This window comes from Colletotrichum gloeosporioides, assembly GCF_011800055.1.
Source record: "Colletotrichum gloeosporioides strain Lc1 chromosome Unknown consensus_53, whole genome shotgun sequence".
NCBI lineage: Eukaryota > Fungi > Ascomycota > Sordariomycetes > Glomerellales > Glomerellaceae > Colletotrichum > Colletotrichum gloeosporioides.
In genome coordinates, this window is record NW_025544698.1 from 361,904 (window position 1) to 432,211 (window position 70,308).

At 51.2% G+C, this 70,308-nt stretch overlaps 10 protein-coding genes and 1 pseudogene across 11 annotated transcripts; 4 read left to right on the plus strand and 7 right to left on the minus strand.

Annotated features, from left to right (window-relative positions):
- Positions 1-16,254: 16,254 nt before the first annotated feature.
- On the plus strand, positions 16,255-16,800 carry GCG54_00011659 (uncharacterized protein; the record flags this gene model as incomplete). Its single annotated transcript, XM_045411559.1, has 1 exon — positions 16,255-16,800. One exon carries the CDS (start codon positions 16,255-16,257, stop codon positions 16,798-16,800), a length of 546 nt encoding a protein of 181 aa, XP_045262980.1.
- A 208-nt stretch (positions 16,801-17,008) lies between these two features.
- Positions 17,009-18,841, plus strand: GCG54_00011660 (uncharacterized protein; the record flags this gene model as incomplete). Its single annotated transcript, XM_045411560.1, has 2 exons — positions 17,009-18,012; positions 18,077-18,841. The coding sequence occupies exons 1-2, from the start codon at positions 17,089-17,091 to the stop codon at positions 18,839-18,841; spliced, it is 1,689 nt and encodes a 562-aa protein (XP_045262981.1). The 5' UTR covers positions 17,009-17,088.
- A 1,282-nt stretch (positions 18,842-20,123) lies between these two features.
- Positions 20,124-20,598, minus strand: GCG54_00011661 (Protein arg-6; the record flags this gene model as incomplete). The annotated part of the gene is made up of 2 exons (XM_045411561.1): positions 20,124-20,309; positions 20,488-20,598. Coding segments are annotated over 2 exons (297 nt in total), but the record flags the coding sequence as incomplete, so codon positions are not given.
- Positions 20,599-21,139: 541 nt separating this feature from the next.
- GCG54_00011662 (Atrochrysone carboxylic acid synthase) lies at positions 21,140-22,078 on the minus strand (the record flags this gene model as incomplete). Its single annotated transcript, XM_045411562.1, is given in 6 exon segments — positions 21,140-21,292; positions 21,319-21,379; positions 21,415-21,615; positions 21,709-21,811; positions 21,849-21,892; positions 21,903-22,078. 6 exon segments carry the CDS (start codon positions 22,076-22,078, stop codon positions 21,140-21,142), a joined length of 738 nt encoding a protein of 245 aa, XP_045262983.1.
- A 327-nt stretch (positions 22,079-22,405) lies between these two features.
- Positions 22,406-23,276, minus strand: GCG54_00011663 (annotated as a pseudogene). Its single transcript has 3 exons — positions 23,116-23,276; positions 22,829-23,067; positions 22,406-22,739 (listed from the first exon to the last, which is right to left on the minus strand). Coding segments are annotated over exons 1-3 (734 nt in total).
- A 14-nt stretch (positions 23,277-23,290) lies between these two features.
- On the minus strand, positions 23,291-24,336 carry GCG54_00011664 (Atrochrysone carboxylic acid synthase; the record flags this gene model as incomplete). Its single annotated transcript, XM_045411563.1, has 2 exons — positions 23,291-23,513; positions 24,254-24,336. The coding sequence occupies 2 exons, from the start codon at positions 24,334-24,336 to the stop codon at positions 23,291-23,293; spliced, it is 306 nt and encodes a 101-aa protein (XP_045262984.1).
- A 196-nt stretch (positions 24,337-24,532) lies between these two features.
- Positions 24,533-25,007, minus strand: GCG54_00011665 (uncharacterized protein; the record flags this gene model as incomplete). Its single annotated transcript, XM_045411564.1, is given in 2 exon segments — positions 24,533-24,768; positions 24,788-25,007. 2 exon segments carry the CDS (start codon positions 25,005-25,007, stop codon positions 24,533-24,535), a joined length of 456 nt encoding a protein of 151 aa, XP_045262985.1.
- A 315-nt stretch (positions 25,008-25,322) lies between these two features.
- On the minus strand, positions 25,323-25,855 carry GCG54_00011666 (uncharacterized protein; the record flags this gene model as incomplete). Its single annotated transcript, XM_045411565.1, has 3 exons — positions 25,323-25,571; positions 25,630-25,731; positions 25,760-25,855. 3 exons carry the CDS (start codon positions 25,853-25,855, stop codon positions 25,323-25,325), a joined length of 447 nt encoding a protein of 148 aa, XP_045262986.1.
- Positions 25,856-26,564: 709 nt separating this feature from the next.
- On the plus strand, positions 26,565-26,888 carry GCG54_00011667 (uncharacterized protein; the record flags this gene model as incomplete). The annotated part of the gene is made up of 1 exon (XM_045411566.1): positions 26,565-26,888. One exon carries the CDS (start codon positions 26,565-26,567, stop codon positions 26,886-26,888), a length of 324 nt encoding a protein of 107 aa, XP_045262987.1.
- Positions 26,889-28,380: 1,492 nt separating this feature from the next.
- On the plus strand, positions 28,381-29,473 carry GCG54_00011668 (uncharacterized protein; the record flags this gene model as incomplete). Its single annotated transcript, XM_045411567.1, has 5 exons — positions 28,381-28,470; positions 28,572-28,879; positions 28,915-29,020; positions 29,058-29,255; positions 29,327-29,473. The coding sequence occupies 5 exons, from the start codon at positions 28,381-28,383 to the stop codon at positions 29,471-29,473; spliced, it is 849 nt and encodes a 282-aa protein (XP_045262988.1).
- Positions 29,474-30,324: 851 nt separating this feature from the next.
- On the minus strand, positions 30,325-31,473 carry GCG54_00011669 (uncharacterized protein; the record flags this gene model as incomplete). The annotated part of the gene is made up of 4 exons (XM_045411568.1): positions 30,325-30,777; positions 30,802-30,912; positions 31,173-31,353; positions 31,403-31,473. 4 exons carry the CDS (start codon positions 31,471-31,473, stop codon positions 30,325-30,327), a joined length of 816 nt encoding a protein of 271 aa, XP_045262989.1.
- Positions 31,474-70,308: the final 38,835 nt, after the last annotated feature.

Genomic DNA, 70,308 nt, shown 5'->3' on the forward strand with positions numbered 1-70,308 from the left:
AGGTGACGAACCATGATCCTCCTGAATGGCCTCGAACAGAAATTGCTGCTCTCCATGAAGCCGAGACTCGTAGGCGACTTACAGCGCCAGTGAATCCCTCACTCTGTACTCAGACGTGCTGTTGGTTTTATGTTAGCAAGCGAAGGTCTGCGTGGAGGCTCGCTTGGTCAACTTCAAACACGTTGTGCCTGGAGAAAGCGCAATCCAAACCAGCTATGGAGGGGTATATTTGGAATCGGCATAGAGTATGACGCAGCGTAGTTGCTGCACGCCTCGTCCCACCACTTGCTATTAAGTTGGCAAACAAGAAAAGGTTATTATGAATCGAGCAAGAATATCAACATTCCTTGCGCCAAATACCTTGCTTGTCCTTTGACGGCTTCTGAAAATGGCCATAGAGGTTTCTCTAGCCCAGGCCATCCTGGCCCTCGAATATTTCCCCGTGAGAGTCACACAGCAGTCAACAAGGTGCGCCTCTAGGCGGCAAACTGCGAAGAAGAAAAGTTAGAAGGGAAGAAAGATTGCCGAACAGCTTGTTGACAGCTTTGAATTCGAGACCTCTCATGGTTGCCATGACTTGCAAAATCGTCCTTTCAGTGCCTTCAGGGCCGTATTCTGGGCCTCCAAATAGTTGACTCACTTTTTTCCACAATACCGTACCGCTGACTTGGCCTTCGGGCTCGCCGTCAGATCAGTCCACTTCGACGGACGTCTTCTTTGTAGCCATGCAGTGTATCATGAGAGCGGATGACACTTCTGCTTCATTTTGTAATCCGTTGAGCGAGCGTCGTTCTGGCTGAGTTGGCTGGGCGCCTCCAAGCTTGGAACATGGATACGACTCATGTAATTCTGGCGGCTTGGTCGTCTTCGATGAGGTGGCTTCTGTGGATGGAGTGTTGCATGTGAGATACACGACTCCCGCTTGATAGGCATAGACGAGTGCCCGTCTGTGATTTGATGGCCTAGGCAGGAAACCATAATCAGTTTTTACGACGGTACTTGTCAGCCAGTTGCTTTGATAAGTATGCGTTGATGATGACAGGGCGAGCCAAACGAGGTGTTATTCGCGGAGCCTAGGTGTACTTTACGTGGCGAGAGACCTGACACGGGCGGAGGTGACTTCTGGAATCTTACCGGGTTTACTGGGGAGATAAGGTAGTTATCGGTGAATTTGTCTGCAAGGCGGTTTCCCCAAACAAGCATCATTAGTTTTTGGACTTAGAACCGGGTTGAGTAGCTCCAGGGGCTCATGACTTTCACTTGCAGTCGCTCGGCTAGCAACCAATGCTTGTTGACTATATGAGGAGGCAGTCTGATTATCAGACTTGATAGGAATGCTGAGGCAACAGTTTGCCTTCGCTGGCAATCATCCAATTCATTAAAAGCTTAAGAGAAATGAGAATCCAATTGATACATTTGCGGCGCATGGAGATCGCACGTAGATGCAGAAACGTTTTCCGGTATTTGGCCAGATACGAAAATCCAGGACGCGTAGCGGTTGTTATCTCTCGAAACAGTGCTGGGAATATGATATCTCTGTCTTCACCGCATTGTCTCTTTATCCACCTGAGCCGTTTTGGACATCAATGCAGGCACAAGATTGTGCAATTTCCATTACTGTGCCAAGGTGAGTGTGATGGGAGCCCTATTATCAGAGCTTGCCGACTCTTATTGGAAAATGGCGTCTATATTGAGCCCAACCTGTAATTTTCGTTGTCTTACCTCGTGGAGAAAAGGGCTTGGAACTCGGTATAGCTCTTCATTGTTGTCTCAATTGACCTTGACCACCCCCCCCTTTCTCGAGACGACCAGCCGCCGTCGGCGAAAAAAGGGGGCTTAGCAAGCTGACTCGTGTCGGACGGCGCAGGCATCGTCTTGCCATGAACTAATCAAATGGCGACTTGGATGATAAGCGTGATGGTGCGCAAAAGCATTTCGGGGATGGTGTAGAAGAGTATATGCTTGAGCGTGGACACCGGGACAGCTGGGGGCGCCAGGTCTTCTGTGTTGAGACTGGTACTAGGCTCAATTATGAACGTCGCGCTCGAGGTGATGATCAAGACTATTTTCCAAGAAGGGTGCGCGCCTGAGATGGGGCTTCCAACTTTGGTGGTGCTGACGGCGTGGTCTTTTGGGGGCTGTGAAAATGCGTTCAAGGGTTGCTATGGGTTTGACGTCTGCAACACAAACCGTATACACCTTCGTGTTAGCTCTGCGATGGTTGGGACTGCATGGGGTAATGTAGGAGATGACGCGTTACTTCATGTAGATTCACAAGCCTTCGGGTTGCCGATCACAGAGTCCCCGTGATCACGGAGCCGGCAGTACACATGCTGCGATTGACGAACGACAGCGTTGATCGTTGATAAATTTGAGGCCGTAGTTTACCCTGCCCTCTGAGCGTAAATCAGTCATTAGAATGGGATGTGAATGACATGAGAAGATTGATTTGGGGATGTGGAATGCCCTGGACGTGATGGAAGCAGATGACGGAGCCGTGGTGACGGCCGTGAGCAACCGTGAAGGCCGAATAAGCCACCTATGAGATCTAGCAACTGTTGATGGAGGGAAAGTCACAAGCCTCAAGTCTCGCGGATCTCCATACGTTAGCAGCCTGGAGATGTTGATGGAAGACTGATGCTGCGAGCTGTGGCTAACCCATTTCCCATGCAGCAGCTTGTTGGTGCCAGAGACCGTGACTGGAAAGAACCCCTCGCAGAAGAAAGGACTTGCCCCTCAAGGGCATACTACCCTTGCAGCCTCGATCCCGACCTCCGATGGACCCTGCATCTCTTCTTCCAATCCTGCTTCTCTCCGCCCTGTTGAAGTGGCCAGGCAGCAAAACATCCTACCCCTGTCAAGTCAGCGGTGACGACTACTCGACACCTTTCCGTTTCCCAGCTTGTGCATCACGAAGTCGCCATTGTCCAGTGTTCTGGTCCTCAACGTGACCAATGATGCAGCGGATTCATTGTCTGGCAAAAAAAGCCGTTTCCCCATCGACATGCAGCGGATTGCTGTTCCGACCGGCCTACTTGCCTACAAAACGTATAACCGAGATTCCGACGGTCCAGGCTGTCCAGTATTGTCAATTGCAGCCTCAACTAAGGCTACTAAGGCACGAAGCATTCATTCATGGATTGCACACCATGTCGACCAGTTTCAGAAACATTTTCGACGCCCATTGCATTCCCGACCGCTGATTGTCGTTTGACAAGGTACCAAGGTTTTCTTCAAATTTCCTGTCGATTGTTCGCTGACACTCTGCGCACGGCCTAGATTCCTCTGGAAATCGTCTTGCGTCTCGTCGGTGCATCTCAACGCATCACTCGGGACACCCCTGTCTCAGCGATTCCGAAGTCTCCACAATACACCTCCTCTGCAACTCCTCTAATAGAACCCCGTCAACGATAATTTTCACTGAGTTCTCGTCAGAAGCCGCACGAAAGACTGCAGGACGGCTGCAGCTCTCCAGATGGCTGCGTACCCCAGGCAAGCTGAGCAAGGAAACAAGAGGGCATGGACTACGGGACTGGGCTGGAGGCGAATGCAAGCTTAAAGGAAGTGCTCTTGACGTTCCATTGACAAGGTACTCTCGGAGTGAGGGACATTCCAGCACGGCACAGCAGGGCCCCGGGAAACTGCACATGTCACCCTCCCGAGGTGTCACATTCCCTTTGCCATTATTATTCAGAACCCGATTTGATTCAATGCGATAGCTCAGGAAGTAAATCTCAGACGCACCCGCATTTATGAACCTGATCAAGGGTTATATTGCTGCACCACGGAACTAAATGACTGGTGCCTGGACCTCATGGACTTTGATATAGAGAGAGAATTTTGTATCTTAGATATCCAGTAGAACACAATCATCTCTCCAAGCAAGTCCTCGCCTTCTCGAGCGACCCTAAAGACAAACCTCTGCACAACGTCTTTGCTGCCAGCAGCTTTGCGTCTCAGGCCTATCCGGGGCCATTTTTAAAATCAAGTCGCGACAGACATGAGCACCATGACCTGAGATATGGCTTCCAATCATATAATAATGATGCGTTATGATCATGATAATTGGACTTGCCAGTGACCCACGGCCGCAGGACCGTCAGGGAACTCTGTGGGAGCTTTGAGGTCAGCATCATGCTGTGAATGAAATCCTACGCAGTAGCCAGAGCTTGGTTTTGTTTCTTGAACTTTGAGCAAAGTAGGCCCATGCTCCTCTGCCAGTCTGATGAGATGTGGGACCCATCACCAGCAAGTGCCCCAGGATTTACTCTGATGGATCGCAAATAGGAATTCCGAAGTCTTGCAAGAGGCAACGAGAAACGCATGATGGAATAACGTCCCAAGACGCAAGAAGGGCGATGCGAGGCTAGCTCTTCATCCCTATCTTGAGTTGCTGACTGGTTGTTCCGACTTCTGGCTTGTCAAATTTCAGAATCATCAGACATGTTCCATCTCATAAGAGTCACCTATTCTTATAATGCGGGAAGATCAAGTGTCTTTAGAGTTTCGGAAAGACCGTTTTCTCTGGAATTGAAAAGTCAATTGTCTTGACCTTTGACCTGGATATTTCCCTTTATTCTGTTGTATTGGGAACCGCCGGGCGAAGAGTGCTCGTCAAGGAGTTTGGCATACTGGAAAGCATGCAGGTTGCCCTTGAAACCAATACTTTGGGTTGTGGAAGCACTCTGCCGGCTTCTTCTGACCACGGTATGATATACACACGCGGCGTCAGCAGTCAAGTGCTTTCTTTCCCAATAACGGTCTTCTGCCATTACCATGTCAAATGTTATATAAGCCCTGGGGCCTGCCACTACTGGATGCAGCATCGGGGCGGACAGAATTATGGCCAAAGAGCGGCCCTGCTGTAGCAGAATTCCCTGGCTCCAGACTACTTTAGGAGAGATGAACGCGAAACCTGACGAAGAGCTTGAGTATCGGAGGGGGAGGCCCGAGAGGACCCTTGGAGAGAGCAATATCCGAACAGGGGAGAGATCTGAAAAGGCAATTCAAATAGATGTGCCTAGGCCAACACTGTGGGCTTCTGGTGTGGTGGACGGTACCAGCCTTGGAATGAAGGTGAAATTACTCATACCATAGCCGCTCGGTCGGAACCTGTGCCCACCCAGTCCGGGACCGATGTAGGGTGTTGGCATTTTGGAACGCCGGAAGCTGATGGCGCGAGGGCCGAATGGACTCGGGTTCACGGACTGAGAAAATTTGCCATCAGGCAGAGAAGTACCATGAATGTGAAAAAAGGATCTTCGTTCCCGAGATATTTGCCACTGCAGAACACTAGAAGAAGAGTCTGAAACCTATATTTTAGGTAAACTTGCTAGCCTTCCAGTCTCCTGGTTACGATGGAATTCGTCCACGTCTTCGATGCCTGACTCTTAACCGACAGGTCTTTGGGGCCCTATTGTCAGTCGACGGGCAAGCCAATATTGCCAGACTTTGCTTTCCCTTGCTTCCAGGCGGCTGTCTTGTAATTCCGTGTTCAATGATGACCGGATGTTGAGGCTGTGCGAGGAGAACGAACCCCAGAGCCTGAGTGCAAACTCAGAGATTATAATTAAGTCTCTCTAGAAACAATTAAAGCGGTTAATACACTTAAACACGTGATCAACATGAGGGCCGCCGTTTCGCGAAAATGATGGCAGCTGTGCAGGGAGAATGAGGCTCTCACATCTCTCATAGACGTCTCATCCGTCTAGATCTAGGTGACTCAAAATGTCAGCCGCCAGATGGGGCATGTGGCTGACGAGTTTTCGGCGCTTTCGCAACAGAAATGATATGGTCAATCGCCTCTGCACTCCTAAATGTGATTGTGACATGACTCCCTCTGCGTAGCCTTCATATAATTCATGAAAGCCAAAGTTCTGATGACAACTGGGCCGTATTGTAGCCCATTGACAATCTCTCAACACATTGTCCACTGAAACAACGGGGACCTCTCTGGAACAGCCTCTAACAGGACGATCCCTACTGCGCAGTCTTGTAGCATCGACTGACCAATCGGTGCAAAAGTGTGTTGGTACTTGACTCGTCAGTGAACTGAGTAGCCGGAGCATTCAGTGACCGATAGTTTTCATTGTACCTCATCTTGGCCGTGTGTAAGCGCTATGAATTTATCCCGCAGGTATCAGACGTAAACGCGATGACGGAATCCAATCTCTTTGCCTAAACCAGTTCTACTCTGCTTGGATTTGACGGTTTGAGAACACCTTTTACGAGTCTACAGGGTGCTGGCGTATTGGATGAACGGAGAGACTCCGGCTGATGACGTCCGGCCGGACAAAGCTGTTTATACAGAGTCTTGAGCATCAGCCTTGAGAACCAACATGCGCGCCGTTGACTCCGACTGAGGAGGTGACTTCCTCAACCAATAGACTGAATGAATACCCTCAATCCAGGATCATAGCAAAAACATACACAACCGGGAAATTACCGGTCGTTACCGACCCGACTACTACTCCAGCACTCCATGGTGTCATTTGGATGGAGCAGAGGCGACCTTTTCCATGATAGCTTCACTAACCTGAAGTGGTGGGCACCTTTCTTTGAAAAAGACGGGATGGAATATGACATGAATGAATACTCGCCGTTTCAGAAAGGTCAAGTTGCAGGGCTGCTATTTCCGTCTGGCTTTCTTCATACTTTCGTAGACAAGTTACCGCTTGCGAGCACAAATTGTTGGCTGCGGTGCGACTCTGAAGGGGGCTTCTACGAGGGCCAGCATGGAATGGGAGAGAAAGCTCTATGGCTAAGCTATGGGATATGTGACCACGGCTTGACAGCGATCAACAGTCATCAGAACGCCGCCCATATCGTGCTATTTGTTTCCGCCATTTGCAATCAAGGTCGTAAGTGAAAATAAAAAGGAAAGACAACAGTCGACTGTCACAGGATGTTGGGAGGGAAGATAGGTTGAGCCGGTCTAGCCATACTTCACAAATACTGAAGCTTCATGCCCTCGTCGTTGCTGCAGCATGCTTGGCTCGGTACAATCATCACGTTTTGTTTCGTCCCGGACTACGATTGAGGTTTCCCCGCCGGGACGCTTCCTTGGTCTTTCCTAGCTACCTTAAGGAACAGATCACTGCTTGTATGAGTTTCTCGTGGGCCCGATGACTGGATGTGTGACAGTAGCATTGACGCACACCTTGTGACCTCTGGCCGTTGCATGATCCATGCAGGCAGTCGCTCAATCACTCGCTTAAAGCGCAAGTAGACAACATGGAGCTTGTAAAGGACAATTTTCGTGGACTTCGTACGAGACGCTAACCAGAGACGCAGTGGACCAACCTTCCACACCTTTCCGTTCCAGTCACCATGAATTCATGACCTAGGTTTGTTTGCCCCGGCTGTGCCCAATAAATACCATTGCGAATGGTGTCATTGGTGTTATGGTAGTGAGCTTATCTGAAAGCTATCGGTAATGAATGCGTTTACTGTCTCTCAGGGCCCAGCGCGCAGTCGTTGATATCAGAAGGTTCTGACCACAGGTAACACCGTTACGGAAACTATGCCACGAGACTGAGCAAAGACATCCAAACATTTTGAGATTACCGTCTCTTTGACACATAAGTCAGAAATCATCACACGTTCAATACTCGTCTCAGAGGCGCCCTGAAGTCCTGCCCGACAACTTTAGGCAGTAAGGCGGCTAGTCTCATCTCGTTGTTGTCTGCGTATCCTTTCGTAGTGAACGTTGCGAGCTCCGGATGCTTTTCCGAATCGTTGCGTGGAGGTCGAGATCCCTACTTTTCGGTAACATGCTAGCTTGGAGACCCTGAATTTATTCCTGTTCCGTGAAGTCCCCCAGAAACTCAATCACCTAATTCCCTTCCACGCCTAACTTTGAGGCCAGAAGATTTCCGACACATCGAGAATTCAATCGAACTGCTCCCTTTTCCTCCTCCAGATGGGTCAGTTCCTGTCCTTCTTGGAACGCGGTGTACTCCACAGTTGTTGCAACGGTGGTAGAGCTCTCAGCGCCATGTTTCTGTACAGACTCGGTTGTCTCTCACTCGTTCTTGTCAAAGTACGAGCCTGCGCTCGCGTCCAAAGAAATTGAGATCATGTTCAGGCAACCATCAGCAGAGAACTGTGAATCCGATGCCAAAATTACTCTGCTGTGCGACAAAAACCGACACTATTTGATAGGCATCTTCAGTTCCATATCCCGAAGTCTTGCAGCAAGCTTTTCGCACCAGGCAAGACCATAGTTCTGGTCCTGGTCGGTACTCCGAGAAACGCCACAAATCAGCTTGCATGAAATAACGCGGAGGGACCAGATATCGATAGCTGGCGTATCCGCTCCCCGACTGAAGCTGCGCCAGGAGTCAGGACGTGGAAAAGACCTCTGGCGCAAAACATATCCAAGTTCTACAAATAGTCATCACATAAGTGGTGTCATTTGATATGCCAAAACTCAGGTTATCGCAGGTGGCGCCAGGCTGTCAGTGTCGTACCAGAACATTCGCCGGTGTAACATCCGATGTGTAACGCGCTGTTCTCTCCAAGAAGATATGCTAAAGCTAGTGGATATGGACGAGTGATTGGCAAGGCTTCATCGCAGAATTTCCCCCAAGGTTATTCAACAAACTGAGGTGCACCTACTCAAAGTGTGGTTGTGGGTGTGGCGTGAATACGATTCCAGGGGTCTCACAATACGAACCTGCACAAGCTGTCAGAATAGAGGACGTGTAAGGAACGAAGGTACTGACATGTGAACACTGGCCCATGATACGAGCCTCCCGATGCCGGACCTTTCCATCATAATCGCAGTATTCAATGGCTTCAGCCGTAGGAGACTTCAAGACATGCTCGTCCTCAGAAGCCACACCCCGTAAATGAGCCACGGTACTTTAAATACCTTCGCTAAGCTTTTTCCTTCACAAGATCTCTCAAGTATGCGGCGTGTGGTTTCCTGTAATAAGTTGAGCTTCCGGGTAAATTATGCCGAGGTCGCTGAGAAGTCCCTTGGCCGTTACTGTGCCTTCTTTGAGCATCTCAACAGCATCGATGGAATCTGGACGCGCTATGTCGTGGAATGGGGTGGCGATCTGCAGAGACACGATGCCGGGTATTGTAACGATGATTCTTCTCATCCGCTGAGGAATTTGATGACCCGCAGTGGTCCGCTGAAAGTGCCTTTGCGCGCCCTCTCCGTCTCCATCGTAGGTGACCTCGGTTCCTACCAGAGATTTCAGGTCTTTCATGACGAGGCGGTAATCTTGGCCAAACGCGAGGCTGACGTGGTGAATCACAATTCTAGCTATTACTGAAGATAAGTCCTTTGTCCGTTTGTGGAATATCACCAAACGTGATTCATAGGTACGGCGTGTAGTCGAGGACTGAAGGCTGAGGCGCCTTGGTCATCTGGTGGCTTGGTCGTCTGCCGCTCGCCACGACCGTGTTTCAGTTCAAAGGCCTGGAGCCCCGGAGAGCGGTATTTCTTTCTTCTGCTCAAAGGCTCTTGTTGCGTTCCATCATTCGCCGTCGTACAGCAAGAAATGAGTAAATATATCCGTGTACTTTATGGCCAATGGATGCTAGACAGAAATCCCCCGGCTGCACTCCTAGAATACAACAGCAAAGAAAGGAGCGAAGCATATGAATGTTTGAATCAGTTCGAAGCCAGAGGTGGGATGGTTCGACAAGGGTCAAAATGATAACAGGGGCCGCGAGGACGAAGATGCCAGATTTTCAGCTTGCGTAGATAGAATGGCAAAAGGAAGTATTGCGACACGCTACTGGAAGTATGTCAAAAGCGAAGCTGCTGGCCGATATCGAGGATGGACCATGTCTTTTGAAGTTTGAATGGGACACGCAGTTAGCATTGCCTCAAAGTCAAAAACATATTTATGGGCGACAAATTGCCATGTCTGACACGAGATTGGCATCGGTGCCTTCACAGCGTCGTGGTCAGGTTTGTTGGATCGAAAGTTGAGGACCACCTTGGACAGTGGGCATTTGGGCAGTGGGCAGGAACCTGGGTCAGGGCAATGATGACTCAGCGGGCAACGGGCAACGGGCAACGGGCAACGGGCAACGGGCAACGGGCAACGGGAGATGGGCAACGGGCAGTCGTGGACGAAATCTTTTTTCCCCCCCTTTTTCCCTTTCGAGAAAAGAACTGGTGACTAAGTATCGCGCCCAAGGCCTGCTCAGTACTTCTTCCGCTGTGCCACCACAAAACGATAGTTATCCCCCAAGTTGTCTTCGACTGACGCTTCCACCTGAGCGCTTTGTTCTATCCCATCTTTCTCGTAACTGAACACGGTCGGTCCCAGGCCCATGTCGCTTTCTTTTAGGTGGCGCTCGGCTGCTGTGGGTTTCCTCGCGGTGTCTCTGTTCTTTCTTGAGCGCGGCCACAAGGTGATGTATTGTCGGAAAGGTGGGAGTGGGCAATGACGACGACCGACTCGGCGGCGTTGGCTACGGTCCGCAGCGTAACCCCGATCGCATTCTGGGGAAAGCGGTCGGTGGAGGGTCCAAGGAAGGCCATTGTCCGACAAAGCTGGAGCCAAATCTCGAGAATCGCATCATCGTTCGCGTTGGTAGCAGAATTGAGGAGGGCCTTCAGCTCGGGCAAAAGGCTGCGGATGTCGGTCACTGGGTCTGCCGGAAGCGCAGTAGGGAGCAAAGCCAGCGAGTTCGGCGCGGCTGGTCCTGGAGCTGGTACGAGAGGAGTACAGAAGGTCAGTGTCGCCTGCGTCTCGCTCAATTGTGGTGTTGGGGAGGGCTTGCCTACCTGAGTTCATCGTGCCGGCGTCCAGTCGATAAAGCTCCTTGGTTCGGTCTGGTGGTTGATTGTTGATGAGTTGCCACCGAACAGCGAATGAAGTCTCCAGAGGGTGCGTCCCAAGATCGCCGGTAGGTGTCGAGGTCAATTGCCCAGAGATGAGCGACGGCCGAAATTGTCGAGGTTGATGTGGGAGAAAGGTGTGTCCGCAGACGGCAAAATGTGAAAAAAAGGTTGGAAGGGAAGAAGGAAGAAAAGGGATGGAAGTGGGAAGGCGAGACAGATGTTAGAAGGTCCGCAGGGTGTGGTGACATGAGGGAAGCTACCTGCCTTGTGCAATTCAGGGAGTGTCATCGTGACAGGTGACATGGAGATGGAAGAAGTCTGTCCTGCCTCCTTGGGTGAAAGGAAGGTGTTGGTTGACGTACTTTAGTGGCCAGGGACAGAAACAGCAAGTGGGGACTGCGGACGTCCAATGGAAACACTGAACGGAACGAGACCGGAGCCACGACCGGATCAAGTGGGTCCTGGCCGGCGATGACCCCTCCCGTTCCGACTGCACCTTACTTCACCTTTCCTGAGGTACCTCAAGGCAGGTTCACGTCCTTTACTCCCCATTGCACCTTGCCTGACATCACTGCGGCACCGTCGCAATCATTCTGGCGCCTACTCTTGCGAGGTAAGCAAGGTAAGGTAGCTACTAACCAAGGGGTCTTAAACTCGTCCAGCACATGGCCCCAAGTAAAATCTACCCAGTAACTACCTGCCTACCACGCTTTATCGACTTCACTCACATCGTTTCCTTCTTCAATAATAGTGGAGGATCTCGAACCTGCACGCCCGAGCAACTGACATATTGATGCTGCGGCAATACTGCTCGGCACAGCAATAGCCATCCTACCTCAATTGATTGCAAATCACTGCGCCCGTTGCTGTGGTGCTATGTTTTGTTTTGCCTGATGCTCTGAACTGTGACTATCGTGACGCCGGACCCTGCCCTTGACATCGCCATCGCATTCGCTCTGCCGTCGCTCGTTTTGGCTTTTTGGCTTTTTTGGTTGTTTGACTACTCGACTTTCGTTTCTCGCATCCTCCAGACCCTCTCTAGCCATGGCTCTCACTACGCGACGCAAGATTGAGGCTAACGCCGATGTGTCCTACTATCTGACCCAGATTCGAATGGCCCATGATATCCACGCAGCGCAACAGATCGGACCGGATGGCATTCCCGGGCTATGGACGACGCTTCACAGGAACCACTATGCCCATGCCTGGCGGATACATGTCGCGCAGTCTCAGCAACCGGGATGGCTTCCCCCTACAGCGACTTCAACTGACGATCCTCGCGATTTCGTCGCATTCCTCCGAGCCCAGCTCCGACATGATGAGCTAGCCTTTGCGCTGTTTGTGGTTTTCCAGGCCCAGAGGACTAGGATGCGGGATAATGTCGGCGTTGAAGTTAAAAGACGTTATAATGCTCTGAAAGGCAACGTGGGATCTTTTACTGAAGACGACCTTATGTTCGAGCTCGGCCTTCAAGTCCTGACCAGCACCCCATCCCTGCGTCTGCTCAACAGCCTCCTCAACCCGCGCAACGACGCCTCCATCCGCATCCAGCCCGCAGTTCTCTTCCAAGCCATTCGACAAGAGATGCTGCAACGCCATCAGGACGCAACGACTCCGCCATCACCAATCCCTGCCGACGTCACTAAAGCCGCTGATCGTAAGTACCTAATCCTACATCTACTCGCAATATTACCTGTGTCATAGCGCAATACACCTCCAATGCGCTATTTTCTTAATAGCTCTGAATTGATTTCAAGACACTATACTAATCAGTTAATTACTATTGTAGGACTCCGCCCTCAACGTCTTTCGAGCTCCAACACGCCCACACCAGCACCGCCAGCCGGCCTCGCCCCTCACATCCCCCAAGTCCAAGCCCAAGCCGCTCAGGCCCCCGAAGTCCAACTGGGAACCGACGGCGAGCTGCAAGACCAAGCCGAGCCCAAGCTGGAAACCGACCCCGAGCCGCAAGTCGAAGCCCAAGTCCAAGTCCCAGTCCCAGCCCAAGCCCCTGAAGACGGCCCCGGCGAAGAAGGAGAGGAGCAGCAAGAACTGGGATGGCTCCCTCCCCCGTCCTCCCCCGACGACAGCTCCCTCCACCACCAGCGAGGCCGCAAGAGGCAGACCTCCCCCAACCCCCTGCCGGCATCCAAGCGCCTCCGCCATGACCAAGCCGAGGAGGACGAGGAGGAGACCCCCGAGACTGGCCGCGACGCCCCGGAGGCTGCACCAAGCTTGTCTCTCGGCGACGAGCTCGACATCCCATCTCCTCGGCAGGATGCCCCCAGGCCCTCCATCCCCAATTTCACGCCCCTGGCGGACACCCCCCCTCCCCAGACCCCCTCAAGACGCCAACCAGCCCAGCCGAATGCGTCGAGCTCCCCCACAGACTTCCAGACTCCGCCGCAGGCCCCCCTGGCCATTCCATCTGAGGCCCGCCCGGTGTTGAGCAACGAGCTTGAACGATGGTGTGAGATCGTCCGCCTGGCTGAGGATATGCCGGCACCACAGGGATCCAGACTATGGGTTGAGAGTGTCCGCACCGCCGTCCAAGCCCTCCGGACAGTCGGCATCTGGGCTGATGAGATGCTGGATGAGGAAGCTTTGCGCGACGATACCCTCTAATCCGACTATCACTACCTACACCACTTCGGTTTCGCCTGGGACGCTTTACACCCTATTTAAATTCTCTTCACCCGTCCCATTATTTTATATTTTGGTGACGGCCTCTGCGCCGATTCAATCACAGAGAAGAAGAAGAAGAAGAATAAAGTAATACAGATGAGGGCGAAGGAAAGGATCAACTACTCCCTAATACAGTATCAACGATCTTCCCTCCCTCACTATCACGTTTGTTTCATTTCTGTTGCTTTGTTCCATGCTATGATTACTGATAGCTGACATATTATCCAGTCGCAGCATTCTTATGCAATCTCATCCCCGGACATCGTCATCGCAGTGTCCCGGCCACAGATTGCCACTCATCTATTCCAGCTTCCATCAAAACATGACTTGGTACTTGCTGCGATGAATCGGCCGGAATCCTGTTTCCACCAGACGCAGTCTGGGCTCACTGCCGAGCAGATGCAATTCATCATGGCCAATAATAGTATTTGAGTCCGAGATGAGCAATCCGCCTCAAATCCTCCCTGGCAGTAGCTAGGATGGACTGTTCATGTGCTAACAAATGGCTAGGGACAATCACTGTGAACGCCACGGGCTGAGTATGTGCACACAGCTAAAAGGTGAAATTTAGGATTAGGCATATACTCTGTGGCCATTTCAGGCTGTCTTTGATGGCATACTACATTATTTCAGGCTGATCTACCACCTTGTCTAAAGCGACCAGTAGTTTATTTGACATGATAACATCTATGTGCATGGATACAGTTTTCTATTCCGCGACCTCCATGCAGAGACAAACCTTTCCAGCCGTCTCCGTGGCGAATAGACTTGTACATCTGAATTCTCAGGGCGTCTGTCAGCAGAATAGGAGCGAGAGGGTGCCTAGCATTGCGAATCTCAAATTCTCTTCTCACCTCCAAGTTTGACCAGTGTCCAGAAGTGGTCAACCCCAACCTGCTGGCACCCAAAGAGCTGTCCAAGTCAACGTGCTCTGGGGTAGCGCAGTGGTTCCACGTAAGGGTCCGATTCATTGCTATTCAGCTCTTACAGTTCCGGAGTGTTCCTTGTCCTATCCGCATGGGTATGTCAACAACTTCAAGATAACGACCACAAGGCTGGTTGTTAGCAGATATCGACTAAAAAACGCCTCGAAAGACGCGCTATCTGTTGTTGAAATAGAACGACCGTTAGTCGTCTGAATAGAGGAGCTTCAAACTGCCCAGCACCAGCAAAGTGGGCATACTTTTCAAGATGGGCAGCACCTTGCGGGTAATACGAGTATGGCGCACGTTTGCAGTGGAAAAAGACTGACTCTGACTCGGAATGGTCCATCCGAAGCATTACCCTCACAAGTCGGTTGGATTTCTCCAAAAGAGCTTCCAGCCATATCAAATCCGGTTCTTATGCATGCGTTTGGCCTCTCTCGACATCCGAGCACCTACATCGGAATAATAAAGCATGTTGATGCGCTGCAGACTATTCGGATAGGCCTCCCTCAGCATATCTGTGTACAGCGTGTTTCCGTGATGAACTTCTGTATTTTCTTGTTATACTGAGACAGATGACTTTTACCGGCAGTACCTTCATGGCCTTTCAAGCTTTCTCGAGGCTTTCAGCGGGCATCTCTGAAGCAGCAGCTGTATAGGCATATACGGGGAGAAGGAAGCGCATCCTTCCAAGGCGCTGGACTGATGGAGGTGCATATATTTTTGCTGGCCCGCCGAGAAGGTTCCTAATAGGTAGTGTCGTAGAAGGCCAGAGGATTATGGCCAAGGGGGGATAAACAATGCAGATGTATTTTGCTGCAGGCCGTCCGTCTTGATATGTCGGGAAACTCCCAGCGGACTCACGTTGCAGAGGTAGATAGCGCACACAACCAGGCACGTTTGCGTACTTACAGAGGCAATAAGAAAACGGCTCCTGGAGCGATGTGAGCAACAACTTGCCAGGCTCAGGCATGTGCTAGTTTCTCAACTCGTCCCTCTCCCGCAGCATCCTCGCCCCATGCACACCAGAACACCAGCGACCCAGCCCAAGGTCTATCAAGTTCAAAGTCTCCCATCAAGGATTGCCCCAGAGACACAGTACTCAGCCAAAGGCGAGCTGCGATATCGGCCCTTGCGGTCATCTACAAGCATGGCTCGCACGTCTCGGTTCCAGATTCATGTAACCCACGCAAAGTATGCAGCTCGCACGTGCACCTGAAGTGCCTGCCGTCTAACGGCAACCGCAGTAGCTCTCGGCATATTCAGCATTGAAAAGGCCACGCTGCAATCTTTCCGGGTGGTTCTGTGCCTGCACGCGGCCATGATGCTCGCCATGGAAATGGATGATGCCTTGACAAGCGACTGAATATTGAAAGCCATGCGGATTGCGTTCGGAAAAGGCGGTGCTCGGATGGGTCCGCAGTCGGGCAGCGCTCTGCTGCTTCCTGTTCTAGCCTCTGGCTTTCCACTGATTGGCTGGATTCACGGTGTGGGGAGGGTTCGGTCCACTTTTGTGGCTCCAGCCAATGGAAGCCACCTCAGGTGACAGACATTTCCAGCACTCACTCTGGAAGCAAGAGGAGGCACCTCCAGGTCTTGTTCTTTCCTGTAGATGACACTACCCAAGGCAAGGCAGGTGGGGTGATTCGTGATGACGTGGAATCGCCCAAAATCTGGGTCGATTCAGAGGCAGGGCAACCGAAACTTCCATCTCGCATCCTTCCAACCGCCACGACCCTTATCCTCGCAGCACCTCGCGCATCGCCGGTGTCTCTTTGGTAACCCCGCCGTCTTCCTTATCATGTTCTCTCGTTGATCTACCTTGGTAATATGCCGTTGCTTGACACACTCGAGGCCTTGAACGGTCTAATCAACCCTGCTGCAAACGGCACTATCGCCTCCCTGTGGCGCCGGCTTGAAGTCGACTTTCTCGCTAAACGCGACCAAGTCATTAACGCCCAAAAGACCAACAAGACCAAAACACCCACTTTTGGCTTTCAAAACTGGGCTTTGACCCACGTCCACCCCAAGGTCTTGGTCTGGGCCACCGACGATTGTTACATTGACGGCAACGCATCCCTATCAGACGACATTCTCAGACGCTGGAAGTCCACCCTGGCCCATCTGAGCACCTCACTTGGCGTGATTGCCTTTTTGTTCGGCATCACTATTGTCGGTTCTCGCACCTGCTGTGACGCTCTGCGCAGCCTCTGTCGTGCGATTCCAAGACTCACGTTAAACGACATCTTCGCTCGATTTGTTGATCGGCTACAGAACGAGAAGAGAGCCCACGGACGAACACCAGAATTCCTTTTTAAACAAGTCATACAGGCCTGTACGCATCTCCATCTCCGCATGCTCCTTCTCAGCCATTAACCTGCTCCTGATACTCCAGATTCGTTGAACGACTCAGAGCTGCCCAATCACGCGCAGACTCGCAGACACGTACGAGAGTCCTCGACTATTCGACCACGACCAATGGCGGCCCCACACAAGGCTGATAGGGGTGACGATACTCAGGGGGAAGGTGTTGAAGTTTCTGAGAATGCTACGAGACCGCACCAACGCACCTCGGAATCCCCAGAACGGGCGCGTGGAGAGTACCAGCAAGATGCCGAAGCCGAAGACGCGAGTCGCACCGACCACGAAGACGTACAATCAGACATGGGCTACGTGTCTTCTAATGCTGATACTGGCTACGAAGTACGACCCTTTTCTCCGCTGCGCAATGCTCTGGTAGGCTCGACGGTTCACGGGTACGATTCTGAAGTTGCATCAGGACACGATGATGCGTCACCAAGCCACGACGATGGAAACTTCTACTTTGCAAATCAGGACTTAAGCGAAGACGACGACATTGGGCATATCGCAAATGCCTCGGAGGAGTCCACTAATGTCTCCGATAGCCGCCTGATACCACTGCATTCGAACAGGACAGACCAAACCGAAATACTGTCACCCCAAGGACCGCCCAAGCTACCAACAATCAAAGAGGAGTCTCCATCACACTACGAGATGGCAAGAAATGTACTCGTCACCCGGGGTGGTTTTCCTGAGAGAAAAAGATCCCTCAGCATGACAGAATTCCTGGAGGCATCTAACAGCAAAGACATCCCCACACCGCCGCCAAAACGACTACAGTGCACAGTGCTTCAAGGTCCCAAGCCCACGCCCTTCACCGAGAGGCCTCCAACAATGATTGTTACGGTCAACGAGATCCTAAGCAGCATGGGTCGTCTGAAACCTGGGCATTTTCTAAACGACTTTATCATCAACGCGATGGCACATCGCCTGGAGTCAGAGGAGGTAGGCATTGTTGACAGTCTCACGATCGCCAGCAAAACCCGCACACCCAGGTTCAGAGCGAAAATTCAAAACACAATGTCCCGAAACCGGGTCTTGATTTTTGTCAATCATGAGCTTCACTGGCTGCTTTATATGTGGACAGGCGCTGGTGGGCTTCTTCAAGAGTACAACTCGATGCCCGACCCTGAAGGGAAGTTTGCCAGCTGCTGTGCGACAGTAACCGACTTTGTGAGATGGGCGTATGGCAACCCGGCCATGGCCGTAAACCTAGAAATGCCTGCGGTATGTCATACCTTAGTTGGAGCCTCAAACTTTCATGTCGGATTGCTGACTACAGTTCCCACAGTGTGCCGAGCAACAAAACGGGTGGGATTATGGGGTCTACGCCATACGGTTTGCTGAGTGCCTTGCCACCGGGCAAGCCGTTCCGGATGCCATCGATGGGATGCTGGAAAGGAAATGTCTCATGAATGCCTTACTGGCCACATGGGCTGGCACGCTGCATTCTGAGGAGATTTCTGCCATCAGATGCCCTCTTACGGCGACTCCCGCCGACAAACTCCGGCAATTCAAGAACTACTACCGGCGGAAGCGCAGCTTTCACCAGCTTCTCTGCGCCAGCAGCTCTGAGTATGCCACGTCTCCTACATTTACCACAGACTTGCGTCGAATGGCTGCGTCTGAAGATGACGCCATCCAAAAGTCGGCCTTGGCTAGTTTGATCGACTCTGTCCACATGGTCCACCTGACGTCTCTCAAATCAGCACTGAGTGCTGCAACTGAGGCCACCACACTTCTCGAGACCAGTCGGCAATGGAATACCGTAAAGAATAAAATGGACGATCTCTTTGCCTCCCTCGCAGACCTGGTTCCCGCAGGCGACTTAGCTGCGTTGCCGGCGCCGGACCAGAGCCGATATAGGAACATTGAGATTATCAAGAACGCTGGCCAGAACCTTGAAGATAATTGGAACCAATGTCGAGGAAGCGGGCAGTGCGTAGAAGAGGCTCGGGAGCAGGCGCGAACCCACTTCATCTTCGCAAGAGTGCAGCTATTCATTCTCCAATACGCAGTCAGGAAGTTCAGGGGGCACAAGACGGGCAATGCCTGAAGACAGCATGGTGATATATGGAACGATATACATATAGTGTGGGTCAAAATCCTATGCTGAAGGTCTGAATAGCCTAACAGCAGCAATGTATCGGGCGCATTCGGTCTTTGTATTGCTAGCCTGAGAGATACTTTTGGGAGACGTCTAGCAGAGGCATTCGATTAATTGGAGCGCGCAAAGTCGCCAAGGTGGAATACCATGTAGATCAAGAAGCTGAATATGACGTCTCCAAGCATTCAACCCAGATGTGGTCATTCGTTGTGGCGAGACGCTCCGGCGTGGCAAATATGGAGTGGCATCGCAGCGGGGGGGGATCTTGGAACCGAGGCGTGACACACGAGGCCGAGGGCCCTTGTGAAGATGCCCGGGCGCGCCATGTTTTCGGACGCGATGGCGCCAAGATCAACCACAATCGGAAGCAGACAGTCACCAGCACCCAGGTCCCGCGCCACCAAGACCGCGGCGGAGCCATTGAAACTTTGGGGAGCCGCAAGGCTGGGGAAGATGCGCGCGAGATTGGATCGTGCACAATGTCGCATACATGATCCCACAGAATCGTCTTCCTTGTCCCCATTGCTGTGCTGGGATATTATCTTCACGTGGACAAGCAGCAAGAGCGATTGGATCATGTTCTTTCGTCGTTGGTAAGGGTTTAGGTGCCATGCAAGAGTCAGGACCAGGAGACATACTCTCGCCACTTTTTGTGTTAAAAGACCCAAACACATTATTGATCCTCTCGGATCGATCCTTTCCGCACTTTCAAAGGTGAAATGACTCAAGAACCCATCCAAAACCCTCCGAGCAGCTGGAATCTTTTCTCGTCTCATGAAAAAATGAAGACATAGAAACCATTGCGACTTGTGGACAGGAGGTTTTGCGCTCCAACAAGCGGGCGAGGAAGGGCTGGGATGATATGATACCACAGGCATCTCTCCGCTCCCAAGAGCGCTAACTATTTCAATACACCATGCACGCCCTTCAGGATGGAGAGACCAATCCCAACATCAGTTTCTGCGTTTTCCCCGCGCGGGACGAAGCTCCCCTCAAGCTCTTCGTCTATTTATCTTTGCGCTCTCCTTGCATCTAATAGGTTTATCTCAACCGGAAGCTTACTTCAATGGAATTCCCTCGTGCTCAACACACCCGAACGCGAGGTTCATGTTCTGGAATCACTGGGCGGCGGCGCTCTTCGGCAGGTTGTGGGTGGTGACTGGACGTTGACGACAGCGCGCTTGCCGCTCAAGTGGACTGAGAACCTGCCAGTCTCGACACTGTGTTTACCGGCAATCTTCTTGACAAAGGGGCTTCCGCCGAAGACCTTGACGAGCCTCTCATTGTTGTAGCGGTCGTAGTAGGGCTGGTGAACGTCGCGCGAGGATATGGCGGAGGTTAGGGGCAGAGTTATGGTGTGGCGAATGCCGGCGAACCAGACGGCGACGTGGGGGACGAAGGCGACATTAGTACGGAGCTAGGCTGAGATTTCGCGCTCATGGATGGGGTCTGTGAGCGAATAGGGAATTGTCCGTCGAGTTGGCGACGTCGTTCTTTGGCGATAACTTGTTTCCCGAGTCTGAGTAGCCCAATACGCCTAACACCGTCGGATGTACGGGCTGTGGGCCTAGATGTGACACCAAAGACGCGATTACGAGCTGGACGGCGGTCGCATGGCAGCCGGGATCGTTGGTGCCGGTGGGGCTGGTGATGTTGCTGCGTTGGACGAGTTCGGGCGGGCCATGTGTTCTCGGGATTGAAGCCATCGTCGGTTGAGACGTCGATAATGACGTCCTCTTCATTGGTAGACTCATCACTCATCGACAGGCGTCGGTGTAGGGTTGAAAGCTCCGTTTGGCAGCGCCATAACCCAGCAGTCGATGTCCCTTCCCTCAGCTATTTTGCAGGTTTCGTCACGATCAAGGCTCTCATAGATGATCTCCTTCTTATATCTAGCTAGCTTCTTGCTAGGTAAGCAGTTCATGCGAAGACGCATGGCATAGGCCTATGTTGGAAATGGCAGCTCAGCAGGTTGATCAAGGCCTGGCCGTTACAGCCACGTACACCAATCAAAGCCACCTCGGCGGATACTCCTTCTCATGGGCGCATGTCTGCTCGAAAACTCTCAGATGCGCACGCTTCCTGGGGAAGGTGATCGTGGTCAATGAGCTGGTCTGTTGCAATTGAGGCTGTCTCTTACTGGCCAGGATCGGATTGCCCTCCAGCAGTCGCTTTTTGGTGCAACTGCAACTTCAAATTGGTCTCGCCGAACATCTATCGGCCGTGTTGGACAAATTCAGGCATGAACTAGCGGAACTCCTCCGGGCTTTCAATGCTGTACCGGAACGACACCTCGCCTTTGCGGGTAATAGAGCGGTCGGCCTTCTCACAGAACCAGGTGAGGTTGTCATCTTCTTCCCTCGCCATCCGCGAGAGCTTCAGGAGGTCGCACTTCAAATTCTGTTGTTCGCATAATTAAAAGCCACGCGGAGCGACTCAAAGTGGCTAGATAACCTAAGGATGTCTTCCTGTCGTTTGGGAACAGGACTATGGCGAGGGCTTCCAGGTTCTCATCGTATTACGCCCCGTATGGCCGGGAGTCCGGGATCTTGAGGTAGCGATCGAACACAGTGGCTGAGATGAGGCCCTCTCGCCTCTCGATTCCGCACGAGCGTCTGCAGGCAGAGACGACGCTTGCAAAAGCTTTTTGCCTCGTTGGATGAGCGTACCGACTCCAGAGCGGGTGAATGATACGTCCAGCGTGGATAATTGCCAACCTGAAGCTGCACGGGAGGTCGTCCGACAACGGCTTGATGTCCTGTCACTTGCTGCGCGTGATATGGATTATCTATGGCGTCTTCATGTATTCGTCATACTCTTCATCCAGGTTGATGGCTTTGATCAGCCTCTCCATCTCCTTGACGTACAGTCCACTCTTCTCGGATAGATAGACAATCTTAAGCGGGACGAGCAACTTAACTAGCTTGGCAGCAATGTTGTCCGCATTGACATTCACGCCTTATCCTTCGTCTCTTTTGGTCATGCTTCTTGTCAGACCACCTATGCATACAGCGGCAGATCTCGAAGTTTCGCCGATTGTTCGAAAGGCTGGTGGACGTCATTGAAGTCGATTCCGACACCTGCGCAGTGCAAAGCCGCCATGTTGCGACTCAACGTCTGCCAGCTTTCACCTTTTTCACGCCGCATCGAAGGCACACTCGTGATGAATCCCAGGAGAATGGACATGACAAAGGAAGTGCATGACAGGGTGCGGTCCAATTTTGATGTAGGCCATATTCTCGTCAATGGTCCCGGTCCTGAATGCCATATCGACAGCGGCCTGAAAGTTGACACTCTCATCCGTCGCTCTTGTTGCATGCTTTGCGGTCATTGTCTTTTTTGTCGAAAACCACGTCGCCCAGCGTACGTGGCATGACCGGGACGGCGGGTGGCTGGAACAAAGCCCCTCCCTCAGCAGCTGTATCAAAGTGGGCCAAAACAACGTCCAAGTGAAAGCATTTGCAGCCGGCGTCGCCCAAGATAGGTCCCAGTTTGGTCATATCAGCGCTTGTGTCACCCAACACAGTGTCCTTCTATGCTACTGTTGAGACATGCCACTTCAGAACTCGCTTGCGCTCGGACATCCTTAATGGACGCGCGGAAAGCCAGCATTTTGTGACTGCTAATTTTGCACTTTTCTTCGAGCATCGTCGCTCTTTTGCCGATCAAGACATTGGTGTCGGCGGCTGAAGGTCCACCAGCAACATGCAAGGTATCATTCTCACCCAAGCTGTGGTCCACTACTACATCCGGCCGCACGCCCAGTAATTCGCAGTACCTAGCAAGTCTGTAGCGGCCAGAGGTGAATTCGATTGCTACTCGATCAGGGATATCTCGGAGCCAGCCACTGCGTCGTGGTAATTATAATGATGTCGTCAAACTACAGTTGTATAGCCGAGGGATGAACCAGCGACGTCAGGAGTCTTCTTCACATACTTCAGTAATCTCTGGACATTGCTCTTGAGTGAGGCCTTGCTCTTGGTTAAGACCGTGATAGTATGTGAAGCACGAGGGTCCGTGGTCAGAGCCGCACGAGGTGGGCCTTGTTCGACTACAATGAATGAATCGTCGCCAGCCGCTGAGAAGTCATTCACGATCGCCATCCGCTTTCGATCTGGTTTCCGCTCCCGCGACTGCCTGCCAAATGGTATATGCAATTGCCGCTTGTCGGGATCCTACAGGAATTTCGGACTAGTTTCGCGGGCTAATCTCGTGTTTGATACCCACATGAATTGGGATAGCCTCCTTTTCCAGACGTCATGAGCACTTTCAGGAGCGCTTTGATTCTTGCAGCAGCCTTACTATAGCCAGCATTAGCTTTCACTGCGCCTATGTGGAGTAGTGTATTTCGACGTTTTGCAACTGGGACAAATACGTCGGCCATGTATTGAATTCTCTCTATATCTGTGTGCCGCTCTCATGAATCTCGATGAATTCCACATCTAGGGGATCGACACCCGCTGGGCGCATTATCTGCGTCGCGAACTCGGCCTTTGTGCCGGCATTATGGGGAGTGATGGACACAGCATCGGCCGATTGGTTTGTACCAGCATCGACGGCCACTCCAAGGATGTTATCATTATCAACTTCCACATCCTCGATTCGTTTCACAAAGATGCTTCTAATTCAACCGGCATGTTAGTAGCCGTCAGCCTCACCATGTCGTATCTTGTACGCATTCGGAGTTTTGTTAAAGAACGGCCGATAGAAAGGCCTGCAAATGCGTCCTAGTTGTCCAGGATATTCAGGTCTCTCACGGAAACAACATCAGTATTTTGATTCCATTAAGACGAGCACGCACCCTGTTTGAAATAATTTCCACGTAATTGCAATTCATTGCTATGGACGTCTCAAATTATTCAAGTCATAACAGCCCAGAGGCTCTGGCCATAACGCCAACTTCATGGAGACAAGGCAAGAATTACTTGCAAAGTTGCATTAGACGAGGAGCATGCTGTGTCAATACTGAAGCTCAGGCCGAATAGTTCCAAGATATAATTCATACGTCCAGGCCCACAATGCTCAACAGCCGCTGTTGAAAGTAGGTCGAGATCTGTAAACAGGATAGCTTTGGTTTGCACCCGCGTATTCGCTAATCGTTGCGAGTCAAACGAATCCCATTGGTAACGCAGCGCTTCCCAGGGCTTGTTACCTATTCTTTCACGTCCGTTCAGTCTCTCGTCGCAACACGAAAACTTCTGCTCGTCAAACTAACGCGTCCCGCAAGAACTCCAAACTCGGCAAGGGAGGGGAAAACGCACCCCTTAATTACTGTTTACCTTACGATAGTCATCGATCGCCTGTATGTAAAGGGTCTCGGCTCAGCTCCCATCCGACGAAGACTTACGATCTGCCACGTACGCAACCCTCTCGAGAGCCTCGCATGCCGTGGCCAGAGCTCGATGCTGCATAGTATCAGTCTGTTGAGCTTCTCGAGGCGACATTTTGAAGAATTTGGCGTCGAAAAGGCCGGGCTCATTCACCTATGAGAACGTCTGTTAGCCTGCCACGGTGGGCTCAACTCAATTGACTGGCGGCCACACGCAAAGCATCCCCAAGGGTTCAAATTCTTATTGATGCGTTCATCAGATGACGTGAAAATCAGCGTCAGACATATCCTCGGGAATGTGACGACGAACATCAATTCTTTCTCAAGCAGATCCTAGAACTTCTCAGTGTCTGTGGCGTTCCTGGCAAGCGACCTGCCATACCAACGACGGTAAGCTTCGACTGTCCGCTTCCTGTCGAACGTACCTGGAAGCCAACAGGGTCCTTGATCCATGAGATTATTTCATTCGTCGCAGCCTTACAACCTGGTAGGCTTGTTTCTATGGCCAGGAGTGGACAGGACCAGGTCATTGACGGTTCAGGCGGATCTGATTATCAGTACCTGACGTTTTGAGGCGCCCACATGCTTCGCATGTCGAAGGATGCTCTGGACGACAAGATTACATTTGATCCAGCATGCGAGAATCTCTTCGACGATTCTGCTGAAGTGGCTGTGACCAGTCTTTGCCTCTAAAGGAATCTCAGTGCCTGTGCTGGATAGAAGAATTCTCGGAGGCATTCGAGATGCATCTTCAGACTTTGTCTGTGTGATGATTTTGATGTGCATATCATTATACTTTTGTTTCGCATGTCATAATTCACCGAAGACGGGCGGAACAGGCGACCGTTGCAAACTCAATCCGTGTGCGAGAGAAATTTCAACCAATGGGGAGGACCTAAGATGGTCACACTGTTTTAAGAAAGCGTGGTTCGGCGCCGGGACACCTTAATGGGCGTGGATTGCATCAAGCTCTTGATAGACCTCATCGGCACTCACACCAGTTACAACGTAGGCCTAGCTGTCTACTGCTTCATCGACATTCATTGGACTCGCTTGAGGCTTCAAGTTCTTCGAAACCTCCCCCACGGTGACTCCCATTCTCTAGGTAAGGCGGATCGCCTCAAATCCCGAAATTACAAAGTTTCCCACTGTTGATGACACTGAAATGGCGGGATCGGCTAAAATCCCAATCCCGAATTCAGCGACACAGGTGTAATCAACGTCATCAGGTTCCCTGAATCCCACGTCCGCGTTCTCGAAATGCGTATAATATGGAAACGCAGTTAACCCGGTCGCTGGACAGCGGGGTTTATACCAGATGATTGTGGATTGCGCGCAGAGGAATACCGTCTACAGAAGCATCTAGCGACCCTGGTCACTCTTCAGTATGATCACTGAAACCAAAGACAGACTCAATAGGGGGCACCAGATCTCGCAGAGAAGAGGGCAATTCCGGTAACTCCCACTGAATAACCTCGGACGAATCGCGCGGGTATCGCATGGTGATGATCTTTGGTATGATCATGTAGCAGACGCACCAGAAGCTGAACGTCGTCCTTCGGAAACTCATTCGGTAAGTAGACGGCCTGTATCTTATACAATTCATCTTTGGAGCTCTCGGGCGGCGGCGGCATGTAGACGCTGCTGGCCCCCAAGCCACTCTGTTCTGGCAAACTTAACAGCCAGTGGAAATTACCACGAAACATTTAAGGATGGAATGAGATAGATCAGTCGAAGAGGCCTCAACTGAGACATGCGAGACGTCTCATTTGATTACCTGCGACCTATAAGGCGATGTGAAACTCCTTTAAGAATCACGCTAGTGTCATGTTGAGTCGACATGCTGAGTCACAAACGTGGAACTCAAGCTGGATCTCGTCGTCACGACGGACGGCAGCCCGCGCAAAGTCGTGCCAGGACGCTATGACTCGTTCACTCTTTCCAATGGTAGGAGCTGCTTAACCTTTGGCATTTGAGCATGTGAACGTTGCATTTTTGGTGCGGTGAGTTGGTGCAGCTTGCGATGCGGCGGGTCGTGGTGTCGGGGCGTTGTTGACCCCACGTTTGTCCAGAACTCAGCACGTACTGGGGGGAACGCGGCACAGAGTTCCCAGACGCCATCTCTTCCTCTCAGTAGCATATAGAGCAGCTTGTGAGCTTTTCTGGGGGCGATGAAAGAACAATCAGGGTGGGAAATCAGTCTGGACGGCAAAACTTGGGGAGATGCAGCTTCGGTGTCACTTCCGGCCCGACCCACTTTCACATGGCGTTCAGTGGCTGACCAGGAGACTTATGGATAAAAACTACATCTTAGAAATACTGCGGTGCTCTTGTGCTAGAAGGATGATTGGGTCAGGACGAGACGGAACCGAGTACGGCTTGCGCGAGGTGGCGCTGGAAGAACACGCTTGCCTGAGCAGAAGACTGGTCACGCCGACTTATGGGGCAGACGCCAATCTCACTATGAGTGCAGTGCACGCCGCGAACATGCGCATGCAACGCACTAAGGAAGAATCCAAGAAATGGGAACGCCAGAGGCCTGCTGTAATACATACTACGGATGTCTCTTCGAAGTTCTCGACCAACGCAGAAGAGGTCGTGCGCAGGTTCCGACATACAGTTTGTATGGACAGCATCAACTTCCACATCGGCGATGTCAACCATTGAGTTGATGGTTAGTTAAATGGCCTCGCGTGATAGCAAGCCATTTGCCTCTCATGTCTTCCTCGAACTTCCGACTTCACAGGACTACCTCGGAGCTGTGACCCATGCGCTGAGAATCGATGGAAGTCTCGTCGCCTTCAGTCGCTCCACAACTCAGATCGCTGCTTGTATGACACTTATGAAAGACAAATGCAATCACTTGAACCTTGCTCGGGTCATTAAACTTGGCGTCAATAGAGGAAGTGGTGGACGCGAAGGGGACTTGAGATTCGTGAGACCACGCAACCAGACTCGCGCTGCATCCTCTGAGTCCTGGCTCGGTCGATCGAATTCACAATTTTCCTAGCGGATATACGTACAAGAAGGAGAACCCTACGCCAAATGTTTGCCTCTCCAGCAACAACGACCTCAAATAGCTCAACTGTCCTATTGGGAGTCTGATTAAGATCTTATGCCGGAGCGCGTTTGTATCTCCTTCAGTCGATTTGTCTGATAGCAGACAGCCAAGGCAGCGTATCGCCAAATGACTTGCATGAATCTACTGCCCCTTCCTGCTTCTCGCTTCTGCACCCATGATCCGACACGCCGCGATTCTACACAAGGCCGGACAGACAGGATAGCACGCCCCGCCCCATCAATCAGCCAAGACACGTGGTGTTGCACCGAGGCGGCTGCTAGCTTTAGCTATAGACCTCCTACATCTCGCTAGATACTATGTGTCGCGCGTCGATCAACCATTAGAAGCAGAAGCTCCAGTCCAGCTCACCCTGAAGGTTGTTCGCTGAGGCAAACTCGGATCTGGTCGAGCCTGTCAGGCGGCTTTCGCCTTCGCGATGGCCGTGACGACTATACATAGGCTTCTGGTTGTCTCGCCCGTATGTCTGTAATTTCCAGCGTCAAATCCGCAAAACTTTTCCATCCCCCCGGAGCTCAATTAGTGACCCGTTTTCATCATACCCCCTGCGAATCATGCTTGACTGAAAAGAGCAAAGCCCACGTAGGTCATTCCAAGTTTTTCTTGTTTACAAGCATGGAGAACCTCAGCCTGCGGCCACGCTGTCCCAGAACCACACCCTACTGGAAATTATATACAAGCCCGCCATTCCGTCCGACTAAGTAGCGTGGTTCTATCTAGGGCAGAACGAGCTTCGAATATACACAAGATACCACATGAGCGGCCACCGCACTCATCACAGTTGCACTTGCCTGAAACCTAGTGTTCTTGTTCAGCAAGTGTAAGCTGACGCTTGAGAAAAGACGAATCCATCCCAATCCAACTCAAGTTCTAACCCCCTTCACGATAGACTCCGTCGAAGGAAAGGTTGTTGTCTCTAAGACCGTTTCCCGACTTTGAGGACGACGCGCCCGAGTGCGATGGCGCCAGCTTCATCGGGCTTTGGTGCAGGAAGTCCATGGCCACGAGACCAAGTGGAGGACCATGAACTGGCAGAGAGCTGCTTGGCTTCTCGCTGGTGATCAAGTCTGTCTTGCCATCATGGCGCAATCATGGTCCCTCTCGGTTCTTGGGTGGGTGCCAGGCATTATCACGATGGTCGTTCTGCGTTCTGTTCTAGATCACCTCGATGTGAGTGTCGATCGCGAGTTTCAATTGAATCTTGATAATGAACATCATGGCTTACATTTGTCTCCTGGATCATGTACAAACTCATCATGAAATGCCCAAAGATCAAGGACTTACGCCACTTTGGTTATTATGCGTTCGGCAAGAGTCGCATCGGATACAAACGTTCATGCCTCAAAATCCTCCTGATTGGCTTTCATATCTTCGCCAGCGTGAAGATTCTGAACACTCTGTCTGATTGTTCCATTTACACTGTTGCCTTCTCCGCCATCGCCATGATCATGGACATTGCCTTGTCACTTCCCAAGGCCTTGAAGCACGTCTCGTTCATGTCCATGTTCTCAGCGTTCTTCATGTCTCTGGCCATTCTGCTCTCCATGATCTTCGCCGGGATGGAGGATGCTGCCTACATGTACCACGGATAAATGGCAACTACCCGGAAGGTAGCTCCGTCGAGACGTACGCATTTCCACCCACCGGCACCACTTTCGTTGTCACTACGAACACGGCCCTGAACATCATGTTCCTCGTTCCTTTTGGTGCCGCAAATTCTGTTCCCGAGCTTCATCGCTGAGATGGAGCAGCCCTAGAAGTTCCCCAAGGCCCTCGCTATCCTCAGCGCCATCTCTAACCTCCTTTTCATCATCCCGCACGCCATCGGCTTCCGCTACCTCGGCCAGCACTCAACCGCTCCGGCATCCCCCAGTTTGAGTGACACGCCCTACAATAAGAGCTCCTTCGGCTTCGTCGTCGTCCCCACCCTGATTATTGGCGGCATCTACGCCAACGTGAGCGCCAAGTTCATCTACCACCGCATCATCGGAAAGTCGCCCACGCCAACAGCAACACCATCAGATAGGGCGCGAGGGCTGCCGTTTTGGCGATGATCCAAATCACCGCCTTCGTCTTCTCTGAGATCATCCCGAGCATGCGTGATTTCCTGTCTTTGCTGGGTGCCGCGTTCGATTTTTTCTTTTGTTTCATCTTCTTCGCGGTCGCTCATTAGCAGCTGTCCCAGGGTATTTCTTGATGAGAGTCTTCGTGTCCATCATGACTGTCACCCACGTCTTCATCATGGCTTGTGGTCTATTCTTGCTTGGCCGGGTTTGTATATTGCTATTGAGGCAATCGATTTGGATTAGTCGGGCACGACCCGCCTGACATTTGCTTGTGCTGATCTGTCGATTTAGATTATCCACCAGTTAGATATATCTCAAAGGCTGGTCATTACGATAAGTCTGAGGACCAGAACGGTCGTCTACCCCTTTAGTATTCAATTTGGATTTTTGGCGCCTTGTGTGAAGACCTTTGTCAACCCATGACAGTGAGGCGCCCAAGTTTATGAAGTATATATTCATCCTGATAGCTACTTTGTACAGACCCGCGTCCATCCAACACCCAATGCAGCCAACGGCGATATCAAGTGCGTAATACCCAAAGCTCCTTGGACATCTTGCCGATCACACGCCCAACCGACAGCGAACATCAGACTAATGGATCCAAATATGGCGTTCAACAGTATCTAACCCTGCGCCGCGAGAAAGCTTTCTACGAGACTCGTCCCCCCCCCCCTAACTCCGCCATTCAGTCGCCTTAGTTTCTTCAGCGCCCTCAGCTATATGATCAACCCATTATCGTAGTCCTTAGGGTGCTGGAAGAGGCGCAGCAAGTACGGGCTCACGACCAGCAGCATCAGTTACCCGGCTGGAAGAAATAGTCGGATCCACCGCGGGGCGACAAGTCAGGACCCTTTCAGGCGTCAGCAAAGCGATTGTGATAGCATTCAAACTCAACAAACTCAATGTTCGTCAGGCTGCTGAGCTTGAGCTTGCGCCACCAGCTGCAGTTAATATGGAATTAATGCTGCTGCAGCGCTGTGGCCAGACCTTTTTCCGATTTGATATTGTGTGAGGATATGTCCAACTTGAATGTGCGACTTTGGGCGTAAGACGCTATTTGTTCGCGCACGTCAGGAGCTATAGTGGTTCGCGAGGTTGGTTCTAACGACGGTGTGTATGTTGGAATACTGCTTATTACTTGCTGATGCTTATTGTTAAAGACTGTGAGCGAGCCTGATAAGAACGGATTGTAGCACAACCACGAAGTTTGAGAGGAGTTCGGCATACCCATCGGGTTATTGAAACTTCCATGACCGCCAGGGCTGTTTGGAGTTGTCGGTAAACCCCCGCTGGTGCGAGCTTGGGGTTGGGTGAAGTAGGTTTCTAGTTCCTTGTAGCGCCCGCACGATCCGAACGAGCATTTCCACTGAAGTCGGACCGTTCCAACCACTACTGGCGGCTCTGGGCCGTTCTGTAGTTATTGCACCGATCTCACCGCAACACTTGTAACTGCTTGAAATACCAAGCCGCCGGCGATAACCAATGCAATCCTTGGTTCACGCGGAGGACTCCACGTATTCCACAAAGCGTCGTTTAGTGTGGTTCCCTTGGCACCCGCTCATACCACTGCCTTCAGGCCCGGCTAGATATATATTCAGTCACGATGAAGAGACTGCTGCAGGTGATGTGACATGAGTTGACGCGGAGTCCGTACTTATGTAATTAGACGTGTGACCAGATAACCTCCTCAGAGCGTGCGTGGGTTTGATTTCATTGAGGACCTCAAGTAGTCTATTCGCAGCGCAGCAGGACTTACACATCAATTGTCTGCCCCGCGGCTCTGCATTTTGACCGGAGTAAACACACTGCCGTTGTCGAATTAGAGCTTATCGGGTTTGGCAAGATCGGCACAAAAGGCGGGAACCAAGGGGTGTGGCTAACCCAAAGTCTGTTGAACCACCACCTTGTTTTCGTGCCGAGAATTTGTTGCATCTTTGGGGCAATGTTTGTGTGCTTCAGCTCGACTCGTGGAATGAGCCCATTTGACCTTGAATGTCAGTGAACGCTGCGATCCCGGCAGTTTTAACTGGGCTCACAGCAACGCAATCCATAGTGTTTCCAGTCCTTTGCTGGGCAGGGTCTTTTTTGGACGGGCGTGCCGCCTCATAAGCCTGATGTCCTCAGACTCTCCTTGTAGGTCATGTTGCAGCGCGGTTATTGAGATGAGGCTGATTCTTTGGTTCTTTCAATCTGCTAGGCCTGACCTGTTATTGACTTGGGCTTGGAGATTTGACGTCTGTGGCGGTCTCATATTGGACAGCATCTACTACCAACCGATATCTGAACGGGTTTTCGCCTTCGCGGTCGCGATCTTCATCTTCTTGACACGCCGAGCTGATAGCACCCATGCCTGTCAGCTCGTCGAGACAATGCGCTGCTTGATTTGGGTTGGGTTGGACCCCTCGGACGTTGCGGTAGGATTGTCATTGGATATGTTTTGCTTGGCCTTTGGTTCTAACGTGCTTACTTTTGGGAAGCCTTCGTCTGTTGTTGACTCATACATACCCTGCATGGGCTCATTAGAAGGTTCTTCCGGAAGGCTATCAATAGAATGCATTCGTTTGCTGTGGTTCACTTCTCTAGGGTCTTCCAGCAGATCAGGAACTACACGCAGGCGGCATTGTAGTGGGTTGCACACTGGAAGTATCTTCGTCGTCGCCTGTGTTGTCGTGGATGTGGCTGTGACTTCCACATGCGTCTGCTTGAGTTGGTAGTTCATACACTATTGAGTTATCTGGCACCTCAGGAAGCTGGAACAAACGATCAGAGAGCATTTCAGGAGTCAGTAGGCATGCCCATGTTGCTGATTAGGCGGAAATCAGTAACTTCATTATGCTCTGTGTCGACTTTACGCCGTAGTCTGATGTCAAATCCTTCTTTGGTTTATCGCGTCCAGACTTTAATCTCGGCCGCCAGCGTGCCCCTTTCATTTTCTGTAGAGCTATACCGGCGTCGTATCTCCTTCGGAGGTTTTGAAAATATGAGATCAAGGCCCATCCATTGCTTGTTCTCGGGCGTTTGGACAATCGGGCTAAAGTGCTATATCTTGCTCAGCCCACCGATCGGAACTGCAAGTGACGGAGAGATTACGGTTGCCGCATCCCTACGAGTGCTGTATAGCCGGATGACTGCGAATTAAACCTGGCCACAAGCGCATCTGGCAAAAAAGCATACGTCACCTCGCCCTGTAGAAACTACTCCGGCCCTATCTGGGGCCACAGGACGTCACTGTCTTTGGCGGATGGACCCGCTGACACTCACATGTCAAATGCTAGAGGACCAATGGGCGACGGTGCAAGCTCCTGACCCTTATGCTGCTGTGAAGGAGATTGGAAGTCAGACACTGAAATGCGACGATGGGCGAGACGGCCTCGGGCCGTCATCGGACGTGACTTTGAAGCTGCCCAACGCGTTGACACCCATCGGCACCCTCTCATGTTCCATTTCCTTGGGGTACCAGTCAAGAGTGACGAAGCGGCATGCTCACTGTGCGCACATTGACGCCATGGACGGTTCGCGGCAATCTAGGTCAGAGGTAAATGGCCACCGTACGGTCCTCACTCCCTCACGAAGAATAGACGGCACAAGAGCCTCAGGAGAATCGGCCGGAAACTGTGTCCCTAGCCAATGTCGGAGAAATCAACTCCCGCGTCAGACTACTGAGACTGAATGCCGTTGACCCGAATCATACGATACGAGTAGGTGCAGCAACCAATAACCATTGACTCGCCATGGACTGACCCATAGTATAACTGGAATTCTCACCAGGTCAATAGCTCAACACTCTCATTCCAAGTCTGCAGCAGGCAAGGGGTGTCGCAATTACAATACACCGAGTGAGGCACAGCCATAAAGTCATTAGGACCCCTACCCCAAGTTGGCCGTTCAGAGAAGCACAAGTCCGCCCGCCCAATACCCCTGGCGACCAAGCGACGATCGGAGATTCTGGGGACATAGCTTGTCTTAGGAGTTCATCTGATATCTATCTTCTCCTATTTGATCCGAAGCTCGGCGTGGTCTCAGGAAATCCATTTCTTGTACGCCACAGAGGCAGACACCAGCCTGGATCCGCATGATATTCTACTCCTCCCTCGCCTGACAGACCTTGTCGCCACGGAAAAGATCTGAAAGTCGTACTTTGGTTTTTCCTCACTGAAACCGGAAATGGAGGGATTATAGGCATGATAAATTCCCCAACTGCATCTTTAGACGAAAATTGACCCATGTCGATCTCGTCGATGCGCTAGATGGCTAAGTAGACTGTGTTTGGAAAAGAACATGATCAGAGTAACACTGCGTCCTACGTCTGCAGTTCTTCCCGGATGACTGACTACATAATGGCATTTCTCCGGTAACAAGACGAGCTGGATGAGAGTCGAGTGTCAGGCGAGAAACTAGGGTGACATCTCGACGCGATGCCCATGACAGGGCTGCCAGCTATTCAGCAAAGCCTCCTTAAGAGCGATATCAGTCATATCATCCTCAACACGTCTCGAAGATCCTCGGGAATCACCACTCGTGCACCAGGTTGGTCTTATAGGTGAGCGGAAGGCTGCTGGCGCAGATGCTCATGGAAGAATAGGTTCATATCGACGGGGTGGAAGCGACCGTGCAGATGCCCACTGATGAGATTCACAATATCGGAGCGTGCTACCATAGCTTCCTTTCCATCTCTCGCGTAAATCTACCATGCATCGCTGGTTTCCGGGATGATGCGAGCATTTTGCAGCCACTCCAACTCTCGGTTGACCTCGCGCTGCTGCAGGTAGCGGGTGACATTCCGAGCCTCCGCCTGAGCTCCCCAAGGGGCGTTTGCGTGGTGTCGAGCAATTTCAAAAGTCGCCATGGCCATGCTCGACGCGAGATCTATGATCCTGTTCGCACACCTCTTCGATCCGGTCCGGAGGACCAACGATGGTCAGCATTTCGGAATCGTCGTGATCGGGTGGGAGGATTACTGAGCACCCTGTCTCTTCTTTGTAAGAAGTCATGAAGCGAAGAGCCCATTTCGCTCACGATGAAATGATGTCAGCGACGCTTAATGGCCGTTTGTTCCAGAGTAAGCTGTCTTACCAGCTCTCGTACTTGTCGCTCAAGCTCTGCTATGGCGTCATTAATCGCTTGTTGGTCGCCTGAAAGTCGAATCGGCAGGTTCTCCCGTGCAGTGAATAGTACGGGTTGTCTGTCGCCCATGGCCTGCGGGGGAGCGAGTTGATTCCAATGATGGTGGTGCGAAACTTGCATCTTAATATGGGAATTGTGAGCCCAGACAATCATGGATAATATTCCGCAGGGATGTTCATAGTGCGGGTGGTTAGAGATGAGGTGTGTTTGTTGACAACCTTCTCGGTGTCCTGCTTGCCCATCTGCACTGGAAACGATCGCCTTGAATAGTCAAGTCGATGGCTGTATTCACATTGTCGTTCAAGTTTTCAGACACCTCATTGATAGGCACATTGATTTTTTGTTGCCGGTTTTCTTTTTGAGATGGCCGGTATGGTCGCGACATGCTTTTCGACGATTCCGTCTCGCACAGCGCTTGGGACGGAGACTTTGACCGATTGCTAACGTGATGATGAGCACGAGTGGCCTCTCACTTCAAGATTACAGAAGACCTGCTTTGAACAGAGCTGGATAATGGTCTCTGAGCGCCACGCGGAGAGCATCCACCGGGCCAGGGTCTTCGAAGATGACGACGCTTAATCTCCACATTGGCTTTGGAACGCCCATTGACGTCGCAGAGAGTCTCCAGTACAGGATTTCTCGATTAAGCCTTTGGGGCCATCATAGACGGCGCGAGGGAGAGTTGTTGGGTGCACCAAGATCGGAATATCATGCGGCCGTCCGTGGATGAGCTGGAGGTGGTGATGGTGAGACGCAAGGTGAGGAAGAGATTTAGAGCAAGAGAGTATTCGAGGCAGGCGATTCCTTTTTTTTTTTATTTTTCAAATTTTTTTTTTTTTCAGGCACAATGAATAGATCAACACACGACGAAACCGAAGCGCACAAATAATCGATGGCCGTCGCCGTCGTCTCCACGGCAGAATCAGCGAGACACACGAGACTCAACCACAGTAGTGGCTGCAGTCACTGTGGCCTGTGCACCGCCGCCGGAGTTTGCTCCGCTGCAGTGGACAAAAAGGTACCTCAGTCACCACAGCGGTGGGCAATGGGCAGTAGGCAATGCCCAGCTGAGTCATCAATGCCCTGACCCAGGTTTCTGCCCATTGCCCATTGCCCGTCGCCCATCCCCTGTTACCGGGCTGTTTCTCAACACCCGGCTTTTTTTTTTTTTTTTTTCCCCTGCTACGATGAGACAAGCGAGGATATGACGCAACTTGAGACTGCAGACTTGATAAGTCGAGCAATGCATTTTGGGGAACTCTGACCTCCCCCGTTGTTCGGGATGAACATCAACAGATGGACATGGAGGAGGAGGGAGGTCTGGCGTGGTGTGTTGGCGGCACTGACTACCCACCACTGACCACTGGCCGGGATCTATAAAATGCACGCTGTCAGCTATCCACTGGATTGGCATCTGACGCACAGCGTCGAGTCAACGGGATTCAATTGAATGCGGTGGATGTTGAAGTGGACCAGGGCGTTTCCAGAGGTGGCTCTGATGAAAGTGGCTGACTTGTGGCACATCTGTGGCTGGGGCAGCTCATCGGCGACCTCTGGCACGTATCGACATGGCCCAAGCTTCTAGTGCTGGTTCCTTCGACCAACCAAATCAACGCAGGTACTTTGGCACCATCAATTGCGACACAACTAAAAAGTCAACCGGCGAGGCAATTAAAGAACAGCGGAATCGTTTGGGTTCTGGTGCAGGGCGTGGAGTGGATGCAGGAGTCGGGGATCTTTTCGCAGTGGTGAGTGTCGCCAGTCCGCGTGGGGCACCGTGCAGGTACGGATACGTACTTGGGGCGATCGGGGCTAAATCGCCCCTGAGGAGGGGTGATCCATGCACATCAACCCAGAGTCGTGGTGTCCCTTGGGGTGATCCGTGCCAATCCCCCAAGATCATAATTATGTCAGCAGTTCCTAGGCGCATTGGAAGCTCCGAGTGCCGCGTGCCTGCTCCCAAGGACGCGATGACGTTCGAACCTCTTCCACGTCAACATTAGTCATGCCCCGAGGTTGTCAGCCTCCGGCAACGTTGCGCACCCGACGTCTGCTGACGATCTCAATGCCTACGTGATTGTGGACGCCATCGCCATCGCCAGATACCATCGTCGCCTGTCTACCCTCGCGGCTTTTCATGCTCCGTCGGCCCAGTCCAAATGGAGACCCAGTCGGCCCCAGTACGTTGCTTGTCCGCTTTTCCATTCCCTGCGAGCCAGCCCCAGCATGTCTACTTGGCGCCGCTAACGAGTCTGTCCACCCTAGGAGATGGCGGTCCAGAATCTCCGACAATCATTCGCATCCTTGCTTGACCCGATACTCGACCCCGAACAATTACGCGCCAAAGAACCGATACCTCGAACCACTCGCAGCGAGATGGAAGAGCAACGTGTTTAGCTCGACACCCGAGAGCTCCAGGACTCCCTCGCCAGCCACGCTGCCCTCTTCACAGGAGGTATGCCGTTACCTCGGTCGAAGGCTCCTGCGACTGCGATGGCAAGTCGCCCTTCTTTGCTGTACAGCGAGGCGACGAAAGGTGCTCGATAAAGACATTGGTACACACCATCCACACACTCTCGGGGGTCGGCGATAGGAGCTGGGGTGCTGGGAGCTCGCCAACACCGTAGGCAGCCGGGGGCGTGGATGGCCGGCTCCAGGTTTCGCTGCCTGGCAAGGGGAATGTTCCCGCAATCTTGCCGAGGACTTCCACTGCCTTCTGCTCGTGGCCACGTGCTCGCGGCGCATTGCCCCTCTGAATACGTTGGCTAGCGGCCTGCTGCTTGGATCTGGAGACAGCCAAGGGACGAAGACCACAAACATTGACGGCTTCGCGAGGACAGTCGTCCTAGGCGCAGGCGGCCTCTTCGTCGTCGCTATTAGATCCCGAGGTCTCGCAAGCAAGCCGCTGCAAATCAACAGCGGCCTGGCCCTATCGATTTTGTCCGCCGGCCTCGCCAGCCACACCTCGCCTAGGTGCCTCCGCATGGTACAAACTCTGCGACATGATTGATGGGGCCGCCCAAAGGCGACACTGCTGACGTTATCTTTGACCAGCATCTTGCGGGCGAGGGCGAGACGAGGCGCTTGGCTAAGCAGGTCGTGGCGTGCGATATTGACCCATGGCCGGCGGATGCATCAACTGGGAAGCCACCTGTACGGTTCGTGATCGGGATGGTCGGTATGTGGATGGTTGAGTAGGTTGAGTAGCTACTCATCCCTAATGTGCCCGCCCATGAACGCGACGATACTGGCCATGTCATTTCTACTTGCCCCTTGTCACTTTCTATACAGCAACGAATAATGTCTCTTGGATATAAAAATATTCAAACAACCAACCCACTTCTCGTATCCATTTCTTTCACTTGCTTACCAGATCTTGGAGTATGTGGCTGCGCCTTTCCTTGGTCAAAGAAGACCACCAACGCATGAAACGCCGACGGGTCCTGGGATTCTTGGATGGATGCTCGCTGTTCTCTTGGGTGTCTGTTGCTGTCTGCGTGTTGGTCTGAGAGGCTTGCCATGTAGAAGGTAACTTGTTAATCGACAGTGGCTCTGGGACCAAGGATTGCGGGTATGGGTACTCGTTTCTTGGTTCTTGAGTAGCGAAACCCGATGTTGGTAGCTCTGGGCCAAAGGAATCTCTGATCCACCTTATGGGGTTGAACTTTGCGGAGCCTTGAGGAGCGAAACCTGATGTTGGTGGCGTTGAGGCCAAAGGATCTTGGTTGTTATTTCTGCTTCCTTGAGGAGCGAGACCTGATGTTGGTGGCTGATTCGAAACACTGACGGCACTGGCATTGAAGCTGTAGAGTTTGTCTTTTGCAATCGCACCATTGTCGGCTCCATGATCAGCTGCAGAAATTCATGGTCAGTCGTGTTTCGTCAGAAGACAGATAACATTAGGCAGGCAACAACAATTACCAGTCCGGATCGTGGGATACTCAATGTCCGAGCGGCCCCCATGAATACGATTTGCCCGTCCGTCATCACCACCAGAGGCATTAGTGGTGTCAGGGGATCTAGTGACGGTCATGTTCTGGTTGCCTCCGTCGGCTGCTTCAACATCTTCGCTTGCGGGCTCGCTATGCTCCGAGTCTGCTGGAAGCTCATTCACTTCGGACTCTTGCTCTCCGCCAGCAACGTTCTCCGCCGACTTGGCATGCGCTAAGATCTCCGTCGTCTCAAAGTGCGCTACAACCTTTTTCCAAGAGTAATTTCCAAGGATCCGTTTGAGATAAGTGCCATCATCTTCTTCCCATTTCTTGGGCCAGTCCTCCTCATCCGGCATGTAGAACCAATAGTCGGGTTGAATGCTGGCGGCGGCGGCAAGGTGTTTGTCGGTGATCTTGTCTCTGTTCATTTTGTGGGGTTGCGCGTGATGGAATCGTTGAAAATATCGCGCATTGCGAAGCTGGGTCGCGTTCCAGACAGGCGTGGACTTCTGCATGATAGAAGGTGGCAAGGAAGTTTGAGTGAAAACACACAAGCAAAGTAAACACTAGTGAAGAACAAGAGAAGAGGCCTTATGTAAACTTTTGGTCTTCTGTAGATTCCTGGCTATTCATGCGTCGTTGGCCTTTCATGTGTTTCTGATACTCTGAATTTCTGGCCTCTGATGCGTTTCTGGCTTTCAAAACGTTTCTAGCCCTTGAGGTGTTCTTGGCCTTCGATGTGTTTCGGCCTTCGATCTGTTTCGGACTTCTAGGCGTTTCTGACTTTGGAATATTTCTGGCTTTCGAGGTCTGGCCCTCCTCGATCTCAGTGCAAATGTCGTCGGTCTGTTGCAGGGTGACAAAACGTCGCGGGAACGATGCAAATCCATCTTTTCTCGACGCTTCGAACGCCGTTATAGGTTCACTAAATGAATGATATGGTGAATAAACGGCCGGACGTTGGTGTCAGGGGGCTCGGCATTACTGCATCAACGATAAGATACCACTGTTGTGAATAAGCTACTTAGATATTGAGGCATGCGACTACCATCCATGCCAACCTGACCGCAGCGTTACCGCCAATGCATTCAAGTCAAGTTTGGCCCCCATTATGAACTTGTTTCAATTGTCAAGTGCTTGCACTTGTGGCACTGCTGCTTGACTGCCAACCACAAAGTTGAGCCAGTCCCATGTTCGCCAACTCGGCTGGGTTTCCTGATCCACCCACCTGCCCTTGGATCGTCGGCAAGAAGATGTTGTCGTAAACGCCGCGCTTGCCATGGTCCATGAGCACATTCGCAGCCCTGAGGTCGTTCGAGGATTTGCCGTTGTCTTCCACAGCACGAGAGGCTGCATTGAACGCTTGAATGCGTATGTCCATGTCAAGGGTGTCGGGCCTGGGGACGGGAATCTTCAGGTACTCGTAGAGTAGCAGTGGCTTCACTGCGCCATGATTTTCCTGCAGGTACTCAAGGTGGATGTCGCATATCTCCTGTCTCGTTTCTAAGGGTTCCCTGGTCAGCAGTCTGCTGGCAAGTGCTCGATGAAAGCAGGACATCATCATACCTCGATCACGGTTATCCTGGGACGGGATATCAAGATATTCCAAAGATGACTTTGGGGGCTCAAGCTTGCGAGGCTTGGAGAAAAGCTGGCTGGTCCAATGACAGATAAGAAGCACAAGTGAAAGAAGAAGAAAGACGCTGATAAGAAACAAAACGACGATGCAAAGACACTCGCAGATCCCCATGCTTCACGTCTGTTGTGGGTGTACCGGGTGGGGGTCACATCTAATCCAGTCCTGGGGAAATTGGTATGGTTGATTCTGTGTTGCACTGCCGCTGTGTCGAGAGCAGGCGAGGGAAAGTCGATGGAAAGCCTGCGTATTGGCTGGAGGTGGCATCAACTTTGCGTAGCGTCTGCTTCAAATAAGACTTGGCCCAACTGAGCGCGAGGCTGCAGCTCGAGCCAGACCAGCAGCTCGTGAGACAGCCCCTTTGGTTGGCTTCGCCCGCGACGGCTGATGAAATGCTGTTCTATGTTCACCACCGCAATTAGTGCAGTTTCAGCCGGGACGGGGACCGTAACGTGAAGCTGCGTTCTTCAATCTGATGGTCATGGCCGAAAATGACTAAATTGACAAAGAGCCACAGGAGAAACATGGGTCGAGTGGTGGTTGTTGACGAGTTTTGCTATCCGCTACCCAACTTATCAGCCGTCCCAGCGGCCGCATTGGCGCACCACGGCATGCAAGTCAATCAACGGCTTCGCGTAAAACTATCAACTGCGCGAAGTTATTCAACTGTCCGAGGTTATTCAATTGTGCCCGAAGGCATCAATGCATCTGGTGACCGGGTCAAGTGTTAGTGGACGCATCCAAACTCCCGCGCAAGGCCGATAGTGCGTGCCTTGGGTCCCTCAACCGTACAAGTACACATGAGCCCGTACATGTACAAATAAACATGCACAAGCGCAACGAGCGGCCCGTACATGATCTGCCCGATATCCTTTACCACGCAGACTGAAAGGTACTTTGGTGCTCCTGCTTACCATGCCACTGGTGCATAGCCCTGGCAGATGGCTGTCGATGGATTGCTCGGCACCAACCATGCCCATGTGGCGCTGTAAGGTACGTACCCTTCAGTGGGTAGCTGCACTGTAGCCACGCAGGGCAGTGTACCTGTGGGTAGTGAGTGGCATCCACGTTCCGTCTGGTCTTGCAGGCACCCTCTGGGCATAAAACATGCCGCCACTACTCGCAAACAAAGATAGATGCAGGCCTTGCCGAGACGCTTGGAAGTTTTTCTGACGGGCAAGTGTGATACTTGACAGCTCTAGGGTGGGGTGGGGGCGTAAACAAACTGTTTGGGTCCGAGCGGTAGGACGGGGTGCATTCAAACAATCCCAAGCTTATGTCCATTCAAACTCCAAGTTGATTCCCGTGCCTATTCTGACGCATGCCCATACAAACCCCAGCTCTACTGAAATTCCTCCTTGTAAACAATTTTGCGCATCTCAAAATCAGCATGCATCGCCGCTTCCATGCCCTCTTTGAACTGCTGCAACAAGGACTCCATGCGCGCCTTGGGAGTGTCGAGGGCCGTCTCGTCGTGTACCTGTCCCGGTGCAGGCTGGCGGCTCGGGGTTGGCGAGGCGAACTCTGGGTAACAAAAAAGTCTTGTCAGTCCATGCAGCAGCCAAAATGAAATGTTGGTAATGGAGAGTTGCCGCACGTTGGATCTCGTCACCATATTGGTCTAGTAGCAGGTCCATTTGCGCCGTTGTTGGACGGGGCACCGCCACTACCGTGGGAGTCTGTGGTGGTGCGCCCCCTCTTGGCTGTTGCTGTTGTTGTTGCTGTGGCTGGTGTTGCGGTGGCTGCGGTGGCTGGTGGTGCGGCTGGTGTTGCTGTGGCTGATTGTAGTGCGCAGGAGGAGGAGCCTGGTGCCCGTACGGATACTGAGGGGGCTGCTGCTGGTGCTGGGACCAGTACTGCTGTGGCGGCGGAGGGCCTTGGAGCTGCTGTTGGTACGAATACTGGTACTGGCTCGCCGGGGCGCCTTGGGACGGTTGGTATTGGTATCCGTACTGCTGCGGTGGTGGACCCGGGGGCGGCTGGCTCTGGTACCGGTTCGCTGGCGGGCCTTGTTGGGGCGACGGGTACTTGGCCGCATACTTGTTCAGACGCCGCGTGGTGTGCGGCGAGCGAATTCCACCGTCGCGGTAGCTGCCATACAACCGGTCGGCCTCGGAGCCGCTGGGCGTGGCGACGGTGCTGGGCGTGGGCGGGACGGGCTTCGATGCCATTGTGAGCAGGTCATCTCATGTAGGTGGCCATCTGTTGCATCTGACTGGGGGCGCAGGACAGCTGGCTATATACTCGTCGCTATTGCAGTGTTGAACAGAGCGAGAGAAGTTCTACAACGGGCATCGCGGCCCTGTCGTTGTCTCGGAGGAGAAAGGAAGTGATTCTGCCAGGCCCTGACAGAGTCACTTTTCCCGCGACCCTTGTCGCTGGCCCTGCGCGCTGCCGCTGCGACTTGGCGATGAGACGGGAGAGGAAAGACGAGAAAACCCGAGAAGAGAAACGGGAAACCATCCATCTTGCTGCTAGATAATTCCAGGAGGCTGCTCTACGGCAAAGAGAACCCGTTTTGCGTCGATCGCTGTTCTTCATCTCCGCCTCACCACGTGCTCACCTACCTAACCTCAGCGTCAGTCATCTGAGCCCAGCGTCAGTCATCCAGCATGTGCCGTACAAACGACTCAAAGGTAAGGCGAACGAACGAGCAGTCGATGCCTTCTCAGCATCACTAACTCGTCGCCAGACTGTGTGTGGGCAACCACTTGTCCGCCTCAACAGCTCTTCCATTCGGTTCGGTGCCGGTTGCACCCGCGCTATGTTCCGCCACCTCGTGAGGCACTCGATCCAGAAGAACACTCTCCGCAGTGCTCACTGGGACGAGCTGGCCAAGGCCATGTACCTCGTCGACAGTGCGGGCAAGTCGCACGGCCCGAACTTCGAAAAGGAGGTGCCTCACCGGGTGGTGAAATCCCTCCAGTGCAAGTTCAACGACATGGAGAAGTCCGGTGCTGTGAGGGTGGAAGTGCAAGCCGACGGCACCTCGACTCACGTTTACGAACCTTGGACCCGGGCCTGGCTTCTTCCGGAGTGGGACGGCAGCCCGGCGAACAGGGCCAAGGAGCAATGCGTCAAGCTCCTCAACACCCCCGATGTCCACGATGCAAACGCCGCCGAGAGTGACCTGATAGCACTGGTTGCGGACGATGCGACGATACCGCCACCGGCGAACGGCCCACGGATAACACCCCCGCAGTCGCACCCGCGGCGGTCGCATCCGCAGTCGAACCCGCAGTCGAACCCGCGGACGCATCCACAGTCGCACCCGCCGCCTTTGCATCAGCAGTCGCATCATACTCGGCCCGTTGGGTTCCTCAATTCGGTTCCCACTTCGATGGCTGCTGCGATGCCCAGGGAGACGACACTGGGACAGCAACGATTCCAACCTCCGCTGAGAGTTCCGCCGCCGACGGGAGGGCCGATACGGATGCATCCTGTGATGTCTGGTGCGATACCCACAACACCGGGACAGCCGCAATTCCCAGCTCCACCAAGATCTTCGCCGAGAGCTCCGCCGCCAACGGGAGGACCAACACGGATGCGTCCTGCGATGTCTGCTGTGATGCCCACACGACCGGGGCAGCCGCGATTCCTAGGTCCGCCGGGAGCCCCACCACCGACCGGAGGGCCGATGCGGATGCCGTCCCGCCACATTGAGCAGCAGTACGCGAGACCTTCCGGCGAGGCTGTCCAAGAGCTGTGGGATGACCTCGCAGACGGCGGCGACCTTCTCATCGAGCTGTGTTGTGAGATTCTCACCCTCAAGCGCATTGCGCCCCTCGACGAGCACCCGCCCGCGATGGACTCCACGATCAAGGAGCGGATGAACGAGTTCCACAACCTGGTCATGCAACTGTGTGAGATTGAGCATCGGCTCGAGGAGACGTACCGCAGCAGCGCGACAAGGCCTTCCTCGTTCAGGTATCCCTTCAAGTTTCTCCTTTGGGGGTATTTCGCCAATGCCGTGTCATCGCCAGCCACGCCACTCTTGTGGCTCCAGCCCGAGGTGAGGGACAGCAATCACGGACACGGACGAGACCATTGCTAACTTCGAGGTGCACAGTCTCCCGCTGCGGCGTAGTGCACTCACGTGGATGGAAGCCGAAGAGACGCGTCCAGACCGCGTCACGTGGTGATGGCGAGCGCGTTTCTTTCTTTTTTCTCTTGTCGCATGGTGGGATGGGTGTCAAGGCTTATGTAACGACGTATGATGTAATGACTGACTTATGTAATCACGACTTGAATGTTGTTTGGCAATTGCTTTATGATCACGGACTTCCCAAAACACATGCCCAACCGTGACTTGACTGCGTGGCCTCGAGACCATGGGTTCGATCGAAGATGGATCTGCGATACGTCTACCGCGAAAAGTCCAATGAGGCCTTTCTCGGAGAGGCGTGACCGGCATCGACCGCAGGGGCCGAGATGTGATGCGCAATCTCCGCCCGGGACACATGTCTCCTTCAAACGGCGAGGTCCTTTGTTTCTCAATTGCGGCGCGGTGACAACAATTGGAAGTTTGTCGTCGTCGCTCGTGCAACATGTATGCCGCTCCCTTCTTTCCTCGATCCAATTTAAAGCCGAGTTGCTTGCTTGAAGTTGTGCTGACTTGGCCTCGCGATTTCCACAGGTCTTTGCTTCCGGATCGTCACCGCAGCCATGCCTGACCGCTCGCAAACGTCCACGACACCTCCGGTCCGCTTCCACCTCAACCTGCGTCTCGGGCCTACGTCTACCTCCGTTCAGCCGATCGAACTATGCTTCCACGATACGTGGCGGCCTTCTGCGCGCAGGATCAAGATAGACTTCATGAAAGCACCGTGCCGATTTGACTTGGACGACGAAGACCAGCCTCGAGATGACTCGACCGAGCCCGAGACCGATGCTGAAGAGGCCAGCACCGAGGATATGATGACCTCCATGTGCCACTCATGGCCTTCTCCGCATGGCGACAACAGCCTCTGCAACCCGATTGACCTGCGACCGCAAGCCGCGAGACGAACCCCACCGTGGCACTATGCTATTTGGCTCCTTGGGCTGGCACTCGCGTGCTCCGGTTTATTCTACTGGCAGTACATCGCAACTGCCAGCCGGCCTACCTCGTTGCATCAGCTGGAACTCGTCGAGGCGGTGGAAACCATGTGCAACAACTATCTTGCCGCCGTCCCCGACATCCTGACACCCATGGAGCCGCTCGAACAAGGACAGCGGGAGTGGCTTCCCCGTCGAGTCGTTTCTCAGCTGCATCGCGAAACAGGCCTTGCGTGCAATGCTATCAAGGTTCAACAGTCGACCAGGGGTTGGAGGAACGCGCCCGATGTCTCGCAGTCCTGCGAGCACGCACTCGCCAACCTCAGCAGTGCGGTTCAGGTGCTGGACGATTTGACGGCGGACCTGGTTGCGGACTCGCCTTCGATATTTTCGTTCCATGCCATTCTGCACGCTTTCCAGAGTCACCTAGGTAGGACACCGCCGCCCAGCAGCAATGGTCCGCGCAACCAGACGGCCGATTGGTTTGCCGAGTCGTGGACCAGAGCCCTCGACTCCTGGGCGGACACACATGACCGCCTAGCCGTGCCCATCCAGACATGTCTGGACCATCTCCTTGCTGCCAAGCAACTCGAGCAAGAGAGCATTCTCCCGTGGCTCGGCGAGCTTGAGGCGTTGGCAAGGAGGCAGAGTAAACCGTGAGAACACCATCCACTTCCCATCATCTGCATGGAGGAGCTAACCAATGGGCTTTTTCAGGTCATCAGCAAGCTGCAACGCGAAGACGTCCCACGACTTCCTCACCTCCTACCTCCTGCCGCGACGCGACATCATCCTGGACGTACTCGACGACGCGACCGAACACTTTGCTCTGGCCCGAGCCACGCACAAAGCAGCAGAAGCCAACATCAGACGTCTGAGCGCGTCCAACTGGCACACGCGCGATCTTGCATTCGCGGAGATTGGCAGTTTCGTCGGATGCAAAGGCGAGAGATACATTGAATTGTCTGCTGCGGGGGAGGCTGAGGTGTTGTGGTTGTTTGGCGAAGCCGAGTCGACGCGGGCCGAGTTGGGGCGGATAAAGGAGAATGTCACGGAGGTTATTGAGGATGCGAAGGATCGGCTGCGGCAGTTCGTTTACGTGGACCAGTACGACGAGATCGTACGAGAGCCTCGGTGCTGAGAAATCGGTGCTGAGAAACCTCAGGTCCGGCGCAAGATGCACGGTTTGCACGGTGATGGCGAGGCCTCGACACCGGCGGGAAATCCCCTTGGTAGATCGTTGTATACGTTCGGGCCTTGAGTCAAGACAAATAGTTGTGCAGATGTGGACTTCATATCCCGGCCGTCCCCTGCTCAAGATACCCGCGGCTGACCTGCCCGATGCAGACCTTCACAACATCAAGCTGCGCGATTCCGTCCAAAGTCTTTGCGGGAGCGCCCACGAGACGTCCAATTCTCCGAGCCTAAGCTACAAAGTCGGAGAATGAGGGTTCGCGGTCCAGTTCCCTGCTCCTCCCGCCCTCTCCCTGGACCCACATGGCATGGCTAGTCTGTGAAGGCATCCGAGACAACGACTACAGGAGACAGGCATGAGAGCGAAACTACGTGAGGCATCATGCAAGTGGGCATCGTATGGGGGTGGCGCAATCACGGGACTTGCGCGAATAGCGCTGTTTGTTGACGGGTTTGCGTGGCATTGATGTCACGGGAGATGTCGGGGAGTTTCCAACATGATGATGCGAGCCAGGAAGGATTCGGGTCTTGTTCCAGGCATGGCATGTTTGGTCCCCCAAAGTCGCCTGGCTGCGCTTGTCGATGGGTGCGTGGGGTCGAGCAGGCTCTGTCTAATGATTGTAGTGTGCATTCGTGGTTGGCGGCGGTGATGAATCTGTGCAGCGGCGGTCTGGTCTGCCGTGGGAAATGATGATGCCGAGCGACTCCGCTCCGTGACAGCGACCACAGCACGGCGACACCACAACTCCAGATGTCGCCAGCCTTTTGATTGGTTGCAGCAGCAGATGTCACTGGGGACGTCTGACCTAAGCACTTTCCCATTGGCTGGCACTGGCCGGGTGGGCCTTAGTCCAAGCACCCGGCTTCCGGGAATCAGCCAGCTGTCGGTGGTAACTGTGGTTAACGCCGATGTCACCCGTGGCTACAGACAACCTCTCCCAAAAGGGAGAGCAAACTACAGGCCACAGTGACTGCAACCACTACTGTGGCCTGTGCAGTCGGCGCTGTCAGCAGTGAGGGAGTGGCCTGCACCGCGATCGCTAGGAAGCTGGCGCATGCGCGAGCGGTCCCAGGCTCACACCCGAGAAATATGGGGCGCGACCCCGAGCACCTCGGGGACGACGGGACCCACCTCAGCCCCGGACCGCGGTCCGTGACGGGTCGTCCGACCCACATGGATCCCGAATACGACACTTTGCCCCAAATCGCCGCTACATGCCATGAACCCTCATTCACAATACCACCATCTCCCATGCTTGTGCTTTGCAAAACCGCCCCATCTCCGCAACCAAAACATTTCATCACCATATGATCATTTCAAGGTTCAATTCATGTCGTGTCCGGGTCCAAGTGCAACGGAGTGTCGGCTGCCGTGGCTGCATTGGCCCTGTGGTCCCACCATCGTCACGGGCACCACATTGGCATACATGAGGTCAACGGGACCAAGTCTAAGACGTGAAGATGCCCTTATAACTCCAGCCGAAGCTATTTCAAACCTGAAGTCACACCCAACATCGTCGTGAATGGAGTGTGCTGAGTGTGCTCCGGGAGATCGGGTGTGTGCTCGGTGGCGGCTCGCATTGAGAAGTTGCAGCACTTCTCCCGCGCCAATGCTTGAACTTGGAACGATATGGAGATGGCAGTCTTTTGGTGTCTGCCAATACCGGCCCAGTGTGACTCTACCATCATTGTCAACACAGCTGGGCGCAGAGGAGTTTTACTCTCCAAAAGTTTACATTATATTTTTAAATTCTCGCTCCTCTGGCCTGCGAAGCAACCATGCCGAGCAAGCAAATCCCACAAAAACACTGTCGATCTTGGCATACAATGTTTGGTTTGTTTTGGTCGTCTCGGCGATGGTCGCCGCTTGCATGGTCTTGTTCACATTCAGCCGGTTCTTCCCGGCTATTCTAGCAAATTCTGACCATCAATCCGGAAAGCAGAAAACGTTGAAATCAGACATGGCCGACTTCACCCTCCATCAGGCAACCAACGGCTTACATATCAGTGAAAGGAGGCCCTTCAATATGCCTCCCCAACACCTTCTGGCCGCTATACAGAATCCACGTTGCTTAACTTCAATTGAGGATGGTCTTGCGCTGGTTCCCACATAGTCCCTAAACAAATACTTAATCGGAAGTGATTGAATGAAAGAACAAATAGACGGAGTGTGCAGGTTCGAGGGGTGAATGGGCTCCCAGACCATGGACTCATTTGGAGCGAAGCTACTGTTGGTTTGGTAAGTCTTTCTCCAGCACTCTTGAGCGATGAACATGCCCCTTTAGGAATGAATGCGGTCTGTTATCGGACTTTCCAAAGCTAGAATGTCGTCATTCACCATCAATACACGGCCGTTCGAAAGCCACTGATTCCTGTTAGTGACCAAAAGTTCAAGCACGAGATAGCGTACCGCTTACTACGGAGAAATATTAGGAAGGTAGCGAACCATCTTCGGATCTTCAGGCACGATACCTCCCCGACAATAGCTGGATCCGTTGCGGCATCCAAGTTCGACTTACTGAAAGGGCTCTGCCCATCCCCTCAACAGGCGCAACCTTGGACACCTGTTTAGCAGCTTATACTTCAGCCAGTCACTCCAATTCAAGGCCAGTTGTTTTCAAGTTCCATCTGGCCGACATATTGACGACCTTCGCAAAAATAGATCATCCCGACGCAATGTGTTTGCACCAATAAGGGTCAAATCCCGGACCACGATCGACTCCGCAGTCGACATTTTCAACCTCGATGCTACTGGAGTCTACCTCATCAAGCGTTTTTCACTGAGGCAGGGGCTTCTGTTCGTGGCTTGTTATTTCGTCATTCTTCGTTAGATCCAACTCATGCTCCCACGTCCACCGATTTTCTTTGCAGTGTTCCTCAAAGCAACTCCCAACGGTTATTCTATCGCTGTCTCCTCACTATTAGCAGGTACGAGGAAGGAAACAAGTTGGATCGCTTGCGCTGATCTCAATCTCTTGTCTCGATGGCCTGACGTTGTTGCTGGCATCGGATAAACTGAACATGTATCGTCGGCCCGCTCATCTCCTGCAGCTGGCCCAAGTGGTCGCAGCGGATAATCACGCACCCACAGTGAACGTGAAACAAGACACCATGCCGGTCAAATCGAATTACAGCAGATAAAATGAAGTCAACGCTGCAGTACAAGACCGTGTTGAAGAAGAATTCAGGTGTAAAAGTCAGAGGATCGCCAAAGATGCAGGAACGGCGCACTCTTAGTTCGGGCGAACAGCCAGATTGTGCGCGAGGGTGATGCGATGGATTGAAAGCAGCGGGTATCAGAAGGTTGTTGCGGGCGAATGTATCTGGCGATGCTTGTAAAGAAATCATGTGAACTACCGACGGTTTGCGTAATGATTCCGGTGCTGTCCTGTTGGGGACAAACGTGTCGTTTCCTGTGCTGCTTATGGGTTGGAGATCTGACCGAGATGGTCCCGCAGAGTCAGGAAGGCAATTGGGACCATCCATCGGCCTGGTTTTCAATACCTTCAACCATGATGCAGTCAACAGCGTACATCCGGCCTTCACTCACATGCTTCTTGGACCGGGTAACGAGATGCCGAGTGTGAAAATGCTGTACGGCCCAGCGCATGTTCCGAGGGACAGGCTCTCGGATCGTCAAACAGCAGTCTCACTTACAGCAACAGCCAAATGGTCCTTGTTCGAATCCTGGTCACAAAAGAAGATGATACTCGAGGGCTTGGGATGAGCTGGCTGACGAAGAGGAGATTAGGGTGTGGCTCAGTGACTTCGGGACGGGCGGGGAGCACTTTTCTGTCTCCAGCGACGCCGTGCTGATGCTAAATCTACAGTGGAGACAGCGCTGTTAGCCCTCTCCGGCAGAACACAGCGGAGCAGTCGGCAGTGGATTAGCACTGGACGGTCGCATTTCTTGCCCTGAACAGTCTGACCGTGCCACTGTGTGTTGATATTGGCGAAGGGGGATGCCTAGAGGTAGCAACTGCCGATTCAAGCGCTGAAATCGGCAGTCAGCCCCCATAACTACAGCGGCTCGCTGCCGATTATGGCGCGCTGAAGGTGCGCTATATTTACAGCGCTTTCAGTGACGCAGCTGCTGCCTTGGTTGGTCACACGGCATCAATGCACTACTGGACTCGCTGTGGCCCCGGCAATATACGGACACCATCGGCCAGCGGCGGTTGCTTTGAAGATACCCCCTGCGTAGGCTTTTGCGAAGGCCTGGTCCCAAGAAAGTGCGAATGTTAGAGCATACTCGGCGACGAAGTCGATGTTCCTTGCGTTCATTGGGTGAAGTTGAGGAGTCCTGATGGAGGCCGAACAACGTTGGAGCGGGCCACGCTGCCGCCAGCGCAGCAAAGACATGCAAAGTCGCATCCGGTTCAATACGTACAACCCTTAGCCTCCGGTCAAACCCTACGAAGATTACTCCTTGTGTCCGCAGTGATATGATGAATAAGATTCAAAATAAAAGATTTTGCCAATCTTGCGCTGCACCCGCTGGGGGATAGGGAAGACGAAGTCAGGCTGGCCAGGTCACGGTTAGAGATACTCAAGGCGGGCAGCATGGAGGACGTCTCAATGTGCTGAACAAGGCGAAAGGTGATGAGGCGCGCAGGCCGCAAGAGAGATGTTGGAGATTTCCCACCCTGTTCGCCTCAAGGACACCACGTTGCTTAGCACCGAGATCCAGGCTACAATGTCACGATCCAGTGGTTGCGCTGTGTTTGTATCTGGCGTTTGTCTAGATCTTAGCTGCTTCACATTTTGATTACCAGTCCCTACCTACCGAGAAAGAAAATACACACGCCCCAGAAACTCATAGTAAGCAACTGCAATCTTTCTCAAGCTAAAGTTGCGCACATTATTGTACCCCAGTCGAGCCTGCTCCGCGTAACCCTCTGCCATCCTGGCAAGCAGATCCAACTGGATCACCTCGTCGGCAACCACTTTTTGGAACCCCTTGATTTGCTCCACAAGGAGCTTCCCTCCAGAGCAGGCTGCCTTGTTCAAGTGTATGGCCTCGCTCTGCAAAGCAGCATATTCCGGTGTGTATCTACCTACGGCTGGAAGATGCTTTCCAAATTCATGTCAGTAACATTGATATCATTCTTGCGTATGTGCAGACATCAACTTACCTTCTCCTCTCTGTTGCTCCAAGGCCAAGGCAACTTGGGTTGCGGACCTGTCTGTTGTGGATCCATTGCTTGAAATCGAATAAAGGACTCTAGCATCGAACACAGATCCTCTTGCATCGAAGACGTAATCATGGTCACATTGTTCCAGCTAATGTCATGACTAAGAAAGGTTTTTCGGTGGTCGCTCTCTGTACTGGCCCAGGTGTAAAGGGAGATTGCATCCTGTTCGAGACGGATTGACTCGCAAGACCGCACGCCGCCGAGTCTACGCCGGACCCAGCAAAGCAAGCTCGTGCTCTCGTCCTGGCCAGCATCGTCCTTGCCCGCATCTTGTCTCGACTGTGCCTGGATGAACGTGATCAACCAAGGTTCGCCGCTGCGAAGGTGCGATATGAAATCAGAGACGGCTCGCTGTGTGTCGTTCAGAGTTGTCCGCGGCGTGCGTGCGTTCCAACGTGCGCGGTCAACTGGCTCAAGAAACTCTAGGGCTGGGGCGTTGCCTCCGGCGGCGATCGTTTTGAAGAAGTTGAGATGCGCCGTATCCCCTGACGAAACCACAGTCTGCAACTTGCTGGGTTCGAACTTGTACCGGAACAAGTCAAAGTCGTGAGCCGCGATGGGAGTTAGCAGTGACGGCTTTGATGATGTGCTTCCAGTAACACGGTTCACCGCTGCCACAACAAGGGATACGGGATATTGCAACATCTCTGACGAAGGGAACGATGGCATGTTTTTGTAAGCAGCAAATAACAGAGCCAGGGTAAGAAGAAGTTTGAAATGTCTCCCAATCCAGCACAACAAGTCGCAAAACAAGTCCCAGCCGTAACGGAATGTTCCGAGGCAGGTGTTTAAATCGATCTTGAAAGCAGTAGATGGCTTGGCCACGGCAGACTCGGGCCCTGTCTTTCCGTGTGTGGCCTGCTCCGGCGGCGGTTCAGACCCGACGTGCTGTGGGTAAGCACCAACAGGATGAGAATGAGGTGCCGTGCTTGCGGTTGCACTTTCTCGAGCACGTCGTTCGACTCGTTCTTTGAAAGCGGCCAGTCGTTCTTGCAAAGCGGTAGACGCCGCGGGCACGACAGACTCGGGCTGCGTCGTTCTGTGCCTGACCGGGTCCGGCTCAGACCTGACGTGCTGTGTGGGAGCGTCAACGGGGTGTGAATGAGGTGCCTTATTCGCTGCTGTACGGTTTCGAGCCCGTCGTTCTTCAAAGAAGGCGATCGCATCGCGAGATAGCTCGTTTGCCGGCTGCGCGGTGAGGGGCGGATGGAAAGGGGGCACATCCGCCATGCTTCGGTTGCTTCGGCAGCATGTGCCGGGCAGGTGAGAAGAAGAGGAAGAGCGTGAAAACGAGGGCTCTTCTGCATGTGTCGGGGAAATCAATGGATTTCGCATTCAACCACTATCTCTCAGTGGTTTATATACTTGTATTGGAAAGACATGGTTTGAGTAACGACATGAAAATTGCGGTTCATATAGTGGCCTCCTGTGATGCTGAAACATCATGAGCCTTTGGGTCGGTATTGCTTGTCCTTGCTCGACGTCTAGATGTTCATCCTGAGGGAGCGAATCATTGTCACACAAGGCCAACGGTCAGTGATAAAGACGACTTGTCTTTGTCGCCGGCCAGCACGCTACGCGAGCTTTACGCCTGGTCTTAGCTTCATTTGCTTGTGGTCCAGGTGCGCGGGGAAGCCCACTGACAGCGGGGCCAGCTTCCGCCTTGGCTGAGTCTGATACGGCCCGGGGCCAGCGTGCTTGGCCTCAAGGGGAGCCAATTGGTAGCTTCGGCTGAGCACTCTGGTGAGTTGTCACCAAGAGTGAGCTTTGGCGATCCCTTGCCTAGAGGCCGGCTGTGCAGGGTTGCAAGTTGACCAAGTGGTATCCTCAGCCAACACCTCCGGTGAGTTGTCACCTGGAGAAAGCTGACGAGGGCCTGGTCGAAAGGTGACCCCTCCGATGAATTATCACCAGGGGAGTGCCGAGGCATAGGCCCTGACCAGCCTTGAATGACGCCTCCGGTGAATTGTCACCTGGAGGAAGCCATGACAAAGGCCTGGTCGAAAGTCGAAAGCCTTGAGTGACCCCTCAGGTGATTTATCACCGGGAGAGGGCCATGGAGGCCATAGCAAAGGCCCTGACCAGCCTGAGTCAAGCCCTCCGGCGAATTGTCAGCTGGAGAAGGCCATGAAGTGACAGCCATGGCTGACCATCCGGTGAATTATCACCAGGAGGAGGCCATGGCAAAAGCCAGGACCAGACGCCAGCCGTGCAAGGCTCCAAGGCTGATCAAGTGACGGCCTTGGCTGACCCCTCGATGAATTATCACCCGGAGGAGGTCATGGCGAAGCCCTGACTAAGTACGGAAGACCCCAAAATCGACCAAGCAAGTAATAGCTGACATCTCGGGCGAATTTTCGCCTGAGACATCTTGGGTCATGGCCATAGAGGCAAATAGTTGCACTCCAGAAAAGCGAAGCCACGGAGCAAATTATTCCCACACGTTGATGGCGTCTGAAGTTTGGCTGACACTTTTTCATTTCGGGACAGCAGCTATCTGGATTTTTAACAACCTCTGACCACTTCACCGCCAGTCCAACTACTGCCGGGCAGCAACGATACTCTGGCCGTACCATGAGGTTGTGCCAGCGCAGTCTTGTGTGAGAGAGCAGGTGTCTAGGTCGCTGTCTTGCTTCCGCTGAGCTGGCTCGTGAAGTTGCATGCAGCGGTGTACAGCATTCGTTGCATAATTGGCTGTTCGCGGGTGGCTCTGGGAATCAGGACGAATCAGCGCCCTTGGGGGTCCATGCTCTGGACAACACACCGTCTGAGCTTAAAGAAAGAGACGATGCAGCAAGGCGAGAGCGCCTGTGACTTTGGCGGGGGTGGTTCTCTAGCGGTGAGCGGGCGACGGCAAGCCACAGAGCCACAGCAGCCTGACGTACCCAGGGGTCAAAGCGTCTGGCAGGCTACCGCTAGACCCCCTACTCACATAGGGGGCGAAAAAACAAGGTTTCTACGCAAAAAAGGGGGTTTCTACTCATATCACTAAAAGTAGCATTTTTTAGTATTAGCTTACTAAATTAATAACTTTTTATGATATAATTTTTAGCCTCAACTATATTATATAGTGATAAAAGTAGTATTATTATATTACTCTTAAGTAAGGCTATCTAGCTATATATATAATATTTATATATCTTATATAAGTATTAATAAGCTATAGAAGATAACTATATTATTACTTTCTATATTATTAATAATATATTTCTATTTCTTTATTATTTATATTAATAGAGGTGTTATTAGAGGGTTACCCTCTATAATATTATTAATATAGAAGTATACTAAACTCTTTTATAGAGCGAAGTAGGGTACTTAGTGTGCTATTACTAGCGCTAGTATAGCTAGTAAGGCTAGCGCTAGTAATAGTAGTAACTTAGGCTTATTAGTATTAATAATATTATTATTAACTCTAAAATTACTAACTGAATTAACGCTTAAAGTAATATTATTACTATCCTCCTTAATAAGGTTATTAATATTATTATAGACATCTAGGTTACTATTATTAATATAATACCCTCTTATAGCTAGTATCTCTCTAATATTAAAGTAGCTAAGAGGCCTTATATAATACTTAATAATATTTAAAGTCTCTTTTAGTAATAGCGTGAGGTTAAGATTAATTTACTATTTAGGCTTAAGTAGCTTATACTATTATAAGTCTTTTATATTAAATAATATATAGTTATTAATCTTATTAATATAAGTAAGCTACTATTTAAAATTTAGTTATTTTATATACTTATTAATTAGTTAGTACTTTATAACTATATACTCTACTTATACTTCTTTCTCCTACCTCTTAGCCTCCTTTTTTAATATAGTATATTACTACTTAACCTCCTTCTCAGTAACCTTAATAACTTATATCTCTTATTACTATATAATCTCTATAAATATTATATTTATTATAAATAAGTACTATAGTTTAATACCTCACTAAGTCTATTATTTATATTACTATAACTCTATCTAGGTGTTTTAGTTAATAATATACTCCTAGCCTCTCTTATAGTATAGATTACCCTCTAAGATTATAAACTTTATTACTTTATAACCCCTCTAAGTAGGAGAGCTCTATTTAGTACTATAATATTACTTAATAGTATTAGCTTATAGTATAGCTCTCTTAAACCTATTATTATTTAGTAAATAATAAAAGAGGTAGCTAGGTATATTAACTTAGGTTAACTATATATATTTAACTAATTAAGAGAGGATTATATTATCTCTAATTAGCTAGATACCTAACTTTTTAAACCTTACTATAATATTTAGGTATATAAATATAATATCTATTATCTAGTAAAAGCTACTAATAAAGTCTCTATATATAAATATAAGAGTACTACTTTATATAGCCTCTTATAATACTATTTAGTAAGCCTTTTTAAATAGCTAGAAGACCTCTATATCTATAAACTAAAGTAGATATATAGTATAAGGGGGAAAAAACCTAATAATAATATTAAAGTTAATATAGTATTTTATAAGCTTTAGGCTAATATACCTAGAGAAGCTATCTAAAAGGAGTAATTAATATAGCCTCATACTAGCTTCTTCCTAGAGTATATCTCTATATAACTTAGTATAAATACTTAGTATCATACTATATATCTTAGGCTAATTAGAGTAGCCTCTATATATATTAACGCTAAACTATAACTTTATAGTATACCTAAGTTATTAGAACTTTACTAATTTCTTAAATAAATATATATTAAAATACTTAATATAATTTATTATAATCTCTTAATTAGAGAAAGTAATTAGAAACTATATAAAGTAGATACCCTTATTAATATTATAATTAGCCTAAGTAGTAATTAGCTATATCTTAAAAATAAAATAAACTAAGATAATATCTCTAATAGCGTTATTATTACTAACTAAAGTATATAACTCTTTATTAGCTAGATTAATAACTTTATATAGTCTATTCTATTTTTACTATCCTTAGAGTAAAATAATATATATATAGCTATTAAGGTAGCTAATATAGTAGCTAAACTTATTAATATTCTAGATCTTAGAAAGCTTAAGTTTATAATCTTAAGCTATAGCTTTATACTAATTAAAGAAGTCTTATATTAATACTAAGTTAAATTTAATACCCTTTTAGTAAACCTTAATAGGTTTAATCCTTAATCCTTTCTAGAACTCTAAGTAATTAGCTTTTTAGAACTTTATAAAGTGCTCTAAGATAGAGCTTAAACCCTAGCTAGTTTAGAGGGCGTTAGCTATCTCTTTAATAATAAGTAAAGTAGCTAGGAAATTAGTAGTATTAAGCTATATAATAAATACTACTAAAGCTAAGTTTTTAGCCTCTATTAATAACTTTAGCTAACTACCTTCTTTAGGTAGTATAAAGATATTATAACTAACTTAGAGAACTTTTAGATATTTCCTTACTACTATATAAAATACCTTATAGCTCTTAATAATAGCTTAGATTAATAATATTATAGATAGAGGTTTATTAGAGTAGTTAGGGTAGAGGGTTTAATATTATATAGTATATAACGCCTATATAGCCTATTTAGTAGGCGTTAAGTTAGTATTACTCTAGTAAGGTATCTTAGTAGCTAAGATTAAAAGAAATAATTAAAAAAAGTATAGTTTTAGGTTATAATATAGTCTTAAAAAAGATATTTTTTAGTAGTAAAACGAGAAAAACGCAACTTTTACGTAACTAGCTAGAAACCCCCTTTTTTGTGTAGAAACCCTATTTTTTCGCCCCCTATGTGAGTAGGGGGAGTTTTACGCTTGACGCAGGCTGACTAACGCCCCCAGGTAGAGTCGTTCATAAATTGTGCAGCCTGGATACCGGGCTTGCATGTGTGGGGCCCTGCCGGCCCGGGGCCGAGTGCCCGCGATGGCTCCGCTCTGGGGCCGGAGTTATCTTACCTTAGTACTCACGATTCGTAGGCCAGGTGGAACCAGCTGCATCCCTCCAAGATGCTGTTCCTGTGCGGCAGCACGTACCTTTTCGGTTGGCCTTCAAAAATGCCTTTTCCAAAGGCCTACAAAGGGCGCGAGGAATCGCGCTCGCATCACGGGGGCGCCGGAGGGCCGTCAAATTTTCAGATGACGTTTTCAACGGAGTTTTGAACTTCCAAGCGATTTACGGACAATATTTCCATGCATTATGGCTATGTTTTCAGTCTTGACGTGGATTTGCTTGCATTTGGCGCAGTAGACCCAGCCCGGTCGCAGGCTTGGTTGAGGCTGGCGGGGGGCACGGCATCTAGTAGGTTCAGTACGTACCGCCCCTCTGAAGTGGTGGACCGAGGTCCCTGTCTAGATAAGGTTAGCTGGGGCGGGGGATGGGACTGAGTGAGATGGAGGCACGGTGGACCCAGGCCCCGCCCACGCGTCCAAGCGCGAACCACGGAACACCATTGATCCATCCTCCGCACCGCAATAACCAACTTCGTTTGTGTCTTGCCATTTGATGGTCTGTTCAAGACAACCATTTTTGACATCACAAATCATTTCCTACGGCAGAGTCGCACGATCAAACGTGATACACTGACGGTATGGATGCTCCATTGAGGCTCGTTCGACCTGCTCGGCCTGGGCTGTCCAGTCCACGCCCTCACATCCTCGCTCGAGATGCGCCCTCCCCGACCTAGACTCCAACACTGCTTCTTTCATTTACCACGAACGGTCAATCTGCGAAGCTCCTGCTCTGCGAAGAATACGCGAAAATCGATCGTACTTCCTCCATCTACCACGATCGGCCACTCCCACAAGCTCTTGCTCCGCGCAGAAGACGCGAGAACGCTGCAGAGTCCGAAACGATGTGTCTTACGAACTCGCCCACGGTAAGTTTCCCTGCGGTTCTCTGCTGCGCCGACGCTCTCTGCGTGCCTGGTGTTTCTGCTTTGTCTGTTCCGCCAGCTGACTGTGGTCCATAGACAGTGTGCCAGCAACCACTCGACAACTTCAGGGGAAGCAGGAACAAAGCGCGAGCCGGGATTCCTTTTTGCGTCAGCATCAAGGCGATCGTATTGAGCCACCTCGCCCAGTCCGGCGTCATGCCGGAGTCTTTGCCGCCAGGCAACAACTTCTCCTTCTTGCCCTCGCTCCGCCGCGCGTGCAACCTCGATCACGGCCCCGAGTTCGTCGCCGCAATCAACGACCGCTTCGTCTCCCTTATCCGATGCTTGCTCAAGCTTGCGACTCGCCGAAACCTCATCTCGAATGAACATTGGATCGAGTGGACGTGGAACGGCCCCCCGGCCCTGGAAGCGTGGCTGCGAAGCCAGTGCTCCATGAAGGATCACTGGGAGGTGCCCCTGGAGCAGATGATGGGCTCCTTGTCACTCGTTTCGCCTAGCCCACCGGATGCCGTCTTGGATGATCTCGCTGCGCCCAAGCAGGCCAGGTATGCCCCCTCAACCTGCATGGGCCGCATGCCAAAGACGGGATCATCTTACCAGCGACCGCTTTGTCCAGATCTCAGCTCCAGGTCCAACTCCTACGCCACCGCCGCCGTCTATCCCAACACACTCGCCCCGATTCCAGAGCCAGGACCGGCCGCGTCCTTCCAAGAGGCGCCGCCACGAACGCAAGCTCCGCCAAACTCCTTCGGGTTGGACGTGACGGACGGGTCGGCCGACCCAAGCGCGGCAGGAGACAACACAATGTTCGGAGATCTTGATGAGGCGGAATGGGAGGGTCCAGAGGTAGGGTGGGAGGCTCCGGAGGCAGAATGGGAGGCGCCAGAGGCAGGGTGGGAGGCCGGCCCCTACTGGCAAGAGCCAGCTGCCGCAGAGATGGACACTGGAGCTAATTTGGCGGACTGGAACTTGTACATGCAGAACGTTTCGTATTTGCATCAGGACGTAGCCGCACGTCACGCGTTTTTGGACTCGTTTGGTTGCTAGCTTAGAGCCGACAACGCCTTCCCTGCAATTCAGCTTCATCAATGCCAGCACTGAATGTTGTCCCAGTGGAGAAAGCCCTTCATCAGAGCCATGCATGCACCGGTGACGAATACTACGTTCCTCACTTTGCCTTGCGCATCTCACGATTAGGTTGGTGACCTGGGGCGGGCCGACCGGGAGGAAACGCCGGTCCGCCCAGGTACACATTATTATGTAAGGTACCCATCAAGGTGCTGGCTTTTTTCCCGCCAGAACACTACGTCACTAGACCGTTCTGGCTTTTTTTCCGCCAGAACGCTACGTCACTGGACCGTTCTGCCTTTTCTTTCCGCCAGACCACCAAGGTCGCGAACAACAACAAACCTTGAGGGGCTCAACCAGACACATGCTCAAGGCAGTGGACAGACCGGTTATGAACACAGACCACGACGCGGCGTGAGTGTAATGGAACTGTGCGGCCCGGTTCGCTGCTGTGGCTGCTGTGGCTCAAGCTGTGTGGCGCCAGTGACATCTGCGATTCCAGCCAATGAGAGGCTGCTTGGTCAGGTGTCTCTAGTGCCATCTGCCGCTGCAGCCAATCAACAGGCTGGTGACATTTGAAGTCGCCAGCCACACTTCAGGCTTGGGTGATTGCAGATGCCGTCTCATTCTCAGATCACCAGAGACCGTCGATCTTTCATCAATCTGTTCATCCTGGTCGCAGCACCTTCACATCCTATCAGCATCATTTCTCCCTGGATGCAAGGCAAAGCTTCGGAGGGTTCTAATCTTTCGGTGCATAGACAATTCTTACGTTGCTGACCAGCCCAGCTTGGCAGCCCACTGCATGAACTCAAGCGGAGGATCGCATTGCCTGCTAGTTCATTAAGGCGTGACCATTTCGCTCTGAAGAGACAAGTGCATTCCATGCCAACAAAAGCAAAGAGACAAGTGTAGCCCCACTGGAAATCTTGTGTTTGCCCAAATGCAACTTCGAGAAAAGGTCGTCCGTCCCAAAGGGGAAAATGACTGAACCAATCATAGACCATGCTAAGCTTAGCGTGCCAAGGATTAATCAAGATAGAGTCGTATCAGCAGGGATGTATGACCAATAACGCCTTGGTAGTGAGAGAGCGTGTTTCTCTGTTTGTCGTGCCTGCGCGATGCGAAGGGGGCCTTGTCTCCGGCTGCTCGATGCCCGCAACTGATTCCATCGACTGCCAGCAGACTCCGCTACTTGGAATCAGTAGAAAACTCTAGGAGTACAAGGGAACAAAGCCTGATTTTTGCTGGCGAGGAGCCTGCGAAAAAAGCTCATACAGGCTTCAAAAGTCTTTCGCCCACAACGCTTCAAGCTCAGCTTTGAACTCTACATGAAGGCAAGTAAAAAAACACCCCGGGCGGGAATCGAACCCGCAGCTCTCAAATTTGTCGACCTGCTAATACAAGGACATTCAAGCTTACCACCAGGACCGCAGGCCTTGTGATTTTGTTTTGGGAAGCAAGTAAGTACAATTATATCCATGGATTCTGTCGGCTACTCCGCCCGTACCGGTATCCGATGCTGCCAAGGGCTCCTGCAGCTCTGCTAACAATTCATTTGCTCTGCAGCCTGATCGCATATCCGAGACAAATCTGAGGGGTGACCCACGCCTGACTTGGATGTCACACTGGCCAGGTGGGATTGGGATTTGCTTTTCATGTCCTCGCGAAAGTGAGCATTATTCATGGCCAAATATCCTTTGCAGACTTGATTGTACGCGTGCTGCGATAGATTACACAGTCATGCGTGGGCCCATCATCTGCATTCAGTGAGCGATAGCTGAGAAGAGATTGCAAAGGTTCCGCTATCATGAGGACTGTACCACCTCAACTTGCTCAACAGCAGTCTCAAAGAGGATCAACGACTTAGACTGATCTTGAGGAGCCCATCCCACCTTCACTTTTAATGATCGCCAACTTGCCGCCGCTATGTCGCCGGGGCATATTTCACAGACCGTATTACCGCGAGGAAAAGTTACTGAACAGCTGGAAATCCAGGAACACCAGCACCTTCTCGCATGGAGGGAGATCATCTGAAAGAGCAATTTCAACCATAGTCATATTGAATTGTCTGGCTGCGGAAATGGCCTGGGAAGGATACTCGGTTCCGGCTGACCTCTAACGCAAGCCCAGCGATGAGAGCTGAGACCTCAGCAAAGCCGCGCGCCAGAGCTTCTCAATCATGAGACATGGTATGACATATCAAATAATTCGATGCCGTGAGAGCTGGACAGGTAGAGGGACCTTTTGCCTGATTTTCAATTAGATCTTGGCTCAAAGTCATCACAAGGTCTCAAGTATTTAGGCGAGGAGCCCATCCTTTATAGGGGCAATCAAGCGATCATCATCGCACTGATAGTGAGTTTGAAGAGCTTTTGATTCGCGCCGTTCAAGTGATCACTCAATCTCTAGACATAGAGAACGTAAAGGTGAGTCTCATAATGAGTCTCATAGTGAGTCTTATGTGAATCTCATGGTGAGTCTCATTCTTATTCTCGTCCTTGCCAATAACTGCGGGAAAGTTTTGCGTCCTCCTCCCATTACGAGTCAACAAGCTGGTCTTTTCTTACGGCTCGTAGATACACTCAATCACTCCCCTGTTCATCTTCATCCCAGTTAACCATGAAGACCATCACATGTTCAAAGTCGGTAAGCTCCTCGTCGCTTGGAAAAGCGCTCATGTTCGGCCAATCTACGTCCCGCGACCAGCAAGTCGGAGAGTGTGATCCGTCCCGGCAGCTCTAGCAGCTGACACAAACCTTATCTGTTCGGCGTTAACGACGGCCGCCTCTAGAAAAAAGGCGTAGGCCGCCGCAGAGGGGGGCGTTTTCTTACATAGGGAGCTCGGTCGTGACGTTAAGTATCTTGGCCGTCCTGGATCGCTTGGCATTGGCAACGGTCTTACGAGTGGACATCAGCATGTGAAGGAACCAAACTCAGCCTTCGTGCCTGGTCTGTACTTACTGACGTTAAGTATATGTTATTGGGATCCGTGTAGTTGATCACGGGGATGTGCTCAATGTACTTGCGGTTTTTCTAATCTCTAGGATGGTCCATTGCTGGGGTGCTCCGGACCGAAGCGAGATACCTCTCTATGTTAGTGAGCAGATACAGCGGATCAAAGTGGCCGTATCCCAATAAATTGAGACATTTGAAACACGTTGACGCCGCAGATAGCTCAGCAGGTTGCCATCAGTCTGGAAAACAGGAAGGAGAGGCTATTTCGCGTTGTCATTATCCTGTTTTCCCTTCTTAAGCAGGAGCAGCTCCCGTCTCTCGCCAGCGTCTGCACACCAAACAGATCCGTGCCGAGTGCCTTGACCGTGTTATTCTTCCGTACGAGAGACGCTCCATATTCTAGTCATCTCAACCGGGTTCATTAGCGCCGTCAAGGTGTCTACATCTGCCATTCGAGGATGTCGCGCGCATCGCGGAATCACTCGGCACATTTGCTTTTGGGACAAAGGTGCAATTTGAGCCCATTATCTGTTAAAAAAAGAGCGTCAAACGAGCTAATCACAAGCCTTTGATATGGGTGAAAGTCGTGATAGCGCCAATCAATACTTTGCTGCTGATTCGGGTAGAATTCCGGTCGAAGAAGGCGCTGTGCTTCGGCTTGGCCTAGACCACATTGCTAGCTAGTGCTCCAGCCTTTTGCATCTCAACAAAAGTCCGCCGGGATGTCCGCGAGTTATCGCCGAGTGCCAGAAAGTGCGCTGGTTCAGATGTTTTGGTCGCGTTGGGGTGTTGCCAGACTTCCGTCCTGTTGGATGCCCATGTTGCGCGTAATGTCCTCGATCGGGTCATCATCAGCCACAATCTATCTTGTTCTCTTCTGAATCACGGCTGAAAGGTTCTCTCCACAGACAGCGAACGTGCCCATAGAATTTGGCTTCGGCCCTCGGGAGATGGCATACTGAGATTGCTGTCAATCATTTCTTGGTCCTAGTAGAAGGTTTGTCCTGCAGCTACGACCGTCTTGGATCATTGCTTGATATCATTCGCGCGGCCTTGTGTGTAATAAAGGTGATGACAGACCTCTTTCGTTGGAATAAACATATTGTACAATTGCATATGAGACTTCGCTCCGCTCCTGACGTAACATGGTGTCAGTTTGTCAATGTACCTGAGATGACGGCGTTTGTAGTTCCTACATATAGTGCCAAAGGAGACGGTCGCGTGCCTGCCTCAGATGATCGTCATTTGGAGACCGGCGGCGTCGAAAGCCTGATGTACAGTCTTGAAGAAGACTTCATGGTACGGGCTCGCAGTCTTGGTCTTCATCGACTTGATGCTGTGAAGCAAATTGAACCATATTCTTGTCGAGAGAACACTTCACATGGAAAGTGTCCATGCAGCGATAAATAAAGCAGCGATAATGGGGACTACTGACTTTGAATCTACCGGAGGAAGTTTAGTGCATCACGCCTCTTGGCTGGCGAAGCCATTTTCATACCTTCAAGGGGCAAGATCTCGCGTATGGGAAACGTTGATCGGCTGCCAATAGTTGTAGTATATTTTATACTCCCAGTGGCATGCAATATCTCTTGAAAGATATTGAGAAACCTGATAAAGACATGACGGGTCATCAGGCTGTACACATCCAAATGTTAATAGAGGTGATATCGGATAAGCCAGGCATGCGGGATAGCAACGTGTCGTCTCACATTGACATCAACTTGGGCTTTTCAGGTTACCTTGCAAGACGTCCGTCACAATAATCCTGTCAACGTAATTGACACTTCACTCCCGATCCTGCAGTCAAAAAGGTGGGCAGCTCCCTGTGGTCCGGTGAAGGAAAGTAGAGACATCTCCTGGGAGAAAAAATCGATCCCATGATGCTGCAAATATAGCTCTCGGAGGGTAAAGCGTCGAATGCGACCGGTAAGTCTCATTATGAGCAGGTCCATCTGCTGATACCCATCTTGTTAGCTTCGCTGATATCAGGTGTAGAAAATACCTAACTCAGAAGACCGAAAGGGCCGAAGACTGAGCAGAAGTAAAGGCTCAGAGGGCTTTCGAAAGTTGGATTTGAAGAGCGAAAAATATGCTTACTTCCGAACCATGGACACGCAGTTATCTATATGATACTCCATAGTGGTCTGAGAATGGTTTGCGTTTCTAGTCACCTCGTTGGATTATGGGCTAGCCATATGTTTATCGACCTGCCTTGTATTGAGTTCCAGGCTCCGTCGCCAGGTACCATTAGAGCGGCAGGGGATTCGAAAACATTTCATCGTGGCCCAAAGCTCTGGTTGTGTGAACATTCATGTATGCCAGCAAGCCAGCTCGAAACAACGCTCCGTCTTGCCAGAAGAAGGAATGAAAGAAATACGTCCATCGAGTGTCACAGCGCATCCGTTATACATTTAAGATGTGTGAGTAGTCCCATCTACGCAGGATAACGACCTTCCACTTGAATACGTACAGTTTGGGATTTCCATATACTACCGCTTGAGCGATGCGCATGTCCGTATTAACAGTCCATGTTGTAGATTTCGACCCAAAATCAAATAGCGGCATGTGTATTCTGCCAGCGGAGCAGGCTTTATCTATTTCCTATATATCGAAGAATCGTCAAGCGTGATACTTTGATGTTCATTTCACAGACCAAATGCGTTCATATACACATCATAATACTGAATGGGTGGGGATGAAAATTGAGCACGAATCTACGTGGAAATGCCGAGAGCCTCCAGAAAGATCGGTATGCCATTGCTTCCAAGACCGAAGCTTCAAGCTGAGTCTGAGGTACAGGAAGGCGAGGCTCCCATGCGTGATCATTTCGACGTTTTGGATAAGATGGCTTCCAAAGATACCTAAGTAAATGGACGTTCGTGGGATTGGAGACATGTCGAACATCATCAAGAAGAAGCCAGCCAGAACATGAAAGGATGTCTTTAATTTTAACTGATCCCCAACCCACGTCAGCTAGCATGCCCTATTCCGACCCAGGAATTTGTGCATGGCCTAGACTGAACGCGAAGGCCTTAGGGATGCTGATAAGCTTATGTTTTGATCTTCATCCACCGGTTTCCATGTACATCTCCTCAATTCCACTGTTCTCTCAAGTGTCGCTGGCAGAAGGAATCACGGCCTGTGAAACCGCTGACCATCTGCTTTGTTGTCTTGTCTTTATCGCCTTCGTTTCGCTGGGAATCAGTGCTCGTTTCCTGACTGCTTCTGCGGTTGCTTTGAATTTGCGGTGGTCGTTCCTTTGCGGCTTTCGATTGCTGGCTTTTGAATCCATCCGCTGGACCGGACCACTGCCTATCATGTCTCAGCATGGGTCCCAGCCCTGGAATACACGGGTCATATTGCTCGGCAACTGCGACTTCAACATCACATCTCATACATATCTTGCTCTCAGCAGAGGTGAAAGTTCGGTAATAATAGAACCCTTGGATTGATGCAGTCACCGCGTGAAGTCTCCAAGGAGCCTTTACACTCCACTTTAACAACCCAAGTCAGGAAAACAAGGGATACCGAAGTTCTCATCAGATTCCATCAGTAACGAATCCCGATATTTGCTGACAGTCGGTCCAGTGCCCTGATTTACCCGGGTCATGTCGACCGTCTAAAGTCTGCACACATTGTATTATTTATAAGAGAACCTATTACACAGGCTTCAAATCGTTCTTTTTGACTTTTACAAGCCATATGAGCGATTATGATATCTGGAAGCATTTGTGTCGCCCTGGAAAGAAAGACGACAAGTACGCTTCGCGAGCCGCAAATGCACAAGTTCAAATGGTCAACCTTCCTCTCTCGTCTCCTTCGCCATCCAGACCCAGCGCCTTGTGACGCATTGAATACAACTCCGTTAGAACCGCAGCAATCACATTTCAAGCCATGGATTTCAAATTTGTTCACTTAATGCAGAGCTCAGTCTGCACTGAGTCGAGTACTTCAATTCCATTGTTCCTGATGTTGACCTGTTTCTGCTGCCGTTTGAGAAACACTCAACGTTTGGCTGCCATATGCCTGCGAAGCTGTGAAAGCGGACGAGGCCACTGGATATACTGTGGACAGAAATAATTTATCTCATACATACCAATATATGCCAAATACATGCCGATATGTGCAGACTGGGTGAACCTTGTTCAAATGTCGCTCAAGGTACTAAAATGGGTCGATAATGGGCCATGGAACTTGCTGCATGTTACAAATCTAGAATTGCTAGGAACCTGGGATTAGTGAGACCTCCCACAACTCTGAATAAGCCTCGGATCTTCAAGTTATCAGAGAAAAGGGGCGTGTTTGTTTTGCCATAACAAGTCGACTCCGCCGTGTGTTGGCCCGCAAGCACGGATCCACGCACAGAGCTGTTGCATGATACATATGACCGAGGAGCCGGATTTTAAAACCAAATGTTCCCGTGGGCGTAGCTCTTATCATTCATTTCTCTTATTTATTTATGCTCTACCATCCGCTGCCACTCATACTATTACTATCTTGTGGTATTCCCTTGGGGTTTAGGGTAAAAGCTCTCACGCTGGTGGCAGCTTTTGGGAAAATTGCCACAGGAGCGGCAGCTTTGTGGAAGACACTTGCCGGAGTAACAAAATTCAAATGTGGAGCGGAGGAGCGCAAAAGAACATTGCAGGGCTTGGTATTCTTAGAAAAATGCCAAAAGTCCGTCTTCTTTCCTGCTTTTGACACGTCAGTCTATATCAGGCGTTCGGCCGAAGAACGGACCGGAACAAGTGCCGACGTCTTTCGGCACGACTGAAGAGCAGGAGGTAGCAATAAATCGTGGTTTGCGTCGTCTTCAATAGCCCCAGCATCTCTCACATCTCGTCAGCAGATGTAGTCCGGCGTCCAATTTGTAGTCAGACCGTGAAAAAGAGAAATACGCGGGGCCACGTCACCCACAGCCATGTTCTTCATCCAGGCCAGACCATCCAGTCATGCAAGCTTTCCAAACTGACTCGTTGCTCAATATGCAGACCGTTTCTGGGAGCTACCTGATTGTAGATATGATAACGGGAAGGAGACGGGAGTGTCGTTGGAAGTCGACGCATCATGATGTGATCTTCTGAAAACCTGCCATCGGGAAACAGATGTTTCTCTCCCGTGGAGGGTTGATTCACAGTCTCCCCAGCTGCACTACCAATGGCCACGTCATATTCTACTTGCGGGCGGCACTCGAGAACGTGATTGAGAATCCCCCCAAAAGTCGCAACTTCGGTACTTCAAGTCTTCGGAGCTAGTAAAATCTTCAAAAGTCTGAGATGCGACCTGGCGAATCAGCTGCATCGCATAATCGCGAAATTTATTAATGTTGTCACATTTACTGATTTAACTGCTCAGGCCCGCATCGGTCAGGAAAAGGATTGATGCTCAACTTCTGGACAGTAGAACCCAAATTTGTGTTACGAGTTGAGTCATCCACCGGATGTAGGTAAATCGGCATGCTGCAACACACTTACATCTCGTGAATAGAAGTGGGTGAGATTCGACTTCAGGCCCAGGTGTTTGCAAGCCCTTGAGAAATCAGGCGCGACCACATTCACACCAATGGAGCCGGCAAGGTGTTCCGCTTCCCTCTAACCAGGTATGTGGACTGGGTGAATCTAAAACTAATATTTGAATCTCCTAGGTGGTGAAAGATAACCCGCTGAATTTAGCAATCCACACATATAAACAGGGGATGCCATTCGATCGCCATACCATTCATCACGTTCCGCCCGAGAATCGGTCCCTCTCCCAAGAACAGAAGATAGGCTTATCTGTCAAATATTGGGCTTCAGAGGCGGAATGCATCACGGAGAACTCGAGGAATTGAAAAGCTAAAGCCGAAGAAAGCTGCTGAATCTAGTCGAGCCGATGCGAGCTTTCTGCTTATAGGACAATAACGAAGGAGAGACAGCAGATCCAGGTGGTACTTCTAGATTATCAGACACACCTTGTCAGGTCCATGTGTCCCTCATCTAGACACTCAGGAATGGGGCATCATTCATTTCAGGGGACCTACTAATTTACTTGATTTGAAAGACCCGGTGATATTGCTCTAAATGACGAAACCCGGATGGCGATGTTGAAGAAGACTAGTCGCCACCACCCAATCAATATCAGCGCCCTGTGTGTGAACATCAAAGTCGACAACAGCTGGGCGGCTTCAGTCCGGACAAGGCGCTGGTCGAAGTGATTTCCAACGGGCTTGACTGTTACTAAGCCGGCAAACAGCAGTTGATTTCTGGAGTCAGGGAAACTGTCAGCATTTGAATTGAATGAGCCAAAAGAGAATGAACTGGTAGTTGTGCCGTCAGATATTGAGCGCCGCTTGTGATTGACAACTTGTGCCCGTCATTTCTGACTACTATACGTGGGCCCTGTTGATTGAATTGGTCACGCTTGTGGTGACGGTGTCCCAAATATTCCATATCGCCTAGTTTTGATATGTTTAGCCTGAGGTTATGGAGGCCTGCTGCCTAGATAGTGTTTCCGTGGTGCGCAAAGATGAAGTCTTGGTATGACCTGGAAATCGAGCAGACTGTATTCAACCCTGTTCTCTTACCGTGTCTTACAACCGCATCACTGGGGCTTTCCAGCTTCTTGGAATCTATGGGATAAGGTCTGGGTTTGTCGCTTCGCGCGCGTATATCAGCGATCGCATCTTGTGTGGAAGTTTCATCTTGACTCTATCTAATCCCCATTGGATTAGTGAGAGATATTGTATTGTGATATAGTTAAGCAGAAAGCTTTCTGCTGTCCTCTTTAGGTCGCATTGCAGGTGTTAGCCTCCAGGGTTTCCAGCGGTAGATATACTATCCTACGTCGCTCAATACAAGATCTGCTCCCAAGTCCATAGCGTAATGGTTCTGTGCCTTGTGCTCCATCTTATCACGCTCCTCAGCATCCCCTTCTGCCCATATCAAACCTCTGGAATAGCTCTCCACTCAGTGGAATTCACTTACTGGCGGGTCTTGAAGGTACCCGGACAATTCAAACCTCCATGTTAAACGCAGTTACAAACACAACGTCGTACGGCTACCTGGCGCGTCTTCTTGTGCGTCCATCTTACAAACGTCCTGTAGCACCTTGGTGAGGTTCTCTCAGATGACTTTAAGTTCGGTTCAAGAGGGAGACGAACACATAGGGGGCATGATTGTTGCAATCAGATGAAAGGGAAGAGGTGAATGATACTGGTGAGGAAGTTGATTAATGGCGTCGGGTCTTTGAGCAACAATGAAGTGAAAAATAATAGTGATGATGGGAAAGCTGTCCATCGGCTAGGCGCACACTTTAGTAAGGGGATTGCTTTGAAATTTCCCAGCGAGGCCATAAGGGTGAAGAAGCGAGTCTCTCACTCATGGGTTATCAGTCAAAGACGGCTTTCGTCTCCGCCGCTAATCTTTGTGTTGAATGAGGCAAATGAGAAGGAATGATGAGAACATGAGCCCAGGGCGGAAGGATACCCGACCTGAACGGCAACAGAAACTTGCCATGCCATCACATTCATCTCACAAACGAACTTGTATCGTACGCTGAGTCATACTTACTTCCACTGGCAGAGTGCGTGTTCCTCTGTTTCCTCGCTCACCGCTGAGTCTCGAAGCTTTCCACCTTCTTGGAGGCTTTCCGCCTTCATGAGCAAGCAACCAGTTTCGAGGAGTGCCGCATGCCCGTTACTTCTTCAGAACGGCCGCTTCTTGACAAAAGCAGTCCCTGCGTAGAAATCCACAATGTCAAAGAACCCAGCTGTCAAGAAAATATTCCACTACCTCAATGCAACATCATTTGTAATTCAAATATTCCTGCAGAATCATAGGATTTCATATCTTCACAAACGTGCCTAGAACTCGTCATGAACATTCACTTTCGTGAGCCACGGCCAATAGCACCAGATACACGCTTTTATTGCTTGCACTACGTCATTTGGATCTGAGTAGAAGTCGTTTC